Source organism: Motacilla alba, chromosome 18 (assembly GCF_015832195.1).
Source record: "Motacilla alba alba isolate MOTALB_02 chromosome 18, Motacilla_alba_V1.0_pri, whole genome shotgun sequence".
NCBI lineage: Eukaryota > Metazoa > Chordata > Aves > Passeriformes > Motacillidae > Motacilla > Motacilla alba.
In genome coordinates this window covers 5,858,873-5,919,820 of record NC_052033.1, presented here as the reverse complement: position 1 = coordinate 5,919,820, position 60,948 = coordinate 5,858,873, and the positions used below count along the sequence as shown (strand labels likewise).

At 49.0% G+C, this 60,948-nt stretch overlaps 1 protein-coding gene across 1 annotated transcript; it reads left to right on the top strand.

The window, feature by feature from the left end:
* The first annotated feature begins 4,392 nt into the window (after window positions 1–4,392).
* Window positions 4,393–33,858, top strand: HS3ST3B1 (heparan sulfate-glucosamine 3-sulfotransferase 3B1). The gene is made up of 2 exons (XM_038157357.1): window positions 4,393–5,009; window positions 29,716–33,858. Exons 1-2 carry the CDS (start codon window positions 4,567–4,569, stop codon window positions 30,332–30,334), a joined length of 1,062 nt encoding a protein of 353 aa, XP_038013285.1. The 5' UTR covers window positions 4,393–4,566; the 3' UTR covers window positions 30,335–33,858.
* The last annotated feature ends 27,090 nt before the right edge of the window (window positions 33,859–60,948 follow it).

Here is a 60,948-nt window from a genome sequence, read left to right as displayed (position 1 = left end):
CAGCGGGCAGAGGGACAGAGGGACAGAGGGACAGAGGGACAGAGGGACGGGGATTGCTGCGCGCAGCTGCCGGGATGTGAGTCTCGCCTGGCCGCGGTGGCGGGCACTCCCTCTGTTGACTTCTCCCGAAGTTGCATCCCTTCATCCAGCAGTGTCCCTGGCTCTGGTAATAAATAGCACCTTCCGTAATGTCTGTAGCCCTCACTAAACCACAGACCAGACTGATTATTGCTGCTTTTGTAGCCTTTGCAGAGCTGTTTTTATTTATAATTGCACCCCGCTGGTCGGCTCATAATGATTTTCCCGGCTGCATCCCATGCGGTCCACTGCTGCAAAGCCACATTTTCATAGTAGCTGTTGTTGGTTTTAATCACTTGTTATTTGGATGATATATTAATAGCAGTATCTCTGTGAAGCTTTAGAGTGTTTTCTTTTCCAAAGCATTTACAATAAAAGCTAAGTGTTAGCCCTAATAACACATGTGTTTCCTTTGGCTACCTCCTCCAGCTATGAATCCAATTAACTGTGTGCTCAGTGGAGAGCCTGTCTAACCCCGTCCTGTCCCGCCTCATCGCCAGAGCCTCTCCTGAACCTCTGATTAAAAGGTGTTTGGGACCCCAGTGGGAATAGGGGTGCTTGAAAGGCACCGTGTGGTTGGAGGGGCGTGAACTTGTAATTGCCCATGTGCAGACTGCAGGAGGCTGTAATAATCCCAACTGTACTTTGCAGATGTTCATTTGTGTCTTGTGTTCTCCTAAACCCCAAATAACCCACACACCTTATTTCCCAGAGAGGAAGGGTGATGAGGCTGGGTGGTTTGATGCTCTTGGGATGAGAAAGCACTAGTGAAAACAGAAATAAAACCAGAGCTGTTGCCTCCTGAGTATCCTGAGTCTGTGGATGGGGAGGAGTGGGGTGATGCTCTTTATTTTAGCCATTTATGGGGGAAACCACCCCCCCAGCAAAACCTGTCTTTGCTGGAAGTGGTTTAAATGGAACGCTTAACTCACTGGGACTGGTGCCTTTAATTTCATTCAGAAGGCGACTGTGAATGGATTCTTCACCCACTTCAAAAGGCCGTGGCAGTGTGTCCACTGTGGTGCAGGTCATTCATGGACACTACAGGAGATGTGAAAACATCTGCTAGGTCCATGCCTGCTCCTTTCAGTACAGTTACTCCCCTTGCTAATAATTGTCTGTGTTCTGTCATCTAGAAAGGGACCTTGTGTTCCTCCCAGGTATTCTAATGCTAATTTGTTTAGTTAAAAAGAAGAGGCTAAACAGATGTGAACCATTTGGTTAGGTTGTAGTTCATTTGTTAGGAAGTGCAAAGGATTCTTGGCAGGATATTAAATATTACCTTGGCTGATCACAAACACTTCATATTTCAAGAGAGGAAGGGAGGTAGGGACTCCACTCCATAAATCAGCCTTTTCAAAGAGACAGAAAAAGGCAAACATTTGATAAATCTGTGTCATTATACTTAGAGATCAAAGGGGGTTTTACATATGTATTTATGCAACTGGCAGCCTAGGAGACAATAATAACAAACATAGATCTCTGACAGCTTTACAAAAATAAAAATTAGCCAGTTCTAATCTGTAATTATCTGGGAACTGTGTGAGGCAGGAGGTTGCTCGCACTAGAGCTTTGCTGAGACAGTGAGCAAATGTTAAGTCATTCATAAATACATCAGGAAGTTCCGTGGGCAAGAGGCTGCCAGAGCCACTGGGTGGTAGCAGGGCTTGGCCACTGCATCTGCAGGCCTGGCAAATTAGGCAGGCAGGGGCTACCAGAGCCAGAGGTCACCAGGGAAAGCAGCATTTCCCTCTGTGCCTTGATGAAAATCATTCCTTTATGATGAAAATACAGAATGATGAAAATATATAGTGATAGAAATATGTAGTGCTGAAAGTCACTCCTTGATGATTTTCCAGCAAATTATCTACAAGGAATTTACCTGGAGAATTTCCATCCATGGGGTCTCTCCTGCTTGGCAGTATCAGCTCCATGTCTGGTACCTTCCATAGCCTCACATGGCATTGTTGGCCTGGATGAGCCCTCCCACTATTCCCTATGGCTGGTCCTCGCTGTACTGCTCGATAAGTACGGGACTGGGGCCAGAGGCTCAGGTATGTCAGGGAAGAAGGCTGAGAAGACCCCAGAAGGGGTTTGTAGGCAGCAGAAATGAGAGAAAGACTAATGGGGCTGCAGTGGGTATTGCTTTAATCCAGGGCAGAGGAACTGAAACTTCTCCAAAGCAGCAAGGGCCATCGCATCACCCAAAAGAAGGAGAAATCCAGTTGCGTTAAAATAATTTCATGGACAAAGCAATGCAGCCACAGAAATTAGAGACAGAGAAGTAGCATGATGTCATCCCTCCTTTCCTTCTGGCCAGTTACCGGGCTGATTTCCTATTCTCTTGTGCTGGTTTAAAATGACTTCAGCAACTTGGTTTCTGCCCGCTCCCATGGGAAACTTCCGCAGTCTATAGATTTCACTGGTAGGAAACTCTTCTTGACAGTCAGACTATATTTTCCTTTACTCAATTCCATCACATCACTCCTACTTACGCCTCCTTGGAGCACCCTAAACGCTCTTCTCCATTGAAGTCAGTGCAGTTATGTGAGCAGTAAATTTGGCTTATGGCACTTGGAGAAATAGATATTAAAACCCCAGGGACGAATTAGGGAGCAAGGGGAGGGAGGGCAGTGGGGGAAAGGAAATGGTTTCAGGTTAAGAGAAACAAGATCTCCTCTTACATCTGTATAGCAGTGCTGCCCATGGGAGCATGCCCAGGACAGCACAGTGGGACACTGTGAGAGGCAATGATGTCCCTGGGGGCTCCCTAGGTTGTTCCTGGGATGTCCCTGGTCAGTGGTGGGGTTACAAAGCCACAGCTGAGGGCTCTAAGGCATTATGTGGCACTTGGACTTGGGTGCAGAGAGATTGCATAAAGCCCTGGGCACTTGCCTTGCCAGTGGCTGAGCTGTTTTGAGTCCCAGTGACGGTACCCACAGTCACACCCTGGCCTGTCCCCCCCAGCTGGTCCAGCAATCCTGACCCAAGAACACTCAAGCAAGCAAGCAGAGGTGCAAGCTGCACCTCTACGGGTTATATTTATGCATCTTGTAATACAAACAGAATAGAAAAGCTGCCCAAATGCATTGGGGCTCTAAGTTGTGTGATTGCTGGGAGAATACTGGCTAAAGCACTTCCATGGAATGTGCAAAATCCCCATCCCTGGAGAACGCTGGAGCAATCTGGTCCTGGAAAGCAGGGTCCCACAGCTAATGGTATTGTGGCAAGGATCTCCTCAGACAGATTCTCTTAGTCTGCCTTGCAGGACCTGTTGTGTTGCGTTTGGTTTCTGTGTGTTACTCCCATAATGTCGACTGTGGCAAATTTCACCTGGAATTTTTATGGGCCGGGATTTCAGGAAATACAGCACGACACAAGGTGCAGCAGATTGAAAAGCCAACTCATCAACAAAACAGGCAAATCATAGTATCACGGAATAGCTTGGGTTGGAAGGGACCCTTAAAGGTGATACAGTCCAGCCCCCTGCCATAGGCAGAGACACCTTCCACTAGACCAGGCTACTCCAAGCCCCATCCACCTTGGCCTTGAATATTTGCAAGGATGGGCCATCCACACCTTTTCTGGGCAACCTCAGACAGTGTTCTATCACCCTCATTGTAAAAAAATTCTCCTTAATATCTAATCTAACCCTGCCCTCTGTCAGTTTAAAACCATTATCCCTCGACTGTGCTTAAAGGTTTGTCCCCACGTTTTTTGTGATCCCCACTTAGATACTGAAAGACCACAATGAAGTCTTCCTGGGAACCTTGCTATCCACGTATCTGGGGACAAGGAGGAGAAAAAAATGACTGAGGTCCCCCCAACCCATGATGCCCCCAGTGCCTGGCCCCCAGCTGGCGATTCCCTGCGGCCGTGGGGGGACAGGGCACGGGAGATACCAGCCGGGCAGTGAGTGTGCGGCACAGGGACCCCCGCGGGAGCGGCCGCGGGGGCTCCGAGCGGGGGCTCCGAGCGGGGGCTGCCCCGGGGGTTCCGAGCCGGGACACCGAGCGGGGGCTCCGAGCGGGGGCTCCGAGCGGGGGTTCCGAGCCGGGACACCGAGCGGGGGCTCCGAGCGGGGGCTCCGAGCCGGGACACCGAGCGGGGGCTCCGAGCGGGGGCTCCGAGCCGGGACACCGAGCGGGGGCTCCGAGCGGCGGCGCCGGGGGAGGCGGCCGCGCCCCGCGGGTGCCACCCCCCCTCCACCAGCCAATCAGCGCACTCCCCGCTCCCTTCGCCCCGCCCCTCCTTATTATGCGGGAGCGCGCGGCTGTGATTGGCCGAGGGCGCCGCCCGTGCCCCGGGCCCCGCCCCGCGGCTCTGGCGGCGCTGCCGGCGGCGGGAGCGGCGCGGGCCGGGCGGCAGCGCCGGGCGGCGGCGGCGATGGGGCCGTGCTGAGGCTCCGCGGGTGCCCATGAGGCGCCGGGCAGAGCCGAGCCGAGCCGGGCGGGCTCCAGCCATGCATCCCGGCGCGCCCGCGGGCACATGGGGCAGCGCTTGAACCGCTGCCTCGATGTCCCCGTCGCGTTGCCGCCGCTGAGGCGGAGGCTGCTGCTGCTCTTCATCATGCTCTTCCTCTGGCTCTATATGTTCTACTCGTGCGCCGGCTCCTGCGCCGGGCTGACGACCCGCGGGTCACCCTCGCCGCCCCGCGCCGCCCCGCCGCTGTCCCCGCTGCTGCCGGGAGAGCCGGGCGAGGAGAGCAGCCTGGAGGAGCAGCGGGCAGCGCCCGACGCCGGCAGCCCCATCTCCAGCTTCTTCAACGGCTCCGGTACCAAGCGGCTGCCGCAGGCCATCATCATTGGCGTGAAGAAGGGCGGGACGCGGGCGCTGCTGGAGTTCCTGCGGGTGCACCCCGACGTGCGCGCCGTCGGTGCCGAGCCCCACTTCTTCGACCGCAACTACGAGCGGGGACTCGCCTGGTACAGGTACGGGCCGGGCCGGGCGGCGCTGAGCGGGGTCCCAGCCGTGCTGCGCTCGCCGCCCCGGTGCGGGGCTGCGGCCGCCCCGGCTCCGGAGCAGGCTGGGGAGCGCCCGGGGCGAAGAGTAAATGCTGCGCTAAATGCTTTCCCCCGAAAAAAAAAAACTAAAAATGTGATAAACCCAGAGCGCAACTTGCGGTCCCCGTTAGCCCAGGCGGCGGCGGAGCGTCTGCAGGTTTTCCGCGAGCCAGACCCTATTTAATTTTTTTTAATAAAGATTACATATTAATTTAATATTTTTAGACACTCTTATTCCGCTGTACTTCCAGGTCTTTTGCTGGAATGTACTTTTCCTCCAGCTCAGGGTGCTGCTGAGTGATGACTGGTGTGTCTCCCGGGTCTGCTCGGGCCGGCGGGCGGTGCGCTCAGCGACCGCGTGTTGCGGGCATTTTGACCCGTTTGGGTTTGGTTTTTTTTGTTTTTTGGATTTTTTTTTTTTTTTTTTTTTTTTTTTGGTACCCGTTGGGGTGGGACTTGACCTGTTTTCTCTTTTTCCCTTTTTTCTGTGAGGGAGGCGAGGTGGGGAGGATTTACCCGTTTGGGAATTTTTTTACGCGTTTGGAGGGGATTTGACCCATTCCGGGAGCGCTTGCCTGGGACTGGCAGGCGGCAGCTCCACGTTCCAGATAAAACTTCCTCACTCGCTGCCTGCATTCAGTCTCCGTTAACTTTCTCCTTCCCCGTCATCATCCGTGGAGCCATCGATTGCCCGAGGCGGACTGCGGGAGCGGGCTGCGTGTCGCGGGTAGCGGGCGCGTGGGGAACGGGAAGAAGCCTTTGCACTGGGAGAAAATTATGAATTTGTGGCTTGCCTCCTGTAAGGATGGGGGTAACTGTAAGTGATTTTGCGAGGAGCAGCCCGGCCCGGGATGTCTGTGCGCGGGTGGGCTCGGGGAGCGAGCGGCGGTGCGTGCGGAGGAGAAGCGCGATCGGACTCCGAACGAGGGGCGACCCCCGCTCCGGTGCCTTTCTCACCCTTTTCCGATTGAAGTTCCTTTATCAGGAGTGTTTTGAATATGTCTTTCCACTGAGTGTTTACAGGAATGCTAAAGAAGCCGTGATGGAAACTTTGAAGCTAGATGGGAGCTGTGAAGTTACGAATTGTAACCTCTTTGTAGTCTTGAAACTCCCATCCGACAAGTCCGATTAGGTTTATGTCTCTTTTTTTTTAATGTTGCCATCTCCCAGCAGTTAGTGAAATGAGTGCAGGATAAGATCTGATGAGGAAGAAGTAATTTTTGAAAGCCGTTTCGTTTTAGGAAATTCTGTCATCTCGGTGGAGGCTGTAGCGTGTTGTCCCACAGCAGCCCAAATACCACCTTTGTAAATTCAGCTGAGTTTAAAAATCTCACATTTTGAAGGAGAACTTGCACATAACAGAGCAGAAAACCTGTCAGGATTTATCAGCAAAATGGTGTTGTATGTGTTGAACTCTGTTTTTAATTAGGCACCTAAATTAGACCATAAAATGGTTGATTAATCTTTTACAAGTAGGAGGTGGAAGGGGAGAAGGAGAGAATAATGCTTATGATTGAGTTCATCTGTTATCCCAGATGTAGTGGGTGAAAGCCAATATTTAAAGGATATACATTATTTTTAAATTTAGAGAACAGGTATTGTGTTTAACTTCCTAAAGCTTCACCTTTTCAGATGCTGAATTTTAAGCAGCGTGGGCCCTATCCCTGCAAATGCACTGTAGTTTTTCATTAGTATCTTTGCAAAAGGGCTGGTTTAGCTGAGATCTGACAAATGCTGAGGTCTGAGTGGTGATGCTCTCAAGCAGCAAGAGATGCTGGAAGTCTTGAAATCAGTTGTGTGTGATTCACCCTGAAGATGGGAGTGTGTCTGGCTGTCTGTGGGACTGGGACCTGGGTCAATTGTGGGGGAACTAATTATTGCAAAATACTTGGGAGAGGATGAAAACCAGCAGACAAGTTGTTATATATTGTGCATTATTTCTAACTTAATTAGACTTAGATGCAGAAGTTTGTTACTATAAATTTAGTCAGTAGAAGTCAGATCCTGTAGAGTAGTAACTCCAAGCTCTTGCTGACTTCAGTGAACCTTGGCTTCCCAGCACTTCTCAAGAACAAGTTTATTTCTCCTAGACCTAATGAGGCTTAAATTTATTATCTAAGTATCAATAAGGAGATGTGCTTATATTTTCTTGTTAGTGTTTCAGTACAGTTGGATTAAAGATGCTGTAAAAGGTGTGTGGTGTCAGCATGGTGCAGTGAGCTGGGCAAGCCTCGTCTTTATTTTTCAGATGCGTTTGCTCAAATCTACTGAACTTTGGAACTGGGGGAGTTACTGTGTCCTCAGCAACCAGAGTGCAGTGCAAATCCAATTGCCTGGCTTTGAAAAGATGAAGATAGAATTTTTGATCCCTGTCTCATTTGAAGTGTATTTTAGCTAATTGGCTACATCTGTTTGTGTTTGTTCGGAGTTTTTGTTTAAAGTTGTTCCTGCCATCCAAAATCTTCTTTTTCAGATTTTCAAGACGGAGGGGCATGAGATTTACTTGTTTAGCTTGATGAATTCTTATTTTTGGAGGTGATTGTGATTAATGTTGTTTGACTACTTATTTCTTATTGCCTGAAGTTTTCATCTATTGAAAATAACTTTAGAAGGAAGAAATACAAACTTGCTCCTTGCTCCATTTTCTGTCAAGTGAAATAAAATCTGTTGGTTTGTTTCCGTAGCGTGGAATGCAGAACACCATCAAGTGGTGCTGAGTAGCATTCCTGAAAAGCAGGGGGGAAACAGGACAAATTAAATGCTTTTTTTTCGATAGTGAGATAACTAAAATTTGGTGGAAATAACTTCTGTATGAACATTGCAGGGTTTCCTTCCCCCTCCCTCCTCCCCCGTAATGAATACAGCATGCTAACTGCTTCTAGTGAAAATATGTATTATGACAGGGGAGGAATGGGATCCAGCCACTGTTGCAAAATAATTTTATGAAGTGCCTTGAATTTTTGGAGAGTAGAGAAGTTCCCTCTTTGTGGCAGTAGGGAGTTCAGCTCCACAGCCTGTGTGCGTGTGTCTGGCTGAGCAGCCTCAGGGACGTCGTTGCTCTCTTTGGGGTTTACTGTAGAGCTTGGTGGGGAGGAACGAAGTGTTTCTTCCAAGCCTAGAAAATCAGTTGTTGAATTTCTTTATGATTTTCTTCATTTGATTCTACAATGATGCATTTTGAAATGTCCTATGGACTTGAAAGCCTGTTGTCCTATAATTATTGTAAGAAAAAATGATGGTCATTAGTGTTACATGTTTTGGGTTTTTTCTTTTTTTGTTATTATTTTCAGCCCAGTGGGCTGCGATGCCCAGTCCCTCCTGCCTTGGGCTGGGTGTTGTCAGCCCTACTCAGCATCACTGATTTATATTTCAAGTCTGTAGCTCTCTGCTAGGCACCCCCGTGCCGTGGCTGTGCCGGCTGTAACTGCGAGAGCAGACTAGGCTGAGCTCCGCTGCCTCTAGCAGCGCACCAGGGAAACCTCTTGTCCTTTTTTCCTCTTTTCTCTTATGGAAAACTCTTAAAATGCTGGTGCTTTGTCTTCCCACTATTCCTAGGTTGCCTTAATCCGTCGTCCTTGCTGAGACTGGGTGACTTGGATCAGCAGGATCAGGCCCTGTGGTCTGGTGGTGTGTGATAAACTGTTTCAAATATGCATTTCTTAGACTCTGACATTGCTTGGACTTTAGGGTGCAAAGTGCTGCTTGAAACCAATTCCTGAATTGGGAGAAACTTCCTTATTTTCTATATTTTTCCTCATGACCTCCTTTTTTTTTCCCCAAGGAATGTGTGGGGGTACAAGCTGGTGCTTGCAATTGGCCAGACTGTGAGCAAGGGAAGAATAAGGTTAAAAGTTTGGGGTGAATGCCCTGATAAACCAAATCTTGAGCAAGGCAGGATTTTGCCCCTGTGTTTGGTCATTGTCTATAATCTCTGCTTTAATGAAGGTTTAATACCTGCTGCTTAATTGCCTTCCCAGTGATGCATGGACCCAGCAGCACAGACAGAACCATGGCTGGTTTCCACTGAGTGTCACGTGGTTTATTGGCCCCAGGAAGTTTGGGAACAGTCCTGATACTCCCAACTGCACTTTGGGTGCAAATGACTGCGTCTGAGCAAAGACTGGTTCCTCCACTGCCTTCCTGTGAGTTGTGCTGGGTCAGAACAAGCATCTCCCAAAAGACAGTTGTGTTCTCTGGGAAGGTTTTGCCAAACAATTTTGGTATTGAGATTTTCTTTTCTCAATGTGAAAAAAAAATTTTAAAACTCAACTATTGACTTTGCATTGTGTTGTGCTTAAGCAAGTGGGGACTTTCAAGAGTCCCCTCAGAATGTGAATGGAGTGCAGTGCCCCCTTGGCCACTGCAGCGGCTCCCTACGACGCGTCCTGAGCTGCTATGTAACGCTGGGAGGAAAATGGCCCCCAAAAAGAAGGGCTGGGCTGCTATAATCAATCAGCAAGGCCCTTGTGCTTGCATGGGATCATTCCTTTAGATCTGAGGAGGGTTGAGTTGTTCAAACAGATGGCAAAGATTATTCGTGTTGCTGGGGTTTCAGTGCACTGCTCTGTTTCAAGCATGTTGCCCGATATGACGCACGTGACGAGTTCTTCCCAGCACGACGCTGGGGGGATGACATTGTCTGTTGTGATCGGGTTTCATGGCCTCACCTGTTGAGCTGCTGAACTTTTCAAAGTTGACCAAGCGTTGGGGGTGACGGATGCGGATGGTGGATCTGCCTGGCTAATCGTGTTAGCGCAGGACCCCGTGGCCTGCCGGGAGCATTGTGCTCCTTGGCATGAAAATGATGGGAATGAAAACCCACGGGCTCAGCTCTGAGTTTGGGATTTATTACTTTTTTCTTTTCAAGTGGGCCATGGCAGGTGTCTGTAACACACACCAAGCGTTGGATATCTCAAGGCACTTCCAGGCAAGGCTTTGTTTTTAAAAGCATCCAGCACACCCTGCGTGCAGTGGCTATAGAAACTCTACCCGAACTACTGTTCTTTGGAGCTGTATTTCCAATCTGCCTGATGATAAGAATGTCCTGTATTCGGGCCTCTCTTGCTGCTGCTCTGTTCACTTGAGCCTGGGTTTGGGGCTATTTGCCCATCCCAACTAGGAAGAAGTCTAATTTATTCAGCACAGGATTCACGTCTCCTGGTGGCATGACCATGGGTGACCAATGGGTTCAGGTGATAATGGATGGGCCAGGCCATGTGGGATGGGTAACAAATGGGTTCAAAGAACAACAAATAGTGGGGCACGTTGTCTCAGTGGTGTGATTAGTGGCACAGGGTCTATCAGCTACTACCTGTTGTCACCATGTGGTGCGTGAGGATGGGCTGGAGAGGCTTCTTCCTTGGTTTGTGGGAAATGACTAAGTGCTGTGCTGGGTCCTGACTTGCTGCTGATGACTGTACTGGGGCTTGCCCTAACCATTGCAATTCCAGGTCTTTCAGCAGCTTGCTGTGTGTTTAATTAGCTTTCCAGAAACACCATGTACGTTTTAAAGGTACTCAGCCCAGCAGCAGCCAGAAGGCAGTGGAGTAAATGGACCTTATCTTAGCTTTCTTAATGGAAACAAGGGGTCCTGTGACGAAACGTATTGATTACCAGCAGGCTCAGAGGAAAGGAGGGGTGAATTCGGGACAGGCGTTTGTGGTGGTGTAACTTTGCCTTCAAGGATTTGCTCCCAGTCTGAAGGTGGTGGGAAGGGGTGCAGAGACAAGTGGGGAAGGGCATCACATTGTGCCATGGGTCAGATGAGGGGAAGAAATGGAGGTCAGGAGCACAGTGCCTGTGTCTCCACCCAGGGAGAGCAGGGTCTGCTTGGTTGGGATGTGCGCTGTACCTTAGTCCATTCATAATAGTGATCCAATGGGGACAATCTCTCCTGGTGCCACGCTGGCTTTGAGCATTCCCTGTGGTGGTTTTCCTCTTAGGAATAGCCATGAAGGAGGAGGAAATTAACTCAGTGATGATGATTTAGCATGTGGTGCCCTTGTACTGGGAAGGCCCAGAGGTGAGGAGGGACTTTTGGGAGCTGGCTTGCTTGGCTGCTTGACCTTTCTTCCTGGCCCTGTGGCCTCAGGAATCATTCAGATAAGACCAGAAACTTGGGTGTTTGGGACTTCAGGTGATGTTGGTGGGAATGTTAGAGAAAAATAGGTGTACAGGTGCTGCTGGCAGACCTCACAATGATTTCTGGTAAATGAATAATTCCATTTTTAAAATCTTTCTGTCAAGATATGTGAGCATGGCAGTGCCCTGCCACGTGGTGGCTAGGGAAACTTTTTTTAGAGAAAAATAATTCCAGGTTCTGCTAAATGCTTTACATCTGTGTTAACCTCCTTGGAAACGCCCTGGAACTAGCCTGCTTCTGCAGCAGTTTTGTTTTCTTCTCTCCGTACAGAAAAGGGAGGGAGGAAGAACATCTCTCTAGAGGGATGGTGTGACCTAGTCCTGGCATCAAGGGAGTCATGGCTCTGCCTGGCAGCAGGTCTGACCCAGAGTTTAATTTGCAGCCTGTCTGGGATGCAGAGCAGCGTGGCTGGCCCTGCCCTCGACGTGGCTTGTAAGGTGTCACACATGGAGCCTGGCTCTGCTGTCCCTGTGCTGGTGGGTCTCATCCTCCCTTGTCCTGGTCTTCTTGTGAGTGTTGTGCTGATAAAATTCCATAGGTCAGAGCTCTAATTTGGCCAGTCTTCTCTGCTGGTACAGGGGATTTCTACGAATACACCTAAGTGGCTGGTTTGTAATAAAAGTGAGCATTTGTAACCTTTCCCTGGAACTGACACAGACTTTGCATTCCTGTCAATGCAGCAGGCAGCTCTGCCAGAAGAGAGGGAGAATTACTGTGCGTGGGCTTTCGTTTTATATGTCAGTGCACAATATTATAGGCGGATGTGTGCAGTTGATAGATCCTTCCTAAAAGTGAGCACAAGGCCAAATCCTGCATTGCCACAAACATGGTCCAGTAGTACCGAGTATGACTTATTCTGCTATACTAATTCCCTTTAAAAATACACTTTTTCATGTGGGAAGTTGGCTCTGATGAGGAGACGAGTCTTTAGCATCCTGTGGTGACAGAGACTGAACCAGGTCCCCAAACATGACTGTGTCTAACGCAGTCCAGAACTCTGCCTAGGGATGGGCTCCAAGATCAGACCCTCAGTGTGTATCCATGTGATTGTGCAGAAAATGTCCCCACAGAAACCAAACTCTGTTACAATTATTAACTTCAATAAAGCATCTTGACAAGATTTATATTAAAGCCCCAAGCTTTCAGCCTCTTTTGACTATCAAACAGAAACTTCCATTAAAGTTTGAAAGTCTTGAAACTTGAAAACCTAAAACTTCAAGTGTGGGTGAATGCACAGGGAGGCATAGGAAATCTTTGGAAAAGTGTTCATTTAGTGAAAGGGCAATTGTGCTGGGGTTACGCTCCAGTAGTGTTTTTGATTTGGAATGGGGTCCAGAGGCTGCGGCGGCTGAGCAGGCTCAGAGCGTGGATCCTCCTGTCACTAGGGGGAGGATGAAACCCCAGTGTCTTCCTAATAAAGTGCTTTGCTTCTTCACTGAGCTATGAAATATTAAAAAAAAAAAAAAACTGGCAAGGCCTGCAGCTTTGGCACGCCTTCGGTTTGTTTTTCTAAAGATGTATTAGACTTGGAAGGCAATCAGGAGGTGTTGGAGTAAACAGGAGGTGTGACCCAGCCCTTCGGTCCCGGAGTGGCTGTACACGGTCCTCAGCTGTTTGTACACAGGGCCATGAATGCTGTTGCTAAACGTGAATTGCAGAGGGACCCCGTGACTGTGCTGTGCCCTGTGTCTCTGCGTGTGGGAACAAACATGCTGCCTGCCACCAAGGTGCTGTGCCTCTGCTCTGAACCCCTGCACACACCTCTGGTGCCACATGTAGTTAATTGTGCCAGACCAGAGCCGGTGTCCCGAGTGCTTGGGGGTTCCATCTTCAGCAAGTGGATTGGAATGGAGCAGGCTCGTGAAGGTCTCACCTGTGACCAGTGGGGCAGTGGTAGATGTCTGGGTGGCTCTGAGCATCCCTGGGCTTGTGCTCTGGCTTTACTATGGCTGGACCAAGCAAAGTGAGCTACAAAAAGCCGGGCAGCCTGGGCATTGCCCCTTGTTGAGGACATGCTTAGCAAAGCCCATCTTCCCTTTCCCAGGGCAGTGCACCGACTTGCTGCAACTTAACACAAAGCTTGTAACACCTTTTTTTCCTCCCCTTTTAATTTCCCTCTTGGGCTGGTCTGGTAACTAACGAGCCTTGGGCTGTCTGCATGGCATTTGGAAAAGCAGAGGGAATAGCTAATGCGGGGTGCTGAGCAGGGAAGGAAGCCTTGAGAGGAGATATCAGCCTTGCCAAAGCAGAAGTGGAATAGCCGGTTAGGGTTTCCACCTGGCTTTGCTGCAAGCCGAGAGGGGCTGGAGCTGCTGTCTGCCCTGGTAATTACAGGCTGGCGCTGCCCGGGCAGCCGGACGCGCAGAGCAGCCACCAGGCACAACCGGAGCCTTGGCCAGCTGCCCCGGCTGCCCTGCCGCTGCTGCCTCCCCCCAGAGATGATTCCAAGGTCAAACTGCTCAATGCAGTGTAATAATTAATTGGGCTATATATAAACAGAGAGCTCATGTGGTCCTAAAGTAGCTTAAGAGCCCATGGGTTTCCTCTTCTCCGCCTTCCTCCCCACAATCTTCCTCTTCCGCGGCTCCTCTGCGGGGAGCCCTGCAGTTGTCGCAGGCTCGGCTGTTCCAGCAGGGCTCACCAGTTGGGTTAAGCAGCTGCACAGCTGGGTCGGAGCCCAGAAATGATGGGGGCAGAGCGATGCCTGCACTGCCTCACCCAGTTCCCCCATCAAACGCACTGCTGTGCCGCAGGACAGGGCTCATGCCAGGTCTCTGCCTTCCCAGAGCGAATCGCTGTACTCAGTGGCGGTGCCTGATGGGGAATAGCCTGAGCTGGGAATAGCTGCTGACATTTGCCTTCAGTAACAGGCATTCCAAAGCTCCTGTTGCTTTGAGACTCAGTATGGCAAGAGCTAAGCTTGACAGCTCGTTCCCCATCATGGGGAACCTACAGTGTGGGGCTCAAAACCTCCCCAAAGGCATGTTTGTGTGGCATTTGCAGAATGGAGGGGAAGAATAAGCTGGGCTAGGTTTCCTAGAAGAGGTACCAATACTCAAGTTTGTAATGAGGCTTGAAACTAAACCCAAACAATTGCTCGCCTTGTGACTCCTGGGGAGCTGAGGCTTGTATGGTGTCAAAATTGATAATGCTCTTTTATTCCTTTTCTCACGTATCGATCTAAAACTGGTTGAAGCTCTCTACAAACTCCAAATGTAAATATTTAGGGATAACATTTATTTAAGCTCTGTGTTATTTTCAATACAGCTGCAGAAACATCTTAGTGAAAATTAAAAATGAGATTTCTTAATCAAGCATTAGTGATTATGTGCTGTCAAGGCAGTTGGAGAAGGGCAGAGCAGCTTCCAGCTCTTCCAGACCAGACCAGGTTCTACAGCAGGGCCATGTACATGCCCTGAACCCTCAGCAAAGTCTGACCCTTGCTTTTGCACAGGGAAATCCTTGAAAACCAAAGAGACCCCACATCTGGCTCCAGGAGTCGGGCAATGAGCATCATCACTGCCCATGTTTGCTCTGGACCCTCTTCTGCTGCTTCCTAGGACATTTCCTCATGCACATCTAGGTGACCGAGGGCCACCACCAGGAGTGAGGACTGGTGGAGGAGACGCCTGGGGTGATGGGCTCCATGGCTGTGTTTTGGCAGTGTAGGTTGTCCATCTCCAGCTCCCTGGCTCTCCAAGGCAGAGCTGACTTCTCTCACTTTTCAAGCACCAGGCTGCATCTACATCCCGGGGACGGAGGCAGGGAGAAAGGACTTTGTGAGGCTCACAATGGAATCCCAGAGCGGTTCAGCCGGGTCGGAGGGGGGTGTGCTGCCTCTTTAAGAACCCAAGGGTGTAGAGATCAAAGGTGTGGGTGAGTCAATTACAATTCACATTTGGTTCATCCATATGTTTGGGTATTTGAAAAGCTTCAATAGTCACCCATTTTATATCTCTTATGCCCATTGATTTGTTAATCTGACACTTGGTTTCATCTGAATAATAATAGCTGTCATTCAGAGTCCTCAGTGTTCAGGGAAAAGTCATTTCACTTGGGTTGTGCTCTAAGGCCTTGGCAGACTGGCCCACGGTGCTCTTTATGTACAAGGGCTTGAAGGACTTGTGGATAATTCAGCCCCATGGCTGGCTCTGGAAGGAAATTGGCTCTGAATGAAAGCAGGGTGGGATGCTGGAGGGCTTTGGCACGTGTAGTTTTACTCATAAAGTCCTTCCTGGTTCTCACCATAGCCATGGACCTGCCATTGCAGGGCATGGGGTGTGAGGAGATGGCAGGGTTACACACAGAGACAACCCAAGCCATCAGAAATGGCAAGCAGGCCCTCTTAAATAGTGCCTCAGTGCTCCGGACTAGATCAAATCACTGGTATGGCCATGTGAAGTCTCTAATTATGTGAATACCTTTTTAATGAGAAGCAGTGCTTTGCATCTGTTGTACTTGCAGCAGAGCATCTCCACCAGCTGAGCCTGCTCTTTAAAGAGCTCTTGGCTGGGTGTCATTGACTGTTTATGGCCACGCCAAGATCCCAGGTAATGACTGGGCAGAAAGGCAGTCTGCAGACAGACCTGCTCCTTCATGTTTCCCTAATTGGCACCTGTCTCCCTCCTTCACTGGGAATTTCTCTCCTTCCCAAGGCTGATTTGGTTCCTCCTGCTTTACCCTGAGTCCTGCAGTGTCACTGGGGACGCAGGGATGTGGTGGCACCACAAACCTGCAGCCTGATTGCCTCAATGGGTATGCTGGGTTTTAGTCCTGGAAATTAATTGTATTTTCTCTCTTGGGTGCTTGATGTGAGGTGACAAAGGGAGGGGAGAGTCGGAGGGTCATCCTGGCCTGACTACAGATGTCAGTGGAAAAAATCTCATTCTGGACAGATGTCTCACTGCCCTGGTCTGTTTGCCACAGAGAGATCTTGATTTCCAGGCTACTCCTTTATGGGAGCAAATCACAAATCCATTAACAAATGAGTTGAGGTGACAATCCCATTTGTGTTAAAATGCATTTAGGGATCAGTAGTGAGAGGATCACCGGTGTATTAATTTGCCAGGCCTTTTGTTCCAGTGGGTGGCAAAATTAGCTCATCCCAATGAGGGTCACACTGACCTGGCCAGTGCCCAGATTACTGATGGTTGGGGTTGGTGCCACCCCTCCCTTCTGAGAAGGAAGCAGGAGACTTTCAGAAGTTAATTAGGGGTTTCAGCTGAGAATAAAGTCTAAACCAATTTTAAATTCTTGACCCACTCAATGAGATGCTAAGGGCAGTGAGCAGCTGGTGAGTGCAGGACATGCTTGCTTGGTTGAGCACCCTCCCGGTTTTCCTCTTGATTTGTTCTTCCCTGCTCTTACTGGCCACGGGAAAGGTCCTCTGATGGTCGGAGGGGCATCCCCTTCCCTTTGTCGCAGTTGAGGGGAAGCCTCAGTTTCAAGGCTGGTTTGGGTGCTGCTGAAGAGGCAGGTGGAGTCATGCAGCTGAGGTTTGACATCACCTTGTTGGCATTGCTTGGCCTGTGGAACATGTGTACCTGATCAGAAAGGGCAGAAAAAAACATAACTTTCTTTCTTCATAATGAGAATGGAAAGCTGGCTGTTTTCTGTGCTGTTGTTTTGAAGGTCTTTGCTGTTCAGGTGGTGCTGGATGCCCGTTGGATCCCTTTTGGTGCAGAAAGTGAATTCCTGGAGATCCTGCATGGCTTTTTTGAAAAACTATTGATGTAAATATGTCTCAAGATTTGTTTCAAGCCTGGCCCTGGCTACCCTGTGAGATCCCTTCCCACATGCTGTGGAAGAGCAAGTGGTCTCTGGTTCAGGTGTGACATGGAAGATGTTCCAGGGCATGTCAATGCACAGAGGAAAGTGCTGCTGGGTGATTAAAGTGTCCCTGCTCCCCCTCCCTGCTTTGTTCTGTCCATGGTGAGGAAGAGGAGCAGGAGCAGAGCTGCCACCAGTCCCTTTTTGGGGCTCTAACTCAGCACAGGGATTCAAGCCTGACTCTGGCATGCCTTACTGCAAGGGTAGATAAGTCACTGGGGATACTCCCCCAGCATGAGTTATGATCCGAAGGGTGAGAGCTGGGGTATCACTCAGGTCTCCAAAGTCTATCAGGAGGCTTTTTCCTCTAATCATGGCTCTAAAGACCCAGAGCAGGAAGGCTGGGCTTAATTAGGAGAAATGTGTGTCAAGGTGGCAAACAAAGTCCTCCCTGTGCAAATGCTGGGCCACTCGTGCAGGTGTTTTACAAAAGACAACATTATCAGGGTAACTCATTACCTGCCCGTGCAGGCACACAGATTAGGGCATTTGTTTCTCTGTTGGGGAAAATACAAAAGACCTCTCAGCAGGGCTGTGATTTATGAACATTGCATTAGGGGAACATGGTTGTTACCTGTATCCTGCATTCATTACACCAGATGTGCTCTTTGGGCCCTGCTCGAGGTGTACCCTGCTCGCTGGGCTCCCCCTCTCCAGCATACAGCCAAACGAGTCACTGGCACAGGGCCTGGAAGAGGAGGTACTGTAGGGATGAGGCTGGTGGGATAACCTCTTGGGGTCTACCTGGATTAGGAATGCCTCCTAGTGTCCCAGCCAGGGGCAGGAGCCTCAGGGTGCTCTGGTGTCACAGGTGGAATGAGCCAGGAGGGTGTTCTGTTCCATGTGCAGTGGTGGGTAGTTCAGCCCTTGGATGAGTTCTGGTGCCACTTGGTTTAAGCATCTAATTCCTGAAACACCTGGTGCTCCTGGGACAGCAGCAGAACACCAGCAGGCTGTACTGTTTCTGCAGTGCCAACTCTGTGTGTCTCAGTGCCCACTTCTGCCTCCCCCAAGTCCCAGATCCTCATATCGCTGGGGCTTAACCTGATTGTATTGCTCCCTTAGCTGCAAGGAAGCATTTTCCCAAGACCTAGGAGGAAGAGAGATGTCTTGAAGACCTGTAAGGAGCAGTGCCCCGGGTGGTTTAATGTCTTTGAGAGGATTAGTGCTGTTGCTACAATTAAGAGAGCAAATTGGTGGGTGTGGGAGCTGTTTGGGGCTGTGGATTCAATGGCTGAGCCTACCACCAGTGCTGGCTGGTGCTCCTGCCACACGGGGGTTTGTGCCTGAGCTTTGGTGGCAGGGAAGGGGTGAGAGGGAAGAGCTGTGGTGTGAGCAGTGGGCATTGGTGCCTCTTGGACATGTCTGAGCGGCTGCTGTGGAGCTAGAGAGCTGACAGTGAGGGTTGGGACTTGTGGGAACACCCCTTTTATTGTCCTAATGGAGTTGAAGCCAAACCCCTGAGATCAGAGTCTCTGTCTTCATGTGGACTATCGTAGTCCCACATCCTCTGCTGCAGGAGACCTTCCTGTCACCTGGGTACTATGGATGTGTTTTGGATATCTCACCATTATGATTTCTTCCTCTGCTTGTAAGCCTCTTCCAAGACAGGCTTCCTTTGCACAGGCCTACTCTGAGCTAGCAAAAGCCTCGCAAGAGCTGTGGGGTTTTTGTCTTTTTTATTTGTCTCCACAATTAAGCCAGTAACTCCAGACCCTGACTCTCTTACTTTGCTGCCTTTTCTCTGGACAAGGGCATTCTGTGCTTGCAGGTGCTTACCCAGTGCAGATGCTGGTTTCAGCTCCTCACGAGGGCGGGATTGGTACTACTTGAGTAAAGCTGAGTTCAGGAATTCATGTCTGTGGTGCAAGGATGTGTTGAACTAACTCTCTTCAAGAGCAGAACTTTGTCTTGCAATGAGTCTGTAAGTGGATCTATCAAATCTTTACATAGTAGGAGGTTAGTACACATGATGTTAACTCTAGGCTATAAATTCTGGAGGGAGGAGAAGTTGCTGGTCTTTCTGGTTGCAAAGGAATGAGAGACAGAGGCAGTCCAGAGAATTTATTTTTTGCCAGGAATGAGTTGTAAGCACTGAAATCTCTCTGGATGCCTAAAAATCATCTTTCCTCCCTTTCAGGCTGCTGTCTATTTAATTTATTGAAAAAAGAAGTTTCTACAGCTCTGCAGTAGACTCTGGCACACCGTGACAGTAATCTTGGCTTGTTAGGAGCCTGCGGCTGGCGCAGCCCTGGAGCAGTTGCTGATCCCCAGAGCGAGCAGCGCTCAGCTCCTGCTCCTGTGCGACTGCCGGGGACTCCCTGGTGGCCTCAGGTGCCAGAGGAGAGGGAAGAGGATTACACTGGTGCAACTGAGGCACTCCTGCAGGGATAAATTCCAGTTAAACACTCCAGCGGGGTGGATGAGGAGCTGTCGTGGAGCAGGAATAAAACACACAGCTTGGTGTAGACAGTCGGTGCTGCGATCTGCTGGTAAAGGGGCTTTAGTCCCAGTTTGCCAGTTAGCTCAGTCATATGTCCTGCTGAGTTGAGGGGATTTTTTCCCCCTTAAATCATGAGTTTCACAGAACTTCCCTCTCCCTGCTCTGTTTTTTAAACAAAACCAGTCTTTTTGTCCTTTTTGGGGGCAATGGAGGCAGATTAGAGTTATCTCACATGACTTGACCGGTGGGCAGCACAGCCCGGTGATGCCGGGCAATATTCTAAAGAACTCACCCATGAACAGCAATTAGCTTTTAATTGTGGCACTGCCGCCTGCCCGGGGCTGCCGGAACAGCACCGGGCGCTCTTTGTCGCCGGAGCGGCACCAGGGGGACCCTCGGCCATGAAAGGAGAGCGGCGGGGACCGAAAGGAACAAGATGCTCATTTCAGCCCCACCCCCTTACTGCGCTCCAAAGCTCTTATTTTCAGAGCAAAGCACTATTGAAGCATCGGGACAATGGAGCCCAAATCCTGCTGGGGGAAGGGAGATGCTGGCAATTGCATCTTTTGTTGCTTTTCCTTCTTTATTTGCCTGTGGCCTCCCCCATCCCACCCCTCCAAGAAATCCACATAGATGCTCGCTAGATGATAATGAAATCACTTTCTTGGGACCTTGCTAATAGGATTATAATTATTACTGGAGATGAACTGGAGTGAATAGAATATTTACCATTTCATCTTAAATTATTGTAAATCCCTCCAAAGCAGCCCTTTGATATGTAAAGTGCTGCTCCTCTCCCCCCAGTGAAGATAATTATTTAGTGGAAGTTCAGAGCCTTTAAGTATGGTGGGGAGTAGAAAGAGGCTTCCGTGTTTACATAAAGAGAAGAGGAGGGCCTGTGTAATGAACTGGGGATGTTGATGAATATCTTGCCTGGCTCCAGCTAAGGAGGAGGGAAAGTTCTTGTTTAGCAGTTGTAACATCTTGCGCTGTTATTTGGGGAAGAGGTAAAAAAATAATTGGAAATTTAGCTCTTCCTAATCCAAAGAAAGCTCCACATCCCTGGAGCCTGTGTTCAGTTGGTGCATGACCTACCCAGTGACAGTGGCAACTTTCTGAGTTTGTTCTGTAGCGCTGGAGGAATTTCTATTAGAGGAATGGCCAAGTAGCCTGGGCATCCTCAGCCTGGCAGAGAGATTGCTTGGGGGAAGGATGATGCTTGCCAGACTTGGAGCTGGGCTGGAGATGGAGGCGGGGGTGGACTGGTGAGGTGGTGCAAGGACTGGGGCTGTGGTGTGAGGGCAGGGCCTGGTGAAAATGGGCAAAGCAAGGAGCCTTGCCTTGGATGGGCTGTGCGTGCGGAGGTTCTGGAGGAATCATAGAATGTCCAGGGTTGGAAGGGACCTTGAGTATCCCGTCATGTCATCCCGCTGCAGGGATCCCACCCACTAGACCAGATTTCTCAGGGCCTCATCCAACCTGGCCTGGAACACTTACGGGAATGGGGCAGGCACCTGGACAAGGGGTTGGAAGAGAGATCGACTGAGGATTGTTAGGTGGGCAAAGTGCATCAGGCAAAAGAAGGCCTCTGGAGCTGAATTTGGATGGAGGCTGAGAAAGCAGCAGGGGACAGCTTGCCCCATTCTTGCTCTGCCCTTTCCCTCCTCTGGCTAGGGCTGGAGATCCCCAGGCCACAAGAGAGGGCTGCACCCTGTGGGCAGGGTTAGCCTCTGCAAGGAGGGTGCCCTTCTCTCAAGTTTCCAGGGTGGTCTCGGCTCCTTGAACCCTTCCTCCCAGAGGCTGCCCTGCATGGAGCATGAGCTCAGATAGGAAGGGGGATTGCTCCGATCAGCCACCTCCAAGACCACCTTTATGCCTTTGCATCCTTTGCCAAGGAGCAGGCACGTCCCAGGAGCGATGGTGACCTCACCCATCAGCTGCCCAGGAGCCTTTGTGGGACCTGGGCTTCTCTATTGTGCTTCCTGGTGGAAGCATCAGCCTGTTCTGTGCACACAAGACTCCCACCAAGTGTTTCTGCTGATCTAGGTTATTCCTCTCTGTAGGTTGCAGCTGCATGGTACACCATGTATGGCACTTTGATACAGGAGGCAGCAGCCCTGCAAGGGATAGCATATCATACCTTGGCTATGAGACTGCTTCTAATTAACCCATTTAATCTCATGCAGTAGGGAGGCATGTGGGTGAGAGATGTTTTGTCTGGCACAGGGTGGGAGGCTGCCTTTGCAGCAGAGGCTGGTGGAGCTTGTTACACCCATTGCTGTTCCCAGAGGCACAAACCCTCCATGGATCAGGGCCTGCTGTGTCCAGGTTGGTGCTCAGATGCTGCTGCAAACTGTCTGTTCAGCTCTGTGGCTGGGTCAGCTCCCCATGTCCCAGCACAGAGAGGGCCAAGCCTCTGTGGTGGCTCCTCGGTCTGATTTGAAGGCAGTGACTTTTGAAGAGGTGAATAAAGTCTTTTATTAAAAAAAAAAAAAAAACCAAACAAACCTAAACCCAAAAAATATCCTAAACCATAGTATTTGCTGGGCTGTGTTGCCCCCTCCTTGGGGCACTTCTTGCTTTGATTTGCCAGGGCCATTTGGTGCATCCTGGCTGTGCCGTGTGGAGTGGGGACGAAAGGACCATCTGCCACTGCCCTGCATCTCCCCACTCCCCAGCCTTTGATGGAGTTTTTTATCAGCATCAAAGGAGCTTAGATCAGACTCCACGGCCAGACCAGAGCCTGTTCTGGGGGGTACATGGTGATGCCACCCATGGCCACTGGCTCTTTGGTCCCATTGCAGTCCCAGAGCACCTTCATCGTGGGTACTCTTCACACACAATTACTGTCCTCTCCCTCCTTTAATCCCCAAAATTCCCCAACAAGTGAAGGGCACCTGGCAGATTTGGGGACAGGGAACAAGGAGGGTGAGAAAAAGATTAGTTTCAGGCTGACATATTTTTTCCTCCTTTCCCTCCTTCTTCACCTACTCCTTCTTCACCCCCAAAGTTCATTAATTCCCATCATCTGGTTTGTGTAATCATCGTGGTGAGTGTTTGGCGGAGCTGGATAGGGTTACATCCATTTCAAAAAGGCCGAGGCTGGTTCCCAGCCGGGCCCTTTTGTTGTTGTATAATTTGCCAACCCAAACAACAGACTCCTGCTTGAGACAAAGGCACACATGTTGCTCTTACCACTGGTCATAAAAAAAAGGAGAGACTGCCTGCTACTGCACAGTGGTATGGTGCAACAGCAGCTGAAGCCAAGGAAAAATTTTGGTAAGATGATGTATCAAATAATAAAGCAGCAAGCACTCACACCCCCACAGAGGAATTTGCTATTGTTTCTCCTCTGTCTATTTCTTCCTCTTCCTCCATCTCTCTCATTGCCCTTTCCCATTGCTGTCACCAGAATGCAGAGCCAAAGCCAAGAAGGTAATTTTGAAGCCAGCTGACCTTGGTGGCAGGGTTTGTGATGCAATTAAAACACTTTATTGCTTTAACAGTCTTTCCCAGAGCTGGCCAGGTTCCTTCTTTCAAGGAGTATTGCTGGGGTTCGAGGGGTTTGTGATCAGCCATGCAGGCGAAGGGGCCTGATGGGGTCGGGAGGGGACCAGTGTGGTGGCCTCAGGAGCTGAGCTGGTGATGCTTTGGGGTTTTGGTTGATGAGCATCTGAGCTCTTGCTCGTGGTCAGGTGCCAGTATGGGGCTACAGCTGTGTGGTTTCAATCCAGCCCCTGCCCTGGCTGCTCTTACCAGCACTGTACATTTTTCCTGCTTTCTGACAGCAAGATGCTGCCTTGGAAACTGGGAGCAACTGGGTACCACCTTGGCAGAGGGCATGAGCCGTAAGGCAAAGCTGCCACCAATGGAGGTACCACCCCACCCTTCCCTGGGTGCCTACAGCTCTTTTTCAATATTTTAGAATTAACTCACTCGGCCTAAATTTATTTATTGATATGGGGAGGAGAGAAAAGGAGGCAGAGAAGCAGCAGGAATTAGATTGAGAATTGGCTATTGCAGTAAAGCCCTCCTTAAAAATATTTGGCTTAAGATGACAGATGGACAGATAGACTGCGGTGTGACATGAGCCTTTGGCTTTGGTGGGAGCCTGACCAGAGCAAAGCTGCACAGGACCATGCTGAGATGGGAACAGGGTACCAAACTGCCCCTGGGATGGGGACAAGGCAGAGGGAGCTGCACCATACTGGAAAGAAACAGCTTCTGAGGGGATGCAGCTTTAATCTCCCTCATCTTCTGCACTTGGTTCTTCAGAGCTGTTCCAAGCCTGAACAGGCCACTACTGGGCCTGTTTGCTTTCCAACCTGTAAATTAAAAATGCAGCAAAAATCTTAAATTCATCATGTGCATTAAGTTGTACCATGTTCTGGGTTGTTCTGTTACTGGCTGTACTTTAGCTTGGTGTCATCTTGGGTTTTCAAACCCTCTGTCATTACTCTGGAGACTAAAAAATCTGTTTTCCCCTAGGATGGGAGAAAAACTTTGTTGTTGACCTTTTGTATTTCTATTCACCTTCTCACCACAACTTTTCAATCTAGTTCATGCAGTTTCTTGGGAGGATTTGGGGGACACTTTTCCCAGAAAAAAAATCAGATTGTCAAAATTGGGTTTTCTAAAAAGGGATCACTTTTTGCCTTCTTGAAACATCAGTGAGGAATGGGGCAGAAACTGGTCAGAGATAGGTCAGATGCTCTGTGTGTGGTGCTGGGCTGCAAAGCAAATGGTTATGGGTTACAGACATGAATTTGGCATAAATGTGGCTGATATCCCAAATAATTTGACTTTCTTTTCTTCCCATTTCCCATGTTTTTCTTGCTTCCAGGGAACAGCTGTGGGGGGAAAGTCTAGAAATTCTGTGCTAAAGTGGTTCTTGCTGTGTTTGCTGGCAGAGCTGCTGTTGGGACTGCTGTGAGTGCACTCCATCTCCTCCAGGAGAGTTTTGTCACCTTTGCCGAGGGAAACTGAGGAAGCACAGAGGATGGAGGAAGTGTGGTGGTGTGGAGCAGAGAGGTTTGAGACTGGAAGGTGCCATTGCTGCAGCTGCTTCACAGGACAACCCGGTTTTAAGTCTTACCTGTGGGACTCATTACTTGAATTTGTTGGAGCAGGGGGAACACCTCCCAGGGCGGTGCTGGGTGGCTCCAGGTGCTGGAGAGGAATCCATCCAGCATGAAACCTTCCTCAGAAGGGAAAGCCCATCTGCTCAGCTCTGGAGCTTCTGCTGGGCAGCAGGGCAGCTGTGTGAGCTGGGCCTTGGCGGGGCACCTGGCAGTGACCCCCGGCTGCCCAGGGCACGGGGTTGTGGCTGCACCATGGGCTCAGCCCTGCCGCGGGCAGAGCAGGAGGGTTTATCCCAGCAGGTGCTGGCCGTGGCAGGAGGTGCATGGGGGGACCAACAGACGTCCCCAGGGATAAAACCAGACACCACAGCTGTGCTCTGCCCTGCCCTGGTCTGTCCTACCTGTGGCAAATAATGCAGCAACAGGTTGTGGGGGTCCTCTCACCCCCCTGGCACGTTCCTCCTTGAGCAGCAGCAGCAGATTAGCCTGGAGCTCCTCTGTGCAGACAAAAGCTGCCACGAAGGGCATTAGGCTTCAGGATTGGATTACCATGTGGCCACCTGTCATCCCCACTTTGTAAATTTATCTCACTCTGGGTCTGATTTTCACATTGGAGAAGTTTGCACTTAAAAAAACCCCACAAAATCCCCTGCCCAGTGCCTTTCAAGCAACAGCCTGGCTGAGTTCATCTTAGTATCCCTTCTTATTCCAGGCTTCAGAGCTGCGTGGGGCTGGGGATTAGGGCTGTTTGAATGAAGAGAGCCTTTATTACATTAGTTTAAGTGGTTAATAGGTAAAGTAGGCCAATCCATCTTTAGACTAAGCCTATCACTTCGCCCACGAAGGGTGCAGGCTTCACCGAGGAAATGTTCATTAAAGGAAAAGCTTTTCCTCTGTCCCTCTTGACATGTTAATAGCTCAGGGTTAGGGGCTTGCTTTTCGCCTGTGCAAAATTCATAGCTGTGCAAAATTCATAGCTGTGCTCACACAGCAACTTCCTCCCCTTGCTGGGACCCAGTTGCTGGCAGCTCTGCCCTAGTCAGCAGTGCTGAGCCCCACCAGTGCTTTCTGGCTGAGGAATAAAGGATGCTGGGAGTCTGCTGCTGCTCCTCATCCTCATTTCCTTCTTCCATGCTCAATAAGCAGGTGCCTCATCCCTTCCCAAGCAGGGAAGGGGGGATGGAGTTCAAATGACAGGTAGAGGCAGTGCTTTGGTGCTGGGACTCTCTGCTGTGGGATGTTCTCAAGGCCAGAAGTATTTGTGGGTTTGAAAGAATTAGACAGTTCATAGTTGCTATGAAATAGGATGATTTGGATGCAGATGCTGTCTCCAGAGGTCTTTGAACTCCAGGTTGCCAGAAGGCAGGAGGATAACGAGGCAGGAGGGATGGCTTGCCAAGGTTTTCATGCTGTATTTTCTACTACAGTTTCCACTATGGCCCTCAGTGGTGTGTCTATCCAGCCCTGGGGCTCAGCTGAGCTCTCTGTTTCCCACAGCCTGGTTCTCTCTGTCATCTCCCCATGCTCTGCTGTATGGAGAGCAGTGGTAGCTGCGCCTCTGCCTTTCTCACCTGGTGTCAGGCAGTGCTGGCAGGAGCTGCCCATGTCTCCATGGTGCCTGAGAATCCTCCATGGAAACAGAGGCTCCACAAGCTGCCTGGGGTGATCTGTATCCCCCTGAGCTGGAAGCAGGTTTCTGCTGGACCCCACTCCTTTCTGCCAAGGGGCTGCATCCCGCCAGGGCATCGTGGCTTCTCACCATCACAGCTCCTCTTTCCCCTCCCAAAGCAGCAGCTGTAGTTTAGCATGGCCCTTGCTGCCTTGGAGCCCCAGGAGCAGATATGTTCAGGTCTGGATCTGGTCCTCCTTCCACCAAAATGTATGTCCAGTGTGTTGTGTTGGAGCTGCAGTGCTCTGCTGGGCCAAGTTGCCCTTCTCCAGCTGTGGCTTGAATGGGAATAAATTCTTCTTGGTGATTTTTCCACCACTATGAGTTCAGACCAGCCAACGTACCAGTTCCTTCTGTCCCTGAGGCTCTGCTGTCTCTGGCTGCCAGCATGATGGATGGTGCCTCTGTGGGAGATTATGGAAACCATGGGAAAGCTCCTCACAACTGACATGCCCATGCAGTAAAACTTTGCTTTCCTGGATGTGGTGTTGTCAGAGGTTCAAACGACCTCTATGGGCCACGATATTTGGCTTCACTTGCAGCTGTCTTTCTTTCATGCAGACTCTTTACAAATAAAGCAGAGTCTGAGGCAATCTTGAGGGTCTTAGTTTTGGGCTATGCCTGGCACCTATGTGGTACACTGAAGGGAGAGCAGGAGCAAGGGCTCAAGGGCTCTTTTGGGTGGATCCAGGCCTTGTACGTGGGGTGAAGGTTCTGTTTCTACCTCTGCTCACCTCAGCCTGTGTTGGCCAACCTGAGGGCAGTAGGTGAGTCAATGTGCCTTGTTCTGCTTTGCTTGCTGTGATGGGTCACCAGCAAAATGTTCTTAAATTGCCAAGAATGCAGGCCCTCTCCAAAAATAACAATCTGGGAGGTTTAGGCTTGCCCAGAACGGAATACTTTCAGCCACAAGCGCAGTGTGGGTCCAGGGGATGAACTGCTCTGCAAAGGGGCTGATGCCAGGCCAATGGATGCCTCTTAGGTAAGGAGTTACTCCCTGCTTTCTTCCACCTATGGGGAGCTCCTCTGTATTTGCTGAAATGCTAATTAAGAACCTGTGTTTCCCAACTGAATCAACTGACTTGGCACTCCATCCCCAGCAATTTCCTCCTGTTTCACAGCCCAGCCCTGCCCAATGCCTTTCTTGTGCAAGGAGGGGAAAAATAAACCTTGCATCATTCCCATGAGACTGATAAATACTGGCTGTAGTGGTCCTGGAGGAGACATCAGTCCCAAAATGCAGGGCCCCGTACAACCAGCAATCTGATGAACCTGGCCTAAGGCTGAAGGGCTTCAGTGGAACACGGGCAACCTGAGAATGTTTTGGGAAGCTTTCTCCTCTCTAGGCAGGTCTCGGGCCATTAAGGGCTTCATGGGTGGAAAACAACCTCTTAAATCAAGCTGAAAAGCAGTTGGTGGCCATTGCAGGATGTAGAACTTGGATTTAATGTGGCCATAAAAGGGGACACCACTTAATGAGCAAATGTTGAAATCTACCTCAGCCCACGACAAATTTAAGAGTTGCTCTGAGTGTTATTGACTGGCCCTATTCTGTGACAGCATTATGGGGTTGCAGAGTTGGCCAGAAAGGCAGAGGATTAGTCAGAGTTTTATTCTGGTTGCTGGTTTTGGCACACAAACTAGCTCCTGCCTTCCAGAAGCTCTCACATCCCAGGTATCTGGTAGACCAGCGTGATTTTTATCTGCATGTGAAACTCCACTTGTGTGGACTTGAAATCCCAGCCTTCAGGGTTGCCACCACCTCTGGCCATGACTGGCAGTTCCACGAGCTGACCTCCTCTTCCTCCACAGTCCAGCTTGTCCATTACCACTTCTACCGGAGTGCCATGCAGCTCTGGCACAGGGATTCTCCCACCCTGGCGCTGTGGAGCAGGGGCTGTGTGGGCAGCCTCGAGGCACAGCTCACAGGGAGGATGGAGGTGCAGCCACTGGGTGCCCCTTGCCAGTAAACACATTGCACAAAGGTAATGCCAGAGGCTGATGAAGAAAAATACCAGGTACAGTGTGAGCTCACCAATAGTTGCATAAACAGCTCCTGACCAAATTTCGTAGACATGGGATGATTTTCGATGCAAACAGACCTCTCATTTCTGGATCCCCTGTTATTTGCCCTCAGAACAGACTGGTCAGTTTTCTTCCTTTGAATTCTTAATAAGGGCAACCGTTGGCTTCAGCACAAATGATCAGTGGCTGTTTTAATTGCAAGAGCCCTGGTGATCTTTGCAGTGGAAGCATAAAAGCAGTCAGGGAGGAGACGGCTGTTGGGAACAGCCTCTGTGTGGTGTCCTGTGGCTGAGGGAAGCACAGCTTCAGGCCTGCAGACCACACGCTGGCTGCTTATTTCTCTGTGCTGGGTGGATGCTTTGAAAACTTAATCAAGTTTTATAACTTTAATTTCGTGCTTGACTCCCCTTTTGCCTTTTCTTTTCAACTGTCTCTCAACCCAGAGTGAATGAGTCCGTTCGGGCTGTAAAGGGAAAGAGCTGGCAAACGGTCTAAAATAATTTAGCTTGCTGAGTGAATAATAGGAAAAAATTACTCTTACTGCTTCATGCCACTTCCATCAATTCTGCAAGCTCCCCACTCTTTCCCCATGTGGTTAATTAGGAACAGGCAGGGAATAAGGTGGAATTGCTGGAAGCTTTAAGTTTTAAAAGTACTTTGTGAAGGTATGTCCTGCCCGTGTGCTGAAGTTGTGTTCTCCACAGCTGTATCCCATACCCTGATCTGCTGTAACCCGTGGGGCAGTGCTGGGCTGGGGTTGTCCTCATTGTCTCTTGGACTGGGATGTGCTGAAGATGCCACGGGCAGCTCCTGATGCCCTTTCTAGTTCATGTGAGGAAACAAGTGATAAGGAATAGTAAAGCAGGGGGTGAAACTGGATGCAAGAGGACACCTGTGAGTGAAGTCCTGCTGCAGGCATGCCAGAGAAAAATTGCACCCTCCTGCCTGAATTGGGAAAAGTTTTGCATTTGGAATGCTGAGGGAAAATGAGGTGGACGTACTCTAGTGATCTCCTACTTTTCTGCTGTACCATCCTCTCATTCCCATGGGGAAATGAGCTCTGGATTGGGGCTGGGGTCTCAGTGGTGTTGTCATGAGCCAAAACAGCCACCTGGTGCAGCTCAGGACCCATCCTGACCAGTCTGGAGCTGGTGTGGTACATTCGGCCATGGTCAAAGTGCAGAGTGTAGCTCAGCTAATCCACTCATGAATAACTGGGGGATTACTCAACTGGATTTCTAATACAGTGGCCTTTAATAATAATCCTCCCTAATCCCTAAATCAATGCGAAATGGATTTGTCTGTATGATCCAAATGGCATGTGAAGGCATTTTAGGGAGAAGAATTCTTGTGTATCTGTGTGTGAGCATACATGTAACTGCGTATGGATTTTTTTGTTCCTCTTCCTTGCCCTTCTGACCCATGTCTGTGTGTTTTGCTGGCAGGGAGCTGATGCCCAGGACCCTGGAGGGGCAGATCACCATGGAGAAGACCCCCAGCTACTTCGTCACCAAGGAGGCCCCCGCCCGCATCTCCTCCATGTCCAGGGGCACCAAGCTGATCGTGGTGGTGCGGGACCCCGTGACCAGAGCCATCTCGGACTACACCCAGACGCTCTCCAAGAAGCCTGACATCCCCACCTTTGAGAGCCTGACCTTCAAAAACAGGACTACGGGCCTGATCGACACCTCGTGGAGCGCCATCCAGATTGGCATCTACGCCAAGCACCTGGAGAACTGGCTGCTGCACTTCCCCATCGGGCAGATCCTCTTTGTCAGCGGGGAGAGGCTCATCAGCGATCCTGCAGGGGAGCTGGGCAGGGTCCAGGACTTTCTGGGCCTCAAGAGGATCATCACGGACAAACACTTCTACTTCAACAAAACCAAGGGCTTCCCGTGCCTGAAGAAGGCAGAGGGCAGCAGCAAACCCCACTGCCTGGGGAAGACAAAAGGCAGGACCCACCCTGACATCGACCAGGAGGTGGTGCAGAGGCTGAGGGACTTCTACCGGCCCTTCAACATGAAGTTCTACCAGATGACAGGGCAGGACTTCGGCTGGGACTGAGCCTGGCATGGGAAAGCCCCCTGCTATTACTTGCCCAGCACGGTTTGCTTATATAAAGAGATATATATGTATGTAAAATGTACAGAAATCTATTTTATAATAATTTATTTTTAATTCCTAAGCAATTAATTCACTAAGCTGCCTAACCACACTGGCTAGAACGGTAGCCTGTAACCTGTTTAACATTCCACGGTGTTTGATTCTAATGTCTCTCCTTTCCTTGTTTTTTTGCCCTTCTTCTTTCTCTTTGGTTTGGTTTGTAACAGACAGTGCTTCCACTTTTCCTAAACAAAATTTGTATTTAAAAATCAAAAGAAGGGAGGGAGGGAAAGCACAAGTTTATTTTTGTTACGGGTATCTGGCCTTTATAAACGCTTGCTTTCCCTATTCCAGTGTCCCAGTCTCTGCTCCGCTGTTGTGCTCCCTCATCCCACAATTTTCTGGCCAGTCCCATGGCCCTGGGGGTGTTTCTCTGGGCTGGGTGGGAGGAAGGCTGGGCGTCTCTGCACCCCACATACCTCTGCTGAGCAGCAGCATGTTTTCCCAGTGGCTGTAAGCCTGGGAACCCCAAGCCAAGGGCCCCTGCTCAGGATTGCCAGGAGGGCAATGTGCTCTTTCTCCAGCACAGAAGCTGCAGAGCTTGTTGCATGGACAGAGCTCTCCTCAGTACAGTTTTCCTTCCTGCTTTTTGTCCAGGAGGTTCTTTCCCACAATCCCTCTATGCATTTAAAGTCTTTACTGCAGGACAAATGCAAAATGCCGTGTCTGTGTGACATGTGTGGTGCTGGTCAGAGTGACTTGCAGAAAGTGTCGCTCCAGGAGCACCCATGCACACCAGGCACTGCTGGGAGATGGCAGTGCCTGCAGCACTCTCCACCCACCAAAGACACCAGCAGAACCACTGGGAAAACCTCAGGTGTGTGCCTGGCATCGTGCCCAGCACGGAGCGTGTCCCAGGACATGGCACAGGCACTGTTACCTCCAGCCCCACGGCCACCCCAGCACCTCCCAGTATGTGAGGCTGGGGAACGTCTCCCTTAGCCCTCTTAATTCCCATCAGTTTTTGCTCCAGCACCCTATCTGTGGTCTCTCCCAAGGAGCACTGTTTGCTTAGAGCCAGGGAGTAGTGCTGCTTTACCAACAAGGGTGAATCCGTAGGAAGGCAGGGGGGAATCTGGGCACTGGGAATCTGGGCACGCTGGGCTTGGGGTGTTCCTGGCAGTCCCTGGGTGCCCTGGCTGAGCAGCCAGGCAGGACAGGAGGCTCCAAACATGCAACCATTAACCTGAATGAAATCCTTCTCCTCGGGTGTATGCACTTGCAGTGGCACTCCAGGACAGGTTAGGCGGGCTGTCCTGAGAGCTCTGCCAGTGTTTCCTGAGCTCAGGCAGTCCTGATGAGCACTCTGTGTCCGATGCCTTCTCATTGCTGCCAGAGGTTCTGCCAGCTTGACTGGAACGCCTTCAGAGCAAGGTGGCAGCAGAAATGATTTTCTCATTGAATGTTTACCAGAAAGAGAGCTCTGATGTCTTTGGGCAGCAGAGCTCCCCGCACCTCACCTGCAGCCCTGCAACGAGGCACTGCACCGAGCACCTCCTGGTATTGCCGTGGGAGCACTTCAGGGGCAGTGTGAGCGAAACTGGAGCAACAGAAGCACCACTGGGGAGAACATCTAATTTCATATGCATTGCCTTTAGAAATCCATGCCCTGCACCTCTCAATCGTCACCCGTAGCTCCCCCTCAGAGCTGCCCGTTGTAGCTGTGCCCTGCTGTGGTGGGGCCCATTCAGTGGTGCTTCCCAAATGTTTGTTTTACTTTTGCAGCCTCCTCATTCTTGCCTGCCCCTTCCATCTCTCTGCTGTGGCTGTTGGGTGAGGAAAGTGTTCCTCAGAGCCTGGGCTGCTCTGTCTGGGTCTGTCCTGCTGCAGCAGACACAGCAAAGAGCAGGCTTGGCTCTGGGTCTGCTGCAGGTGCCAGGGAGCTGCCTTTCAGAGCTCTGTTTAAACCTGAGGGCTTTTGGCCTGCTCAGCAGTGTCACACTTCCAGAGGGATTTAGGGACTCGCACCCTCGTGTGTGGGTTCACACTTGAGGTGGAGTGCATGTGGGTGACCTCAAGGAAAGGGAGATTTAAGCATAACCTCATCAGGCTGAGCTGCCTACAAAGCTGCTGTGAGCAGGACCCAAATCCCTCCTTGGGGTTTGCCTCCAAACACATCTTCCCACAAACAGGGAAGTTCTCCTTCTTGCCCTGAGCCATTTCTAATGAAGAAATGACACTTTGGGCCAGTGCAGTCTGACTTCAGAGGGTTCAGGCGGGATGAGGGACCTGCTGGGCTGTGCAGGCTGACAGCCCCTGCTTTCCCTCTGTCCTGCAAAATCCCTGAGCAGCTGGGTGGATCTATGCACTTTTGAGGGATTTGGCTTCAACTCCAGCCAAGTCCCTGGCTCTGTTTCCTGCTGCCAGGACAGGTGATGAGTGCAGGAATATGTCTGCTTTATCCCAGACCCTGCCACTGTTGGGTGACTGAGGGGAAGGAGCCGCAGGCACTAAGAAAATATTCCTGGCAGAATAACAAGAGATTTTTGGTTCTCAAAGCCTCAGTCTTCCTTCTAGCAGCTTATGCAAGGCATGGAAAGAAGTTTGACCTCTCCACTTGGCCCCTGGGTGAGCTCCCAACCGTGGCCGTGCCATCCCCCAGTGTTTCACTGGTGCAGCCTCCAGGAGCTGTGTGTTGGCATGGGCTCCTTTCCAGGCGCTTCCCTCCAGGGTCTGTGCCGGCTGCTCGATGCCTGAAGAGTTTCGCATCCCCTTGCAAGTCTTCCTTGCTTTCCTGGAAACAAGTTTTTACTATCCCAATGCCTTCCTCAGCTGCACAGCAGAGTGTGGGCTTAATCAAGCCCCGCTGTGAAGAACTCCTGTGGAGCAAACTCGTTGGAGAGTGGAAATACAGAGAGTGAGGAATAACTCTTCTAACCATTAGCAAATTGTCTCAATATCCTTCATAATGAAGTCTGCACTAGACTTTTATTGTAAAAAAGCCTTACCTAACAAATATGACAATGAAGGTGAATTCTCTGTGGTGTTCATCTGGTTGCTAATATTGGAATCAGTGCATTTTTTAAAAATACCCCCCTTATTTTTTTTTTTTAAATTAAGCTTGGAGGTGTGATTAGAAGTTTGGTTGAGTTCTTTTTTTTCACATTGTAACTTTAATTTATGGCTGAGTTTCATTCAGTCCTGTATTCAGAAATGCAGTATTGCTATTAGTGATGTGTTGTCTGTAACATGGTTCTATAGTCTAGTAGCCAATTTGTAAAAAAAAAAAAAAAAAAAAGAACAAAATAGAAAGGAAAACAAACAAAAAAAGCCACAAAAAAGAAAATCTAAAAAAAGTATATGGAGTATTTTGTGGTATGTACAACACAAATTAATTTTACACAGAGAAAGATGTTTCTAGGAAAATGAAATTCTGATAATTCATACTATTTGTATGAACAAATAAAAACTCTATTTTCCGAAGCGACAGGCACAGCTGTGTTCATTCGGGAGGGCTGGATGTGCTGTCCATGCCAGGGTGCCCAGGGCAAAGCCCAGGAGCCAGGCTTGAGCCAGGCCGAGGGACGCGAGCCTGGCCAGGGCTGTCCTGGGGCACGTGGGGGCTCTGGGGGCTGCCCAGCCAGGGCTGTGGGGCTGTCCTGGGGTACGTGGGGGTCCGGGGGCTGCCCAGCCAGGGCTGTGGGGCTGTCCTGGGGTACGTGGGGGTCCGGGGGCTGCCCAGCCAGGGCTGTGGGGCTGGGCTGTCCTGGGGCATGGGGGGGGGTCCGGGGGCTGCCCAGCCAGGGCTGTGGGGCTGGGCTGTCCTGGGGCACGGGGGGGGTCTGGGGGCTGCCAGCCAGGGGTGTGGGGCTGGGCTGCCCTGCTGGACACAGCTGCCCCCAGCACCGGCTCGGGGACTGCCCTCCGAGGGCTGCGACACTGATGGGCTCAGAGATGCTCCTTCACTGCTGCAGTGGAGAACCTCCCCAGTGCCAAGTCGCTTTTCCAAAGCTTTACTCCTACTGTAGTGATGCTGATCCAGCCTCTGGGGCCAGTGGTTGCTGTTGCTGAGCAATGCAATGCCTCAGCATTTTTCGGCATAAAACTTCATTACCACGAAATTCAGAGGAGTCCCAGGCCAGTGCTATACAATGCAGCCCCTGAAGAATTAGATTTATATAATGTACCAAATGCCACTAAAAATGAATTTAAATAATTTCATTTTTCTTTGCAAGCCTTGCATCTGGTGCAGAGTAATTGATGGTACTCTTTCAGATTGTCCATTTTTCAGAGACCTTCTAGAGAAGGAGTCAGAACAGAGCACAAGATTTAATTTAGCCATTTAGGAAGAATTTAACCTGGAAACCTCCAGCTGGTCAGGGCTGTAATTAGCTGTTCCCAAACTCTGGCAATGCTTAAACTCTATAGGTGTCTCATTTTTAAAATATGTAGATTTTACTTTAACATTCCCATGTAGCTTTCAAGCAGCACAGCTGGATGACCTCAGCTTGATGGAGCTGAGCTGTTCCTTACCTCATTCTCACCTCCCCTTGATTTCATTCCAAACCAGGTGTGAATGCCCCAGCAGATGTCAGTCCTGGAGGCAGCCTGGCTCTGAGCTCCTCCTGATTTTACAGCAGCTCGTGGACCCCTGTCCCTCATTTCTGTATGTTATGTGAGCTGCTCAGTTCTGGGTTGGAAAGCTTGTGGGTGCTTCTCCTTCACAGGTAGGTTGGTGCTGCAGAGGAAAGGGAAGGGGATTCCTGGAGTCCTTGTGGGGTTCAGCATCTGCCCTGTCCTCTGTATATCCCTGAGAACTATTCCCAGTTGTACCTGGGCTTGTGGGTGTTGTGGATTCATTCCCCAGTTTGGTTTGGGGACCATTCTCAGGGGCTGTTTTGGCAAGAGCATCCAGAAGACAAGGACAAGGATGGCTGTGGTTCATGGGGGCCTGGATACAGAGAAGGGTTTGCTCTGAAGAAGATGGGCTGAAGGGTCTTCTTGCAGATCTGGAACCTCAGCTGAAGGAGGAAGTTCCTGAAGGCGAATGGATTGATGAAGAGGTAGGTGAGACTGTTGTAACACTGCTGCTAAGCATGGTGATAGCCAAGGTGGATTTACTTTATCTCCAGGTTGACACAAGAAAGGTGAGAAGCAATTTCTTTAACATAGAAATCAAACAGGTCCCTGGGTTGTGCAAGTGAATGTGGCATTTCTAGGGTGATGCTTGGGCTGATGGCAGCATCCCGGATGGTGGCTGATGGCATCATCACCTTGCGGGGATGAGAATACACAGAGCAGGGAGGAATCCACCTGAAGGGGTACAGGCTGCTGCCAGGAACATCCCTGCGTGGCACTCAGAGAGCGTTGAGACCTCCCTGAGGAAGGTGAGGGAAGGGTGAAATGACAAAGCATAATCTGGAGAGCGTGTGAGCACTAGGGAAAGATCTGGGGAGGATCTGTGAGGGCAAGACGTGCTGGTAAGTCTTGGAGTTGAATCCATGCTAACAAAGACATTGAAAAAGTTGGAAGATTTCACAGGTAGAACCACATTTACTGAGCTTTGGGCCAAAATTATTCATTTGAAAGCACCTTGAAGCTTGAGGTTTTTACTGGGGCCTGTTTTCAGGACGGTATCTTTATTGTGTATGTGTATTTTCCTTGTGCCCGGTGTTCAAATGTCTGGGAGTTTGTGCTGCTGGCAGTCCCAGATCCCCAACAACCAGGGCATTGCAGTTTTTGGGGTTTTTTTTCTCCCCTTCAAAAATGTTACCTAGCCACTAAATCTGTCTGTAAATTGCTTTATTTGAAGCTAAACTATTATTCTTCAATTTCTCTCCATGGTTAAGAATCATGGTATTAAAACTTTTCCTAATGCATATATTTAGAAAGGTAGTAATAGTGACTAATTGGTTATAAATCATTCAAACATTTCTGTGCAAGGCAATTGTTCAGCACCTTGTTAAATGGCTTTTTTATTAGAGAGGGGAATTTCTGTGTCAAATGTTAGAGCTGGTACCTTCAGCTGGGGTAATACCATGTGGCCATTGCATGTCCTCAGACCTTCCTGTGAATCAGGATTCCCCCCACTCCTTTATTTACAGATTAAAATTAATTTCTTTAAAACACCTGATTGTTGCAGGGTCCTACAGCCTAATTCACTGTGACAGCAGGTGGTCCCAAACACTTCGTAGGCTGGCTGCTCTCACTGTCTCTGAGCTCTTCTCACCAAGCTGCTTGCTCTCTTTTCCTCCTGCTGCTTTCCCTTATTTTCCAGCAGACCTGATTCGGTCCTGCAGGACTTTCAGACCTTGACTTCTGCTTCTGCAGTTTACTTTTTCCCCCTGAGAAGGGTCTTACAGATAGGATTGCAAGAATCAGCCACTCTCCCTGCAACAATTTGCTTAAGAACTGGAGAGCGTTGTCCTCCAGGAATGTTATTTGCAACTATTTATACAGTCAGCTCTAAATGTGAGGCTTAATTCATGCTCATGAGTCCTCTGAGATGCTTGATGAGCAGCACTGCAGCAGTGCTAGGGGTTCCTGGCTATCTGGGCTGCTCTCCGCAGTGAAAGCATCACCGTTTTTCTTCCTTGATCTTCTCCCCACCCCACCAGGGACTGGTAGGGAGAATATTGGTACCAGCTATCCTCAGGAAGAATCTGGATATTGACCTTTTGCCAGAAATTACAGGACATGTGCTGGTAGCCACCAAAATCCTGAACGAAGGGATGAAGTTTTGAAATAATTTGCTCCAAAAATGGCTTGGCAGAGAAGATGCAAGAGGTTGCTTTGACATTGAGGTTATTTAGCTGGGAATTGATGTGTCAAAACCTTAAAAGCTACACCAAAGAAAATTTAAGAAAGCGCCATGATTCCAGCTAATTAAGTAATGTCAGCCAAATATAATTTATTTCTCACCATCACTCATGTCTACAACAGAATTATCTCATTTTTGATTTCTAATGACTTACTCTCTGTCATTAATCTGGCCATGAATTATTTTTATATAACTTTTTGGCATTGAAACAAAGAAAACGTTTTTTCTTTTTAATAAAGAGAGAATCCCTGGATAATTCTGCATCTCCCTTGAAAGGGGGCAGGGAGTGTAGCTTAGGTTTCATGGCACAACTCCAGCCTCCCTTCCCAGAAACTCTGGTAGGCTCTAGCCCAGGTCTTACCCAGGACTTCAGCTTATCCTTGCTCCCTGTGAAATTCCTTTTAGTATCACACTGGAAATTCAGGCTCTGGTTTGGGCTTTTAGTCTATCAAAAAAGAGGCCTTTTCCTGCACTTCTCAGGGAATTTTTTTCAAGTGCTTTTCACTGAGCATTGCTGGCTGTTCAGTTTCTCCCAGGATCCCTGGTTCTTCTCATAGCACAGGCTGTTGCTGAGGTTTAAAATTTGGCTCCTTCACTTGGATCATGCACAGTTCTGTCCCAGGCACGTGCGCCCTGGTGATTGGAAGTGTTTGTATTCCTGCTTTACTGCTTTGGTTTGTGTGTTTGTTTTTTCAAGTTCATCTTGTTTCCAAGTCCCTGGAGCAAGCCCCAAGGGTGCTCCCAAGCAGAACTGCTTTTTCATCCAGTACCCCACCTCTGATCCCAGACAGTTCCAGGGGCAAGGAGATGAACCTTTGTTTTCTGCTGCCCATGGGTGAACAGGGTCAATCTGTGGAGGTCTGTGCTCTGCTGGGGTTTCTGTAGCAGTGTAGCCCTTGAGCATAACCTAAAGACACCAGCAAACACCCTTCATGTGAAAGGGCCAGTCCCAGCCACAGAGCAGAGGAACCCAGGTGATTCAGAAAGGCAAGACAGTGTTGGATGCTTTACACACATTGGCCTGACCTCCAGAAAAATCCCATTGTTTCCAAGCACTTCAGAAGCAGAGTCTGCTGCCCTCAGCCACCAAAAGCTCTGCATCTCCCATGGGAGGAACTGCCACTTCCAGGCAGCTGCAAGGGAACCTGGTTAGCAGGTGAGCCGGGCAGACAGCAAGAGCAGCTCCCTGGGGAGCAGCAGGAGCAAGCCAGGAATGCCAGGCAGGCAGAGCCCCAGCTGGCAGAGATCTGCTGCCGTCAAAGGGCGAGCTGGGAGGGAGCTGCAGGCAGTGAGCAGATGGCTGGAGGGAGTGTGGAGAGTGGGAGAGGGAGCACTGCACAGGGACAAATGCTGCTTTTCTGTGTCCTCTGCGTGGGCTGGGGCTGCTTAGAGGTATCTTGTATGTAAGGGCACTTCTGAAACTCATTGGGCCATGCCCACCCTGACATGTGGGCATGTGTAATTTAGGTTGAATATGGCTGACTGGCCACAGCTTGTGGAACTCACGCCAGGAGTGAAATTGGGATGAGTCACCTGCAGTTCAGCATTTCCCTGGTGCTTCAGCAACATCTTTCAGGGGCTGTATGGTTACAGCAGGCTTTGTGCCCCCTCAGCCTCCTAAGCAGTGGGATGGAGTGGGGTGGACAGCAGAAAAGGCCCTGACTTTGTGCCAGCCCTGCTCAGCAGTAGGGGAAACATCCCTGGCTTATCAATGATGTTTCCAGCACAAATGCAAATCACAGCCCTGTAACAGCTACTGTAAAGAAAATTAACTCTATCCCAGCCCTAACCAGCATATTTTTTACCTGTGCCTTCCTGGATGACCAGGTTCCAGTGCTGAATTTCTAAAGCTGAGCTCAGGGAGGAAAAAGGGGAAAGTGAGCAGGTAAATCAAATTCATGTGGTTGCAGCCCAGGAGGCTGGAGGACTCTGGTTGCTCCATGATCTGTCTCTGCTGAGGACTGGGAGAGGCTCTGGCAAATCTGCTCCCAGTCCAGGATCCCACATCTCAGCGGGCAAAGACAGACCATGTTTACATCCTGCTGTAGGAGATGCAGAGCTGCTCTACTCTACGTCTCCTCTCCCCTCCTCCTAAGCCAAAACAAAACTTGAAAATCAAAAAGCCAAACAAGGAAAATGCCCCTAAAACCCAAAGGAGTTTTTAACTCATTTCTCCTTCCCAGATTTTCATTATTTCCTATGGAAAATCCACTTCACACACAAAAACCTGCTTTGCAGAAACTTCCATGTAGCTAAAACTAAGAAAACATCTTTTTGGAAAATGGAGTGGCCCTAACACTTGTGCTAATTCTGGCCCAGCAGAAGGCAGGCAGCTGGGACAGTGGGGACCCGGGGTGAGGACCCTGGCAGCGGGATGTGTCCGTGCAGCAGGAGGCAGGTAAAAGCCCAGTGTCCCAGCTGAAATCTGAGCAGGCCTGCAGGTGAGCTCTGTCAGGCACACAGGGAGATGTGCTGAAGCCCCTGGGCTGTGCTGGTATCCAAATCCACCTGAAGGGCTGCTCAGGTATGGGCTAAAACAGGATCGACTGCAGAAGTGTCAGACAGGGCTTGGCTGAGAGGAGGGGAGAATGATGGCAAGAGTGAAGCTCAGGCCAAGGACTGCTCTGCCAGGGGGAAGCTCCAAAGCACAAATCTCCTGGGGCCCATCAGCACCAAGAGAGCACAGGGATGGCATCCCTGGTGAAGTGCAGTGCAGAATTTAGCAGAAAGCCACACAAAACCTGGGGTCACAGTCATGTGGGCAAGGTGGGAACGGCCTCAGAGTGAAGGAGGGCAAGTTTACACTAAGCATTGGGAAGAAAGTCTTCCCTGTGAGAGTGGTGAGGCCCTGGCACAAAGTGCCCAGAGAAGCTGTGGCTGCCCCATCCCTGGAAATGTCCAAGGCCAGGTTGGAAGGGGCTCTGCACAAGCTGGTCTGGTGGAAGGTGTCTCTGCCCATGGCAGGGAATTTGGGACCAGGTGATCTTTGAGGTCCCTTCCAATCCAAACCATTTCATGATTCTACATGTTGCATCTCCACCTGCAGCATGGGCTGTGTCTGCTCAGGTGATCCTCAGGCAGGGACACAGAACAATACTGTACTGTTTTCCAAGCCTTTGTATCAAATTCCAAGGTGGAGGCCAAACCCTCAGTTTGGTACAAATCAGCCCCATTTCAATGCTGCAGCTGAAGCTGCCTGAGTAATTTCAGTGGCTCCTGTGGGGTTTATGGCATCTGGTGGGACCTGCACTTATGGAGCTTCTAAGCTCAAAACACAGCAGCAAGAAGTCCTGAATTGTTAATTCTGAAGCAGCACTTGGATACCACAGATGGATCCATGTGTATCTTTTTTTTTGCTGTTCACCACTTTCACTCTCCTGTTTTAAAGTTTAAATAATTATGTGACCTGGGAATAAATAGTAAATTCAGGAACAGCTTATAGTTTAGCAAAGATTGACTAATTCTTGTCAAGGGCAAGGTGGCATAGCTGTGTTGACTTCAAGGGAGCAGAATTGATTGATGTTAACAATGTGCCTGGCCCTGTTTCTCCAGATGTTCTGGTGAATGCCTGAAGATAATGAATCCTGTCTGGAAATCTGCTGAAATTTATGAATATTGTGGGATAAAGATGTTGTTACATGGATTACTGTGACCTGCTCCAGGCATGGCTCAGTGCAGGGCAAGAAGCAGCCCTGCCTGCTGAGGCATAAATGCTGCCAGAGAGACCCCAGTTCAGCTGTGGAGGACAAAGCTGCTGCAAGCACTGCTGAAAGTGGATTTATCAAGTGAGTGATCGTGGCTCGCTCTGTGCGTGTGTGTGTGTGACATAAACATCTATTATCTTCATTTGTAAAATTTCTCCTTGGCTCACCTCGGGGCAGATACTTCTGAGAGCTCAATTACAGGCAGTTACAGCTGCTTGACAACACTTCTGGCACAGTGCAGGGCTGTGTCCCTGTCAGAGAGCAGATCTCTGTTTATTAATGTACTGACATCAGGCAGTGCCTAAAGCCACCCGTGAAACTGCCAAGCTTCCCACAGGGATGGGAAGAGATGAAGCCTGGAGTGTGAGGACCTTGTGGCTGTTGCAGGAATTTCCAAGAGGTCTTTGGTCGCTTTGAATCCCATTGGGATGGAAGGACAGCTTCCCTGCAGAATGGTCAGTCCCAGCCTCCAAAGGCACTGCCGCTCAGACAGGAGAAATTCCACCCCTGCACCACGAGCACCAAGGCATCACCCAAGGAGGGGCAGGAGCCTGTGGCAGTGCTTGCAGTCAAAGGTGGATTCCTGGCTCTCAGCCCACAGCTCTTTAAAGCATTTAAGCAGATACAAATCCCATCTGAGGATTGGCCCCCTGCTCTCTGGAGGGATTAGAGAGCAGACACTGTCCTGATGTCAGAGCCACCAACTGAAACCCTCCCTGTGGAGCCTGAGGGGGGGGATCCCTGCTGTCCTTCACCAGTGCCTCCCCCCTGGAGGGGTGAGGAAGGGTCTCTGGAGGTTTACAGCACCCAAATGATGCCTTTGAAACAGCTGTTCAGCAGCCTCCTGCTCTGGTAGCTGGCACAATGAGGGTAGGAAGGGGCCAGGAGTCTCCTGAGAGTAACCTGGATCTTTTAAAGGCTTTTTTTTAAAAATACTTTCATTCTCCTTCTGAAAGCTGGTGGAAGGGGTCTGCATGGTCAAATGACAGCTCCAGTGATCAATCAGGTCTTTCTAACGACCAACATCCTGCAGCAGTGAAGGTTCACAAGCAACCACAACCTATCATTATTACATGATGAAATTGTAATTATAGGAGGGAAACATGGCATAACACTTCCACATCAGGCACCCCAGAGCTTCACACTTTGCTGGCAACTCTCAGACAATTTCACTGAAGTATTTAGTGAAGATTCTTCCTTCCCCTCTTCCCTCCCTGCCAGCACCCCTATCCTGATTCAACACAAGCTGGAACTCAGGAGGAAACCAGGAGAGGGAAAAATGTGGGAAGAGTTCATTGCACCAAAACTCTTCAGAGCAAATCCCTTGTGTCCTTACTGCTCCTGTGTACCTTCAAAACATCAGTGACAGAGCCAGACACAAATGTCTGTAGCTGTGGAGTCTCAAATCCATCTGTTGGCTCCCTCAGCAGTCAGCAGAAAACTGGGAATACTCCCAAACTACGGCTGAGGTGAGCTGCCCTGCCTGTGGGGCAGAGCCCTGAATGTTGGCCCTGACACATCCAGGCCAGAGTTAATGATCTCAAAAAGAGTAAATCTGCTGGGTGTAAGCGATATCCTGTTCCACTTGCATTTGCATGTTGTCTGAGATGATTTGTCAACAATCCTCTGTAATTTGATCTTGATTTAGGCTAATCAGGATATGTCTAACTCAAAGTGTGTATTTAAACCCCCATTGAATGTAACTGGGCACAGGCACATGCTGAGGAAATATCAAATATTTTCACAAAAAGACTGAACTGAAATACTCAGATTTTTTGTTGTTTCAACCATTCTTTCCACTGGCAAGAAAAAAAATCCATTATTCTAATATCTTGAGCTGTCTGCAATTATTTTGCCAAGCTGTGAAATTTGTGAAAATTCCACTCTGGAAATGTGAAAGCAAAACATGCCAATAAATTAAAGTGTTTTAAAGCCACTGCTGAAAAAGTGGTGACGTAGTGGCTTGGTTCCAATTTTCTATCTGTGTTTTGTTTTTCCTTGTGTCCCTACAGAAATTGCAGGACTGAGTCCGTTTTGTAAAAGTCACTTGGATTCCACGAGGACTGAATTTGCAGCCTTGCTAATGTAATTAATGTCTATTAAGCGAGCACGTGCCCCTAGCAGCTTAATAGGAAAATCTAATAATGTTTCCTATTGGAATGTTCCTTGTTAAGTTGTCAAAGTGCTTTAGTGCATGTTTTCTGTAGGCAGCACTGTATAATGGAAATGTTACACAAATTAGTATTAGGCCCTTGGTGAAACGGGATCTTTTGTTTAATCTGATTTTACAGCCAGGATGCAGAGTGATTGCTGCTTTGGCCTCACCAGCATGTGGCCAGGCAGAATTAGGTTTTGTTGGGACCACTTTTGGAATGACTCCTGCCCAGCCCTTGCCTATGGAGTGGCTGGGGCTTGTTTTTAACCTGATCTCTAAATGGCATCCGTAACGTCCTTGTGGAGCAATAGCATGGCAGGATGGGCTCCGTAAAAACAGGAATCCAGCACTGGCCGACCCGTGTTGTGTTTTATTTTTGTAAGGTGGGCAATGGAAGAAAATGGAAAGCTCGTGCCCGTGTTTGTGTCTGGTAGCAGAGCTGCAGTGTCTGAAGGAAGCCCCCCGTGCTCCTCAGGCATCGCTGCTGCTCCATTTGCTGCAGCCCATCGGGTTTACCCGGGGCTTAGCGGTGCTTGATGGAGCAGGGACAGTCAGACCCCCGTGTCAAGTCCTGTCCTTGACCTCTCCCTGTGCTGGGACGGCAGAGAGATCAGCTGGGTCTTCCTCTGGGAAGGGGCAGAGGGCTGGGAGAGCACAGCCAGAGCTCTGCTCGTGGGGTGCCAGCCACGCGTGCCCACAGCTGGGCAAGGTCTCTGTCATCCCTGTTCTACTCCAGGGAGAGCTGAGTCCTGAGGAGAGCAGGGCTCCATCCCCTCGAACCTGGGGAAATGCTGAAATCCCAAAGGAGCTGTTTCTCTTCTCAGAAACTGCACAGTAACCTCGATCAGCCAGCAGGAAATGCCCACATCAAACTCTTCCCTCCAAAATCAGAGTGGCAAACGTTCGTGCCACATGAGGGAGATGCTGGGTTGGCTCAGTCCGGGGTGGTGCAGCTCTGAGAATTGAGTCTCAGCAAAATATTAACTGAGATTTGTTCCTCTTTTAGTTGTTTCTGTTCTGGAGAGGGGAAGGGATGAACATCCCCCTGGATTTTAGGGGAACAAAGAGGACAATTTGTTGAGGAAACTCTCTGAGATGGGCAGTGTATGTGCTGTTAATGTGTAAGGGGAAAGGTTTGCCTCTCTCTTCAGGCTGCTGCTTTAACTCACCCCAGGAGGAAACCACCAGGCCAGGGGTTCTTTAATTTTTCATCAGGCAAAGCTGTTTCCTTCCCTAGAACAGAGAATTTCTTCTTCAGAGCAGACCCATTAATTCTGTCCTGTGCACCACCTTGTACTTGGGGCTTGCAGCACAGCTCCTGCAGCCCCTTCTGCAGCATCAGGCACTTCTCAGATACGCCTGAAGTCAGGATCTCCTCCAGGAGCAGCTCTGGGTGTCAGCCGGGCTGACTCTGCCTCAGGAATGGCAAATTATGGAAGACTTTGCTGAGCAGCCCCCTTGAGCTCTGCCTCCCTTGGGGCAGCCGTGTGCATGTCAGCAGCCAGCCCTGGGCTGCCCAGCCAGTGTCCAGGTGTCCCTGAGCCTGAAACAGCTTTGCTTTGGATTGAATGGCAATTTTCCTCAAAGCACTGCCCAGCAATTCACACATAAATTTCAGCAGCCTGGTCTTGTGGAAGGTGTCCCTGCCCATGGCAGCGAGTTGGAATGAGATGGTCGTTAAGGTTCCTTCCAACCCAAACCATGTTGGGATTCTGTGTCTGAGGTTCTCTGGGTCTCTCTATCTTCCAGAAAAGCACCGTGATCATGGCAGGAGCTTCCCTGGATGCAAATCCTCTCCCAGGTGATGAACTGAGATGCCAGGAGCAGCCCCAGGTTTCCTGGTTCAGTGAACTGTGAGCTGCTGTCCTGATCCAAAAGAAAACAAGAACACTGGACTTTCCAAAAACATTGGCAGACATAATTCTGACAGACAGTTTTCCTGCTGTCTCTCAGTGGCATTTAAGCAAAGCTGGAGCTGAACTGACAGTGCTGGTATACAAGGACTGGGGAACAGGGAAGGGGGATAGAGAGGGGGAATTATTTGGGCAGTTCTCAATGGAACTAGTTCCTAGTTTAATATTGCAGCTCAGCTAAATTTTAATTAATTTATTTCTTATGGGACACTGTATTCCCTGAGAGAAAGTTCTGAGTGCTGGGTGAAGCAGGGATGTGGGTCCCAGGAGAGGGCTGTGGCAGTGTGTGTGTCCCCGCCGGTGCCACCTGGGCCAACTTGCCCTGGCCTCACACCTCCTGAAGGCATGAGACGGCTACAGAAACATGACCTCCATGAGACCTTGGAGTCTATTCCGTGCATTTGAGAGAAAAACATTGCTGTTCAGAAGGAAAAGCAGCAGAAGCTGCCTGGGGTGGTGGGACATAATGTCCCAGCACATCCTGGCCGTGGGTCGGGCTCTCCAAGGAGGTACTGGTGGAATTTGTCCTTGTAGAGCTGGCAGCTGAACTTCCTGATGCTCGGCTCAGAAGCTTCCACGGTTTGAGTCTTCCTGGGTCTGGGGCAGTGAAACTGAATGTAGTGGAGTGAAAAAGGGGGATGAAAGGTGGAAAAGGAGAGACAAGGTGGAATATCGTGCTAGGTTTTGTCTGCAACCAACCCCCAGTCTGTGTGTGCTGTTTGTCAGATGTTCTTGTCACAAAGACCATTTTCTGCAGGGACGGTGTCTGGGTGATGCTGATATGAGCAGGAGTCTGGGATTTGTGGTGGACTATCTGGTTTGAATCAAATAAAGAATCACTCTGAATCCCTGCCCAAAGCACAAATGAAGCCTGCAGCATGTTAACAAGATGAGAAAGTCTGGCCAACTCACTTAATCTATTCCAGGCTCCTCTTGGCTTCCAGGTGTTCGTCCTGGATCACAAGCCAAAACATCCTGGGAGAGGCTCTTGCTGTCATATTTCCAGCCCATCTGATAAGACTCTTGCCTTCAAGCCGGCGTGCTGCTGCAGGATTCCCACTCTGCCCCAGCCAGGGATGTCAGCTTAGGGCTCCGAGGCCAGATCCAAACTGTAAATAGAAAAATAGAGGATTTATCATCCAAATGCCTCACCAGCTGTATGCCTTTGACCTCAGAGCTCCCCTTTGGGACATGTGCTTCTTCCACGGATGGGCAACTCATTTTCTTGTCCAGGGTCCTCTCAAATCCTCATGGCCCTTTGCTCTGTTTTAAAGGGTGTGCAAGGGACTGGGCAATGATGATGATCTCAAGGAGCTCCAAGCTCACTTCTGTCCCCCAGACAAATCTACCTGACAGCCACATGCTACCTTGTTGACAGAACCATGCTGGGGCATTTGGCTGTGCCCAGGCTTCCAGATGGGCTGAAGGAAGCAGGGAGAGCCCGTGCTGATGTGGGAATGGGTCTGGGGCCGGTGACGGTCATGCACTCCATAAACATTCACAGCTCACAGCTCTAGACTTGGACTGCCTGCTCTTCCTCGGCTCTCTGGGCTCTGACTCGCTTTGCAAAGAGCAGTGCAGGTTTTGGCAGGACTCAGTAGCCCATGCTGCAAGGACAAAGCCCCTGAGCTGCGCCCATGACCAGCCTCCTCTGCGGAACCTGCTGAGTGAAGGGGAGCAGGGGAAGAAAGAAAGGGGAAAGACTCATCCCTGATGATTTTCCCAATCACTTGATGGGGGTTGGACAAGGCTAAAACTCAACCCAAGGACTTTGCCACAAACCCCTGGCTTTTCCATAGTTATATGAAAGATGCTTCAGACTGACTTTTCGGTGTTTCTCTGAATTCTCTGTGTGTTCTCTTACCAAACATTACAAGTACTTGCAATTTTTTTTCCCCCCAAAGAGCTGAATCTAGTCACTTTTTTCCTCTAGGCTTCAGAGGAAATGGAAAGGTACTTAACTTATGTTTTATTCATTGCAGTCACTATCTCTTGTTAATTTACTTACATTATTTACAGAATTTTAAAGTATTTTGTGTGTCAGGCAGCATCCCAGGTCCTATAAAATGCTAATTTGCAAACTGTATCAGAGGCAAACATCTTTCCTGGGCCTCTAGGTAGACAAAGGGTCATCCCCATTCCTAATTTATTTTTTATGATTCTATATTTAAATGCAATAAAGCCTGCTTGAATGGCAGATCTCAGGCAACCCACTTCTCTGTGTGGTTAAATTTTATGAAGATCCATTGTGGTTGTGCTACTGGTACAATAAATTTAATTTTTGATCTAGTGCCCTTAATTAGTAAGGATGACTGAATCTCGTTTAAGTACAGGAATAACTATCTTGGATCTTTGCCCTCAACAAGAATGAACATAAGGTTCCGAAAGTTCAAGTAACTTTCTGAAAAGAAACTAAGTTTTATTTCCACATTTGCTTCTTTGCACTTCCTGATTCCAATGAGAGAGGAAGTGGGGGAAAACTCAAACCCCAGAAGGGTCTTAATGTTTTAGGTTTTAACCTCGTGTCTGTGAGGTCTCAGCAAATTGGTCCAGTTCCCAGCCTTGGGGTGTTGGAATCTTCTGAAGTGCTGGAGCAGTTGACACCATAAAACTGGGCAACAGATGAAGATTTAGGGACATTTCAAGATAGCCTAAATCACTGTGACCTGCCTGAGCTGTGCGTTTCCTGCTGCTCAGTTGCCTCTCAAGGTTTCAGTCCGGAGGTAGTTTTAGGTGTAACTGCTAAAGTTCTCATGAGGCTGGTTGTTGCTGCAACACAGGTTTTTGGAGGGAGCAGCTGGGATGTTTCCAACTGTTATGATATATCTCTTTTGGAAAAATGACAGATACTTTTTTTTGGAAATGACTGGTAAACCTTGGAGCTTTTTTACTTCTGGAAGCCAGGGAGCTCTTGTGTGGCTGTTACACCCTTCCAGTACTCACTATGAAAAGAAACAACTAAAGAAACCCTCTCCAGTAGACACTGTGGCCCTGGCCACCATCTCCAAGGGAGCACAAAATCCTTCTGTAACTTTGGAGTTCGCTATCCATGTGTTCACAATGGACACTCACAGGACAAGCTGTTCCATTCTGCTGGGCTCCAAGAAGAGCTGGGTGAAATGCAAGGCTGTGCAAGACTGAGGAGTCTGCTAAACACAGCTAGCTCAGGTTTTGGGTTGGATCCTTGGTGTTAGACTTTGTTTTGGGGGAAGGTATTTTCTAACTCAGCAACCTGTACACATGGCATTATGCTGCTCAAAATTCCCTGGTGTGTACACTGTAGCCAGAAGGAATACACTTAACATACAAAAGCTGTCATTCTACTGAGGGAAAAAAAAAAATCCCATTTACAAGCTTGTTTGAAAGACTTCCTCCCCCCTTCCTCTTAACCAAGAAATTGGCATGTTAATAAATGCAAGCCCCAAGAATCTGAGTGCTGCTCAGACACTGCACGGGTGTCTCTGCAGCAGTGTGAGGCTCCCTGGGAGCCTGAATGGGGCTCACCCAGCCCAGCAGCACACCCTGCTCCAGAGCTGGTTCTGCCACCTCCAGTCAAGTCAGGGACACAGCCCTGCCCTAGGATGTGTTAGATTTATCTGCAAAGCAGAGCTGATAGTATGTGAACTTTGATAGGAATTAAGAATATGATAATTTTGCCAGTGATTCCTTATGAAGTGGGGAAAGGCATCAAAAGTTGCCCATTGGAAATTACTGGCAGCTAAATTTAAATACGTTCCTCTTCCATTCACAGTCTTGTCACCGTCTTGCTGCTGTGTTCCAGTGGGGCCATGGATCTAGATCACCTTCTTTCCCCCACGAGCAAGACCACCAATTCCTCCAAGCATTCTCTTCAAGTTGACCCGAGCATGCATTGCTAAATATTCTTCTTTTTCCCAGACCTCGGTTAATCTCACTATGAGATGAGAAATTCCTTCCTGATAGTTTCATAAGCACACATGATGTGTCATTTACCAACATCGATTAAATCTAAATAAATCCATTTGTTCCCCAAAAAACCCTGTTTCTTCTGTTATGTCAAAGCCTGGCCTTGGTGACATCATTATTCATCAGAGGAATTGCTCTGAAGCTCCAGGAAATTACTGGCTAAAGCAGTCAGGAGCCAGTTACTGAATGGAGGAAGAAAAATATTCTCTTCAGATAAGAGCATGGGAAAAGAAAGAATGGAAATTTAGGACAGGTTAAAGGATCTTTTGATGTGCAGAATGTAATATTCCCCTCTGTGTGGCAGAGATGAATTCTTTTTTTGCAAGGTAAAGAACCTCCAAGGAAATCCATTCTAAATAGGCTGATGTATCCAGATGCAATAGGAAGAGAATGCTACAATTCTAAATCTGTGTACCTGGAGATAAATGAAAAGGGACTGTTCTTTCTCTGAGAGCTACACTGGAATGCTTCCTGATCCCAGAAACCTCCTTCACGCACAGGACAGCTAAGATATTCCAAGCTGGATCTTCCACTGATAACTTCCAGTGCATTTGCTGCAGTGTATTACACATCCAGGATGCAATTTGCTTCAGTGAATTTGTCATTTTTATCCTAAATAGCTGATGACCACTGCGCTAAAGACAACTCTTCAGAAGTGACCTTGAAGATCACACACCATTACCAACTCCTTGTTTAAATTGCAGAGAAACGCTGGGACTGCATAATAAGATGTTGATTGTCAGGCTGAGCAAGCAAGCTGAGGTGAAGATGATGTTGGGAAGAACTGCTGCTTTGGCATCTCTGCCTGCTCTGTTCAAAATGCTTTTCTTGATTCTCTCTTCGTCCACTATCTTCCCTCAGCAAACTGCTGGAGATAAGTTTCTGCTCTTCTTGGACAAATATTTTTCAGAATAAACAGGGAGGCAGAGGGAAAGTGTTTGTTTTATACCTTGGTGAAGAGATAAAAAAGAAATCTCCATGTTCTGCAGCCCTTGAACCATTGTTCCTTTGTGCTTTTGGCAGAAATGTTTGGGCTGTATTGATTTCTTGTGAAATGAAATGTTAACAAATGTGTAGCAGCAATGGAAGTTGTTTCCTTCTCTTTCTTGTGAATTTTCTGAGCCTGGAGGATTTTTTGACCTTTATTCCCTAAGGTCCTGGTTGGAAATTGAATGAGGTTCATGGGAAAACAGTGTAACTATTGGTGGTGCGTTCAGCTGGCTTCTCTCTCCCTGTACTGTCACATGAACCTGCCTGGGGTGTCAAAAATAACAACAGTTAAACATCTATGAAACATTGGGCATGAGGCAGCATACAAATAATGTTGCTAACTTTTTAAAATTATTATTTCAAAATTTATTAATGAATATTTTCTTGGAGGGGGAAGCTCCTTGTCAAGTTAATCCCATTCCTGGCTTAGCCCTGGGTTTTCTGCGGTGCTATGAGCCCATACAAGCTTTACAGTGCCCTGCAAGCTGAGGCAGCTGCTGACAACAGCCTGGGAGCAAAGCTGGTCCCACACCGTGCTCCAGAGGTGCCAGCAGCTGTGGGGGAGAAAACCTGAACCTCACTGTACCATTTTCCACCTCTAAACAGAAAAAAAAAAAAAAAAAAAAAAAAAGAAAAGAAAAAAAGAAAAGAAAAAAAAAAGGCTACCAAGGGGAAATTAAGGGATCAGCTCCTCCTGGAATTCCCACATTCCCACTGAACTGTTGGTTTTAAGCTGCAGATTTTATCTAAATCTCGTCAAGGTGCATCCAACCCCTGGGCTTCATGTTGTAGCACCCAGCTCCTGAGCCGCCCTCCTGCACTGCTGGGTGCTCCCTGCTCTGATGAACCAATCCCATAACATTCCACTGCTCCTGTGTGCCCTCCCTGCACTGCAGGGCTGCTTGCGGGGTTATCCAGGTGCACTGCTCTGAGTACAAGCTCCCAACACTCTCTCCCTCCTGTAGTTTATAGCTCTCACTGTTCTGGCAGGGAACAAAAGGATCTGACCTTCCTGAGGGCAAGCAGGGAAGTTACTAAATAACAGAGTTCTCCTTTCCCCAAAAGGCTGTAAATTGTACTGAAATAGTGGTTTCACGATATGCCAGATGAGAAGCTGCTGTCGGCCACCAAACGATTTTTAATTGAACATGAACCAGAGGAAATGCTTTCCCCTGGGAAACTCCCACCTTCTCTCCCCTGCGGAGCACACATGTGCTGCCTGCCCTTGTCTCAACCTGACGGAAGCACTGGCAGCATCCCGTGGGTCAGGGAAGGTTCTGGTCTGCCCCCAGAAAGGACACAGAGGTACCATCCAGCTCTCAAATCGCTGCTGGTGTCTCCTTGGAGTCCTCGGGGCCAGCTCATGGCCTTTGGACTCGCTGAAGGTTTGGACATGTGCAGGGGTCAGGCAGGGCAGTGCTGGAAAGCCCGCAGCACTCAGCGGGTTTGGGTTGCTTGCTTTGTTTTGGGGACAGCCTGGAAGGGGCATTGAGCAACCTGGTCGAGTGGGAGGCATCCCCAGCCACGACAGGGAGAGGGAACAAGGTGCTCCTGCAGGCCCCTTCAAACTCAAACTTTTCTGGGATTGTGTGGCAGGTCCACTGTGCCAGAGGGATGAGAAAAAAAAGAGGAAATGGCTCTGCTCTGTTGAGAAAACTTTCATTAAGGGTGGCAAAACGAGGTCCCAAAAGCAGAAGGTGAATGAACTGGATTTGTGCCACCTGTCCTCCAGCCACAACTTATATTTCTGAAGAAGGCAAGACAACAAGTGCCACGAGACACTTCTTTTTTTACCTGTGCAATTTTTATTGAACACCCTAAAAATATTCCCTTCTTTAGAATTTAATCCTTCAAAAATGGCTCTTACACACTTTTTCTCCTCCTCTTGGTTATTTTCTTTCATGCTTTGATGTTATTATTTGAGGGACATTACTGAGCCCCAAAGTGTGGAAGAAATGGTTCAGAGCCAAAAAGTTCTGCTGGAAAAAAAAATTAAAAAACATTTCCATGGCTCCTCTAAATGCAGCCAACTTGGTTTTCAGTGGCTCCAGTTTTATAGGAGAGATTTCTGAAGTTCTACCCTGAGGTCACCAACTTGTGGGAAAGTACTTGTGATTTCTCCTTCCCCAGCCAATAAGTATCAGTGCTACTTTTCACACTATTGCAGAATGACCCTAATTAGGCTTATTAAAGTTAGCTCTGTGCTAATGTTGTGGCCATGATCCTGCAAACACCTCTGCATATGTACAGACATTATTGATGTTGAGTTCCTGCTAAAGCCAGAGAGGCTGGATCTGTGCTGAAAACTGGATGTCAGGGATGGTGAGAACAAAAGCTGTGGCCAGATACTCACTGCATTTGGTTCTGAGAGAAGACATTCTGATCACCGCTGAAATGTTTAAGACAGGTTGTCTACAGATGGAAGCAAGAGTTTTACGTAAAATAAGATCTGAACCAATCATTTTCTCAAATTAAAGCGGAATCCTGAGGGTTGGGGGTTTTTCCTGTCAAGGAAAAGACGAGTTTAACATTTTTATAGCGTGTTATTGTGACTGAGGACTATGCTGGCATCTTCCTTCCTGCTACCAAGCGTTGCTGCTGCTCCACCAGTTGCAGTTTCCTCATGAGCTTCTTCCTCTCCAGGGCACAGCACAGGCAGGGGCAGCTCTGCTCCCAGGGAGCCCCCAGGCCCTGGGAAGGCTGGCTCGTGCCTCATGCAGCTTTGCCACCCAGAAATGCTGTTCCTGCCCATCCTGGCACCCCCAAAGCGAGCGGGAGCTGCCGGAGGTGACCAGAGGCTGTGCCAAGCCTGGGGCACCCAGCTGTAAGTAACTCTGGCCTTGCACCCTCCAGGGCTGGATCTCTGTCTTGGCTTGGGATCAGCTGTCCCCCGGGATGACAGTAGCCTATCTCTCACTCATGCTTCAGTGAGACAGAGCACTTTTTTCTCATGCCATTTTGAGCGTTCTCCTCACCAGGTCTCTGCTGCTGGGTTGTGATTTCCAGGAAGGGCCTCCTGCTGTCTGCCTTTGTTTTTTGGCTATTTGGTGCCTCAGGAAGGAGATGTGCATGGTGGACACGAGCGTGCCCAGGTTTGGTTCGTTGTAGCAGGTCCCACTCAGGCTTCCCCACCGCCGTGACTCACTGTGTGTTTTCTCCTCTGGGCTATGGTTCATTAAGTAATGAAGTAAACTTACTGCGCCTTAGACAGAGGCTACATGAGAACTTCCCATTGAGCTTCTTAGGAATTCTTGGTTTTGGTGATTCTGAGCTATTCAGAAGCCTGGCGTTGAATGTGTTAGAATAGATGGAAAGAGTTCAATTGATTTTGGGGGGAAGTTTGCTTTAGGCCATTCACAAAGAAGAAAGGACACCACCTAAAGATGTTCCCTCAAAGTATTTCTTCCTTCCCACTAATTTCCCAAGAGCTGAGGAAGTGGGCAGTCAGTTATGCAGAAGAGCCACCACAGGTCAAGGGGAGCCCTCAGCCCCTGCCCAGACCCAGTGGGCAGCTGCATATGAACAGTGGCTGCACTCACAAATCCATTGCTGCCCTTTGCTGTGGAGATCCCTAATTAGACAGGAGCGCTGGAATCTTTCCAACACGTCTCCCCTGCTGGCTGCCCTCCCATTTGGTCATGCTAAACGAGTAGGTAAATAGGCCTTTCATGAAATCTAACACCCGCCCTACCTAATCCCCCCTGCCTTCAAACTGTGGGGCTAATCAGTTGTTTTGACATAACTGGGATCCAAATTCTGTAAGGAATATTGCCAAGAAAAGTTCAAATCCAAGACCAAGATTAATGAGAACTTCAAAGAAATTTGCCACCAAATGTTACTAATTTAGTACACCCTCTGTTTGAAACCAATGACCTAATTGGAAACTATATTCTTTAAAAGCCTTTATGTTCCAGCTCTTTAGTATTCAAGAGGTGACTTCTGAGATCAGAGTGGGTTTATGTCATTCGGTGGGACAGGACTGTTGATTTCCACTCCCACCTCCCTAAAACTGGGATAAAATATCCTGCATTAGGTGATTGTGCTCTCAATGTACAATAAATTACAGGTTTGTAATCAGACAAACAATTTCCTCCTGTTCTCCAATAACTGAGTATAATGTTACAAATCCCTTAAAGCTGGTTAGAGAAATGAAAGGTCTGACTGACTTCGCTGCTTCACATGTTGCCAAAAAGTCAACACATCAAAAAATTTGTACTTAGTGCAGTAATGCAGGTTGTTTCACAGAGCTGTTGGTACTACCTCTGCCTTCCCAGAGTTTCACCAAGGTCTAAATGACTGTAAACTCTGCACTTGGCTATGGATTTGGGAAGAAAACCTGAGAACAGCAGATCCTTGATCTTTGCCTTTAGCAATCAGCCTGCTGTGGCGATCCGGCATGCTGTTGTTAGCTCAGGTGCTTCTCTGTGTCCTGTGCTCTTCCTGGAACTCCACAGAGCTCCACACTTTCCTGAGAGGGTCCTGCTCTCACCCGTGATGAGGTTGTTTGTCCTGCATCTGACTATGCTGACCCTCACCCCTGGAGCCAGGACAGAGGCAAACTCACGCTGGAGAGCCTGCAGGGTTTTCCCAGCAGATGAACTTGGATAGAGTGAGGTCAAGGTGGGACTTGTCTTGCCTGCTGCTGCAGGAGGTTTTGTGTAGATGTACATTCTAAATCACTGCTTTCTGTATATTAGGAGGAGGAAAATTTCTCCACCTCAGGCCTCTACTTTAGTGTGAGCTGCACCATCCTCTGGCACTGGCTATTTCTCTGCTCTGATTGCAGGGAGACTGTGTGATAGCTCAGGGCTGTACCTTCATGTGCTGAGCATCAGTGAATCACAGAATCCCAGAAGGGTTTGGGTTGAAAGGTCCCTGAAAGCCCATCCAGTGCCACCCCTGCCGTGGCAGGGACACCTCCCACTGTCCCAGTGGCTCCAGCCCCATCCAGCCTGGCCTTGGGCACTGCCAGGGATCCAGGGGCAGCCCCAGCTGCTCTGGGCACCTGTGCCAGGGCCTGCTCACCCTCACAGGGAACAATCCCTTCCCAATATCCCATCTAATCCTCCTATCTGTCAGCGTGAAGCCATCCCCTTTGTCCTGGCACTCCAGGCCCTTGGGAACAGTCTCTCTCCTCTTTCCTGTTGGTTCCCTTCAGGTTCTGCAAGGCCACCCTGAGCTCACCCCAAAGCCTTCTCTTCTCCAGGCTGGACAATCCCAATCCTCTCAGCCTTTCCTCCCAGCAGAGCTGCTCCAGCCCTCTGTGGACAGGAAGCAGCTATGAAGCAAAGTCTTCTCAAAAAAAATCCTCATTGGTTTTCTGGGCAGAATAACAGCTCTGGAAGGATCTGTAGAGAAGATTTTGGTCCATACCCCTGAATAACCTGCAAGTGAATTATTTGGCATGTAGAGCAGCTCATTTCAGACTCTAGAGGACCTGGGATACCTAATTTGCCATCACCGCCACCTCCCATGGAGTCTGTACACAGTGCTGAGGTGACAAACACACTGCAGAAGTAATGCCATATTTTGACATAAAACCAGGCTTCAGCTTCTTACCTGCCACTGCACAGTGGGGCGAGAAGCTTCTCTGCAGCCAGGGGACACAGCATTCAGACCTGACACACTCTGAGGATTTTCTAGTAATTTGGACATAGAAGTTATTTTTCAATGGAGGTTACATGATCTCTCAGGCTGAGAGCTGGTGTTTTCCATTCCTAAATCACAGTGGAATTCCCCCTTTCTGCATAAATTAAAATGCAGAGAGTTGCTATCCGTTTAAAAATGAATAGAGGGATAGCAAAAAAGAAAAGACTGGAGCACTTTGGATACATTCAAACTTTAAGAAAGATTCCTTGTTTTCACATCAGTGATATTTTGCCAGTAACAGCTTAGTGAACATCAAGGAAGGTTTTTCTTGGGTTGATTTCAGAAAACAGTTTAAAAAAAAATTAAAAAGCTAAAAAGCTTAAACTGAATGTGGTCCTTTGCTGCTGAGGAGCTGATTCCTGCTGTGTGTCACCTGATGCAGGTTGGGTTCTCAGCCTGGTGGTCGTCGGTGGGGTTTGAGCTAGTCCAGCTCAGCTGCAGGATTCACCCCCACCAGAGATGTTTCTGTGCATGTCCAGTATTGCCAAACTCATCTCTCAGACATTTCTCAGTTTCTGCTCAGTGAGGATCCCTCCCCACTGCAGTGGGGGCAGCATCCCCCGGCCGTGCTCAGGGCTGTGTGAGCAGTCCTGCGTCTGCTGAGGAGAGCTGGATGTTGGAGTGATTCCCTCCTCAGCCCTTACAGGCCTGGCGGGGTTCGTGCCACCTTAGGAGTCTGGGCAGAATTTGAAAGGCTTAAGTGCAGGAGAGACCAAATTTCCCAGAAAAGGGAAATTTGTGTTTTATAAACCCCGCAGTACCCATTTTGCTCACATCCATTTTATGATTATAATTACTTAGATCGCTTTTTAGATTAAGAAAAACAATAATGAAAGAGTCACTAAATAAAAAAGCTCAGAAAAAAAAGAAGGAAAACACTGTGGTTTCTGTTCAGAAATTTTAACCCTTCAGCAAGAAGGAAGGCTGGATTTTTAGAGGCGAGGGAAAAGGCTGGCTTGTTGCTATGCATATTCCACTATTTCAGCCTGCTCTTTTCTTTATTCCTGCCCTTAAAGAAAGGTGAATCTCCCATGCTTTTTCTGTGCTTAAATGAGTTGTGACTCTCCAGATGTCTGCAACAAAATTGGGCATTATAAATACATATACATATAATAAATATTAGATATGTGCACACACGTGATAAATACACATGCATAATGCAGTTCAAGTGAGTTTAGAGGGCAGGTCCAAGCTCCAGAAGATCCTTTGTACCTTTACCTCGGTGTGATGGGCTCTAGAAAAAGCTTACCCATGGGCTCTGTCCTTCTGGTTGCTCCATTGTGGGTGGATTACTGGTGCACAGAGCTGCTGCTGGGAATTCCCAGGAGGCTTGTGGGAATAAACTCCAGAATTTCCTGGCAGTGGGAGCTCTGATTCCCATAGGAATCAGCAGAGACACCCACTGTGTCCATCCTTGCTGGGCTGCACTGAGAGGGGAACGCTGGAGCTCAGCCCAGCAGGGGGACTGGGAAGGGGGTGGGGAGCTGCCCCCCAGCTCTGCGGGTTGACAGGGCATGGATGGGTCATGCCGAGCCATGGAGCAGCTGTGTCCACCCCTGCTCATCTTGTCTGAACTCCTGCAGGGCTCACTGACCAATGCTCTGCGTGTGGGGCAGCACCAAATACCTGTGACCCCTGCCAGAGCTCCCGGCTGGGCTCTGGGTCTGAATGAGGCTTTTCAGCCTCAAACAAGTGATTTTATGTGAACTAGGTAAATAATTAGGATAATAATCAGTCTGTTGGTGTTTCAGGCCCCATTTCAGGTTCCAGCAGAGAGATTATGATCCTGTAAGTGTTTTGGAGTGTGATGATTTCCAAAATAAGTGAAACCTCAAACCAGGGACTGATGATTGCTGGAGACCCTGTGTCCTCATAAAGACCTCTCATCCCTTTTCCAGTTCTTTCTGGTGGAAGCTGTTTTTCCTTCTTGTGTAATTCCTAAAACCCCACAACATATGGGAATCTTGTTCTTTCCAGGGGCTTCCTCTGCCCTGGGCTGTGCCCGACTGTTTGGGATGCCCAGAGGTCAGAACACCACAGGCATTGCAACTCAGGCAATGCCTGTGGTGTTCTGACCTCTGGGCATCTCAAGCAGTGGTGTTTAACCCAAAACAAGGCCACAGCATCCTTTTCTGGCTCATGAGCCCTGGGAAGCACACGCCCTGAGCCTTTACACCCACTACAAAGAGCATGGCAGGCTGCAAGGAAAGCAAGCACACGTATTGGTTTCTCTGCAGTGGCAATCAGGAAGGGAATTAAAATTATGACATGTTGCCATGGTAATGAAGTCCCAGGATTTGGCTAGGAGGAAAAGTGAGGTTGTAGTTAGTTGCTCATGAATTCCTCAGTAGGCTTTTCAATACTCTGTTTCCTTTAAATGAAATTGGAGAAAGACTTGCAGTTCATAGTGGGGATAAAAATTTTATGAAGCTAAATCTAGGCAGTGTTTTAGTGTCAGTCAGCATTAACCCACAGCATGAACACATAAATAATTGAAATTTCAAATACCCCTGGATTAGAGCACCGGCAGCACTCGAGGGCCAATGTTCCATGTGCATCCCAGAACCTCTCCAGCCTCTTCCTCAGCATCCTGGGATGGAAGCACCCTTCCTGCCTCCTGCCCTGCCCCACCTCCAGAGGATGTCTTCCAGCACAGACTCCTGTGCTTGCTCACTCTGCCTGGGAATCAATGGTCTTCAGATGCTCGGGGATGCAAAAGGGGGCAAGGGTGCTCAGTTAAAACAGCTTTTCTTTTTACTGCTATGATTGAGTGACTTCTAGAGCTGGTTGGAAACAGAAAATCACTATGAGGTGATCTGTGGGGAGAATCTCCTGTGTAATTTTTTAATCTTCTGTAAACCTCCAATCTTGACTTGTTTTATTTAAATTTAAAAATCAGAAATGCCCCCATGAACCTGCTTTATTTTTTCCCATTATTTTTAGATAATATTTCTCAATAACAGCTTAGATACAGTTTCCATTTTTCAGTACAAACTTGAATATCAGAATAAATTCCAACAGTACAAACAGAATCAGTTGTGACAGGCAAATTTACAAGGTGCTGATCCTGGACAGAGATTTTTGAAAACTCTTTCATTTGAAAGGTTTGTCATTCAAATGTTTGCTAAGTCAAAGCTGACAATCATAAATCTCTAGTAGCATGTCCAAGAAAGGTGTGTTAATAAATCTGAGGCTGGGATTGCCTCCAATTTCCTGCCAGCAACCATGCTGCACAAACTAAATAAAATAAACAGGGAGAAGTTAAATCTGAGCAGGACTATAGCGTTATTTAAGAGCAATTTTTACTTAGGCAAAAGTCTTCCAAAACTTTTAATGGCCTTTTGTGATAAAAGCTCTTATTTAGGTAAGTTTCTCTCAAACGTTTTTTCAAAACAGTAAAATTACACTGTTAAAACCCCAGAGGTAACAACATGCCACTTCAGCCAAAACAACTAAAGCTTCCAGCTTAAAAACAAACTGTATTTTACAGGGATAATGAAAACTTCCAAAGGAAATATGAACTGCTTCTTCAGGAAAAGTGGGAAATGGGAAGACCCCCCACTTACTGAATGTGTTCTTCCAGCAAAAGCACTCTAAAACAAATTCTCATTTCCCACGAGAAACGTGCACATCTCCTATCAGCTGAAAAACATTGTGTTTTGGCATTAAAAGTAGCTACTAAAAGATCCTAACCAGAAACAGGAGGTGGACTGGATCAAGGGAAACCTTCATGGGATGTGTCTTGGAGTGTCCAGAAGAGTCTGACTGGGGGTGGAGGTCTGCAGTGCTGGGCTTCGTGAGGAAAGCTGGAACACAAACACGGGTCTCTCACGGCAAGCCTGCACGTGTCAAATCTTCTTACACTGATCTCAGGGGTGTTCGTTCTGATCAGTGCCTGGATGGTCAGGTTAGGTCTGTTCACTCTCTTTTGTGAAATCTCTGCAATTCAGCATTAGCACAGATCTGATTTTACAGTGTTATGGTTGCAGAAGGTAATACAAGCCCCAGAAAACTGGCCAGGAAATAAACTTTTGAGGTCCATGCCAGTGGTCAGTTCTCTGAACTAGTTAATTTAACTGGTTAATTTTAACTGGTAAATGAGATCAAACAAAACTTTGACTTTCAGCTTAAACAGAGCCATCGCCCTGTTCCATGAAGTCCTCCCCAATGCTTTCTAATTATCCTTCTGCTCTTCACAGTTCTCTGGCAAGAGAACCTCGCTGAAGGGGAAGGACCACAGCCCCTTGTGGGACCACCAGTGCTGATTAGACCTGGGAAGCAACAGACCCTTCAAAATGCCACATCTCCTGCCAGTGACCTTGCACCCAGAGCCTTGCTTTCGACTGCGCTCACTGGAGCTCTCTTTGCTTGTCTCTTGGCAGCCACATTTTCACAGAATCATAGAAAGGCCTGGCTTGGAAAGGACCTCAAAGCACATCTCATTCCACCCCTGCCATGGCAGGGACACCTTCCATCACCCCGTGTTCTCCAAGCCCGAACAACCTGGCCTTGAACACTTGCAGGACTGGGACAGCCACAGCCGCTCTGGGGAACCTGAGCCAAGTCCTTACATCCCTCCCACCACAAAATCCAGTGTGATGTGGGGACAGGTCACTGTACCACTGCTCCTATCTCCTGCCAAGGCATCTTTGTCTTGGCTGCCGCTGATCCATGTCTGGCTGCACCTGGAGCTGTGCGGGCTCTTCCTCCAGTCGCGTCTCCATCTTCCCAGGGGCACTACCACGGAGTAAATCAGAGGAAAACCTTTCTGCAGTGGGCCCTGCAGGGGTGTTCTGGTGAACGGCTGAGTTGGTCCAGGCACTGTTGGTGAAGGTGGGACTCAGGCTGAGTGGACATCGGACGGGTGGTGGTAAGCTCCTGGGGCTGATGGTGAGGGTTGCCAGCAGCAAGTCTGAACTCCCTTCTCTCGTGGGGAGTCTGCATTGAAATAGAACAGACATGGCCAATGTTTCTTGAAATTTTTCTTCATGCTGTGCTTACATCTCTTTATTTCTTCTCCAGGTCTGTCCTTATTTTAAGAGGAGGTACCAAGGTGAATCCAGGCATAACATCCTGGACATCCTGTTTCTTCAGAGCCCACTGTGTGTTTGACTTGGCTAATGTTTCTTTCTCAAGATCGATGAATGCCCATCCTGTTTGCCTTTCTCTGAAGAGAAAACAGATAAAATAACCTCCCTCCCAGTCCTCCTGGGATTAGATTCCAGAACGGGGCAGCCCAGCTGTGACAAAGGACAGGTGTGGGTCTGCAGGCAGGACAGGGCAGCGGGGTGTCCCTGCGAGTGCCGCTCTTGCAAGATGAACTATCTTCCTGACCATTCCAATGAGGAAGGGCCTCTGCTCCCTGTCCTGACCAGCAGGCTCCGTGTGTTTGTGGAGAA

What these genes read in the sequence shown, in the direction of transcription:
- HS3ST3B1 (XM_038157357.1), top strand. Translation starts at nt 4,567, where the DNA reads ATGGGGCAGCGCTTGAACCGCTGCCTCGATGTCCCCGTCGCGTTGCCG. An exon ending in CGGGGACTCGCCTGGTACAG is followed by an intron (nt 5,010 to 29,715) that starts GTACGGGCCGGG and finishes TTTTGCTGGCAG; the next exon opens with GGAGCTGATGCCCAGGACCC.